The sequence below is a fragment of the Mesoplodon bidens genome (genome assembly GCF_964165515.1).
Source record: "Mesoplodon bidens genome assembly, chromosome: 18".
Taxonomy (NCBI): Eukaryota; Metazoa; Chordata; class Mammalia; order Artiodactyla; family Ziphiidae; genus Mesoplodon; species Mesoplodon bidens.
In genome coordinates this window covers 42,603,626-42,667,723 of record NC_138175.1, presented here as the reverse complement: position 1 = coordinate 42,667,723, position 64,098 = coordinate 42,603,626, and the positions used below count along the sequence as shown (strand labels likewise).

General features: G+C 39.7%; 1 protein-coding gene across 5 annotated transcripts; it reads right to left on the bottom strand.

The window, feature by feature from the left end:
- Positions 1–6,712: 6,712 nt before the first annotated feature.
- Positions 6,713–53,905, bottom strand: ZNF507 (zinc finger protein 507). Of its 5 annotated transcripts, XM_081215259.1 has the most exons (8): positions 53,776–53,905; positions 52,007–52,100; positions 44,277–46,411; positions 42,730–42,847; positions 39,002–39,116; positions 37,238–37,339; positions 10,706–10,840; positions 6,713–10,568 (listed from the first exon to the last, which is right to left on the bottom strand). In XM_081215259.1, the coding sequence occupies exons 3-8, from the start codon at positions 46,407–46,409 to the stop codon at positions 10,202–10,204; spliced, it is 2,970 nt and encodes a 989-aa protein (XP_081071385.1). In that variant the 5' UTR covers positions 46,410–46,411; positions 52,007–52,100; positions 53,776–53,905; the 3' UTR covers positions 6,713–10,201. The 5 variants fall into 5 exon arrangements, with proteins under 5 accessions (XP_081071385.1, XP_081071388.1, XP_081071386.1 ...); XM_081215262.1 differs by lacking the exon at positions 52,007–52,100; XM_081215260.1 differs by lacking the exons at positions 52,007–52,100; positions 53,776–53,905 and adding an exon at positions 48,392–48,518.
- Positions 53,906–64,098: the final 10,193 nt, after the last annotated feature.

Here is a 64,098-nt window from a genome sequence, read left to right as displayed (position 1 = left end):
AAGACAGTTTGGCCCACTTACACATATTTTTGCAACAGTAGTTTCATGCAATTCTTATTTTGCCACCTCGTCCACAGGGTTGGTTTTTCAAGTGTCTTAATAAAAGTCAGAGCAGTGGTCTCCAAACTTTTTGATCTCACAACTTCATCAATGAAAAATTTTTGTCCTCTCCGTGTGCACGTATATGTGTGTGTATACATACATATATATACACATTATGTATTCCAATATGTGGAAATCCTAATATGTTCTTCCTACATCCCATGGGTTGTTTTATACACTCCTTGTGTATGACCCATGTCAGAGACCTCAGAGATGAGCTGTGTCTACGGCATTCTTTCGAGCCTAGTTTGGCACTCTTGGTCTTAGGCAACCCATGCTGAGTCCTGGAGATCAGCTTTCTCAGCGCTCACAGATCATTCCAGAGTTGCACAGGAATCAACATTACACCTGAGTCCTTCCCCGTATTCCCCACCCCGGACCCCGCCTTTAAAATACTTGCCTCCTTCCCTGGGAGATTCTTAAGAAAAGGTATTATGTAATATTGTTAATTACTTTTTCTCTCTTCCTTTGATCAACTTTGTATTAACTAGGTTTGTAATGGTTTAGAAGAATGGAATTTATAGGCAGATTAGCATAGGTGCATAATTATCCAAGGACTCTCTTAAATAAAGTTAACAAACTGTGTAAACATTGTCAGTGTTGGTTCATTTTCTTCAACACCTGCTACTCTTCTTCCCTCTACTTGTCTGCTGTTTCCACCTATGCCTTTTTCCCCCATTTCCATGGTTAGAACAACTATTGTACTTGTGTGTTTTTGAATAGGACACGAATAGGTTATCCAATTAAAGCAGATGATGGTGCTTTATCACATAATAAGCTTTTGGCGAAGTGTGATTCCTAGATGTTGGCTCTTCTAGTCCACAAACCAGCCTTGGCTGGTCTTTCCAGTTTGTTTCCTTGGACTGCTCTAATGTCATTCCCTGCAAAACAGGTATATACAGCAGGTGTCTAAAAACCCTAGAAATAGACATTTCCTACTAACAGATGCCAAGGTGTACTGTCTGGCTTGGGATTTTTTTTTTTGTAGGACGAAGTAGGACTTTCAGCCAGAAATGTATGTGTTTCTAATACCCTCAAATTCAGATATTTTATCATGCCTTAAATTATGGCTAATCTAGCACTGGGTTGGATTTTCACTAACACTTAACCACGTGCTGTCCCCAAATCTTCCTGAGTCCACCCATGGATGCTGATAAACTAGCCTGAAGGACTTATGCTTAGGAATTCACAGGCTTGATTGCATCTCACCAGGCCTGAAAGCTGCTAGGACTCAAACGACCCCAATAGTTGTGTGGAGATTAAAGTAGGTAGACTCTGTCCTTTTGTGCTCCCCACATGATGGAGGAACGAATACAGCTACCTCTGAGAGGTTTTTAATCACAGTCTCTTGATGGCTTTAAGTTTTTTTCAGTCAAGATACCAGGAAACAAGGTTTGTTTCCTCTCACAACTGTCACCAACCAGTTCATTTATATGAGCATACATTCTCCGTGGTGATATTACCCCCTCCGCCCCCAACGGGGAGAAAATTGGCTCTTGGGGGTTGAAAAAAACCTTATTCTTTTAATGTATAAAGTGCAGATACACAGTATATCTAAGGTATTCAAATTTCATGGAGGGGGGTGATCAGGAAAAGTCTAAAAAAAAGTTCCTTAGGGATGTGATAATGAAAAAAAGGTTGAAACGCTGATACAGATAAAGTTTTGGTGGTTGGAACACCGGACAAATTCTAGAGGTTAACTTTTCTCTTGTATTTTTACTATGCATAAGTGTATGTGTGTGTGTGTTGGGGCCGTGGGGGAAGACTGGAAATAAGTTACATCAGTGGATAGTGGTTAAACGCAAATGCTGGTTTGGATTTTATCTTTGCCCCTTCTGCCGTTTTCCTACCTGGTCATAAGTCTCTTCGGTGAAACGAGGAGAGCTACATCCCAGGCCCACAGGACAGCACCCCATATGAAGAGGTTGGCTTTAGGGCTGGACTGCAGGGATGCTTCAGAATTAGAACTGCTCTGCACCCGAGTCCTGCAGGTGAAACAGTCCTTGTGCGATGGTTAGAAGACTGAGTTCCGTGTGAGAGCTTTGCATGGTCTGAGCCAGGCCATGTCTCACCGTTTCCAAGAACGGTTACCTTTCCCTAATGGTCCAGGGCATGGCACTCAGTCCTGTGTAGTTAGCGGCTGATTATACTGAGCATATACAATTTGAAATACCATTCTCTCTCCTTGGGCCTAAGTTTTGCCAATGCTGCCTGCTCATCAGCTGATTTAGGGAAAGGGCCATTTTCACATAGTCCTTAATGGCGGTTTATAGGTGTGAGAGAATGATTATATGAACTTAATGTGATGGTAACAGGGTAATGTTCTGACACTTTCTCCCAGGCTGTTGTCTTTTTAGATGTGACATGAATTGTATACAATATTCTAGGTACCAGGTTTGTCTTGTTTGGGTATATTTTAAGAGATACGATATTTTGTTGTGAGTATCCTTCCTCAAAACACAAAGCAGTATGGCTCTTAGAGTCCTTTCCAAGGCTGTAACAGGTAGCTTTGATACCATGATTTATAAGGGCGTTTAATGCGTCCCTGCCCCCAGCACACACAGTGAGTGCTCAAACCATGATAGGAACCACTGTTTGAGCTCACAGATGGCCAGGCCCTTTATACACATGGTTTCTGATCTTCACAACAACCCTACAAGGTTTAAGTATTACCATCTGTTTTACTGATGAAGAAACTGAGGCTCAAAAAAAGGTTGAATGCCTTACTCAAGGTCACATGGCTTTGAACCAACACCATCCAGAACTGTCAGAACTCAACTAGGTATCTTATAGACGATCTTCTCATGTAGTCCATATAACTCTCTGAGGTTGGTATTATAAAATCAATTTCACATTTCAGAAAATAGAAGACATAACTGAACTTACAAGAGGTTCAAAAAGGTAAAGCTACACTATATTTCAAACCAGCTGAGGTAGCAAAATACCCACTCAGTGTGCAGCTTGGCAGGCCGTCCACCACCCATGTCTTCCCCTTGCTTCAGATGGGACACAGTGACTGCTCTCCCATTAGGAAGATCCACACTTACTTTTTCTTGTGATTACAAAGTGAGTTTTAAAAAGTGTCACATAGTACACTGGAGCCTCTTTATCAGCGTTTGCACACGGAGCACAGGGGTGCTCCAGCTGGGCACAGATTCTGAAGAGCCTCATTTTAGAGTTTTTTAACCTACAGGGTGATACCCTGCATGGATTCCAATCTTAGCATTATGGAAAGGCATGACCTCACCAATTGTATTCTCATGCTTCATATGGAGAAGGGCTTGGAAAATGAAGATAACTTGGAAACCGCTCGTTTCCTACGATTATTTAATTATTTCAGCATAACTATTTTTTTGTAGAATGTGAGCTGTAGAGGATCAGAAATAAATACAGCTTATGATCTGAACCGTATCCTGCTGTACTTTTTCTCATTAGCCTGAAATAGAATTTTCTAACACCTTTTGTGGTTGGAAATACTAAATTTAAATGGGATTGCAGATATAAACAAAAAAGAGCAAGATGTAGATTGATGTGTCTATTTCAGTAAAATGCAGCCACATTATTGCTGAAGTATGGATACTAAAATTAATAAAATGACAAGTAGAAAAAACCCAGAAATCTGGAGATGTGCACTAAGCCTTTAAATAACATTAGATTATTAGGTTAAATAACATTAGGTTATTTAAAAATGAATAACTTGTTTTATTTTGTTGAGGGTCTCTTCAGGTCATAATTTTCTATTGTGTACATATTTAAGATGACATACTTTATTAATAACTCAAAAATTTTACAATTACTGATACCAGTGGCAATGACATGGGTAATTATTCTTAATTTTTCCTTTTAACAGAGGATAAAGCTGAGAAATCAGAAAGATAAAATAGTTGGGTCTATTTTATCAGCTCATGGTCAAGGATTTATTATTTTCTGATTTGTGTAAATAAAACTCCATCCACCTAACACATCATGTCCTTTTCAAACAAAGGCCGCATCTACCTCAGCATTATCATGGAAGTATCTACCTGTCTTACATTCAGTTTTGCAAACTGTCCCGAATGGTGCCTTTACTCTCTGGATTAAGTGACACAACTAGTGTAAACGTGGTTGAGTTAGGAAACGAAACACCACCAACATCTTATGATTTTGTTCTATAATGGTAAGAATTTATATTAGATGCCTAAAATTAAACTTTTAATTCAAAGGAAGATCTACTAGAATCAACTTTCGTAAGGCAAACAATTTAAACAGGAATTACTCATACTGGGAAAAAGAAAAAAAATCAATAGATAAAAACCAAGTATGTCATAATCTTCAAACACTTTATGGTCTAAATGAGAAAACTGGATGCAGTATATTAATGTATCACCAGAAAAATGAGGTCTACAGTCCCCCAACACAAGACACAAACCAGATTTTGCTGCACATCTAGGACTCTGGAAATGGTTTAAGCATCTTACAGTCATTTGGATTCTAAGATATAAACCAAAACATACTGTCTATTGTATGGCACCAATTAAAAACAGAAACTCCTCTGAGAATTTATAGGGCCAAAAATGTTCATTTTACATCTTTGCTGCTTGCTTCGGAAGAATCTATGTAGGCGAATACTGTGACTTTTTCTTAATCTGCCAATTTAGGCAACAGTTCTACATCAAAGCCAACTACAACTGCCACCCAACCCCAGAATCTGATTTTAGACTCAGACAAGTTATTCATTATAAAGAGGTGTGTCTAAGACTTTTCTTTATATCCTGGATTATGCAAGTCAATGGTCACCGCAGTTGAGTGGATTAGCTGCCACGGTTACCTCCCACCGCAGTTAGATATGCCGGTGGCATGACCACATCACAGAAAGGGTGAAGCAGAGGGTACCATCAGCACCATAAGGTTGTCAGGAGGAAAACCAATACTTTTAAAAAGCGGCATTATTTATTAATTCATTATGTTGTTATTTTAAACAAATTGTGTTTGGCGTAAGTAGTGGAGATGATGAAATAGTGAGTTAGGTTAAGTCATAAATTATGAGTAGGGCTGTAGAAGAACAGGAGACGAAATAATATATTTATAAAATAATGCGATATAAAGCTTTCTAAGAAGCTTTTTTTCCTGGGAGCTTTAAAGCACAGATCATACCATTGTTCTAGGTCACAGGTCAACAAGCTCTATCAAACGACTTACTATTAAGCAGATAGTAAATAATTTGGGCTTTGTGGTGCATACGGTCTTTGTAACAACTACTCAGTGCTGCTGTTGTACCTCAAAAATAGCCATATACAGTATGTAAATGACTGGGTGTGGCTGTGTTCCAATAAAACTATTTACAAAAATGGATGGCATGCCAGATTTGAAACAAGGGCTGTCAGTATACTAATCCTTCTTCTATACCACCACTGTCCAACAGAAATGATGTGAGCCACATATGCAATTTAAAATTTTATAGTAGCTACATAGAAAAACAGGTGAAATTAATTTTATTTAAACCAAAATATCCCAAATATCATTTCAACAAGTAATCAATATAAAAAAATTACTGCGATACTTTTTAAAAAAACGATGTCTTCAGAACGGTTGTATATTATACACTTAGCATCCTAGTCATATTACAAGTACTCAATAGCCACATGTGGCTGGTGGCTACCAAACTGCACATGTTCTGGATCTTTCATGCTGAGATTTCTACAACTATCCAGAGGTTAGTGACAGTGTTGGGATTTGGCTCTTAAAAGATAGGACATAATTATGTTGCCCCTGGGGAGATAGGACAAGGGATTAAAGCTTTTGGGGAGAAATATTTGGCCTCAGACACTTGCAGCCAAGGTATCCCAGGATTCTAGGGCACAAATGTGTAACTAGACCAATGATACAGTCAGATGATGTTAGCTTCACTTGCCAATGCAACGGATCAATGCAAGTGCAAAATGCTAACTGCTGTTAAGAGAGCTACTTTAGCACTCTGACTACATCAGAATTTAAAGCATATAAGGATGTGATTTGGAAGATAAAGTGAAGAACTGTGTAGCAGGAGAAAAACTACAAAATAAAATTGAATTTTTTAAAAAATTTTAATTTATTTATTTTTGACTGCGTTGGGTCTTCATTGCTGTGCGTGGGCTTTCTCCAGTTGAAGGAGCGGGAGCTACTCTTCGTTGTGGTTTGTGGGCTTCTCATTGCAGTGGCTTCTCTTGCTGTGGAGCACGGGCTCTAGGCGCGGGCTCAGTAGTTGTGGCTCATTGGCTCTAGAGTGCAGGTTCAGTAGTTGTGGCACGTGGGCTTAGTTGCTCTGAGGTATGTGGGATCTTCCCGGACCAGGGGTTGAACCCACGTCCCCTGCATTGGCAGGTGGATTCGTAACCACTGCGCCACCAGGAGAGTTCCTAGATTGAATTTTTAAAAAGATTAAAACAATCTAAATGCTTTTTCAATTACCTTTGTGTAACACAGTTTAATGCTAGTCATCAATAGTTTAACATGTTACCAAAGGGTAATCATAAGCCTTAGTTTAAGCCTGGGGAAGTTCTTCATTATTTAAATCCAAATTTCTAAGTGATTAAATCAACATTTCCAAAATAAGAATGGATATAACTTTTTGTTAATAAAACTTAGAGGCAAGTGTTTTTAACAAAAAATTTATTACCAAAATACAATATTAAAGTCAATACATGACAAACTTCTGTAAAGCAAAATAAATTATTCTAACATTGTACAGTATTTCCAAAGGTAGTTAAAGTAGCGCTAAGACCTTGCTTCACTGTTTGTTGAACAGATAAACTGTTCTACCATGAAAACAATCCTAGAGTTTTAGGCGTTAAGGCATGCAGCTTGATGTGCAGGATAATTTTACAAAATGCAAATCATCCTATTTTAATAAGATACAGTGTCAGAATTAACTGTAGTCTTTACATGTCAGTGTTCCAGAAGTTTTTAGACTTTGGCTATAGAAGCAATGCCATAGTGTTACACAATACTTATTTCTTAAAAAAATACATGTATTCATGTCCATGAATATCAAACTCAAATCTCTATTAAATATATTTTATAGAATATTACTTAGAGCACCTTGCTGTACAATAAAAAAAGATTAAATAAGTGTCTATGAAAACTAAAAATATAATAAGTCTCAAAAGAGAAGCCTGCTTGTCTTCGTCAAGCCAAGTACACTGCAGGAAGATACAATGTAAACATAGGTGCCCACCATTTGCTTTGTGAGAAAAGACAAAGAAAATAATAACAAAGCCACTGATAGCTACCTCAAATAGATGAAAGATCTAGAATAAAGGCTTCAGTCAGTGTCACTACACTGCACTGGCTGGACACAGAACTTGAAGTCTACAGGTCAACTGGAATATAGGCATGGTACTGTTAGAACACTGGGGATACCAACCATATTCTGGATTATTAGAGAAAGAGAGAAAATGATAGAGCCCTGAAAAAGTATTATTTATAATGATCAGAATGCATCATCTTCCCCCTCCCCACCTTTGCCTTATCCAGTAAGTGTTTTAAAAACTATTTTCACTGTCAAATCTTAGAATTGTAAGTGTTCAGAGGGGAAAACAAATACTGAGCTTTACATGGCAAAAGATCTAGTGCCAGTAAATGTTATTCCTATAAAGGGAATTCCTGCTGATTATTTTAATATCTGTTCTATAATTAAAATTGCATATATAGTCTTCATCATATTCAGTTGTTCTTAGTGGGGAGGGTTAACTTAAGGCTTGCCTCAAAATCATAATGGGAAGGTACACACATCCTTGGTATATGGTTCCTCCTATAGGCCAAGAGAAAGCTTTTGAAGGTACTTTAGGCTGGAAGCAGATGAATATTTAAAGACTTCTGAACTTCTGGGTTAATTTTTTCCCATGAGCTAGGGAAATTTTAAATTCATGATTCCAAATGGCAAATTTAAGTAACAATCAATGGAAGTAGTTTAAGGAAATGAAGAAAGTTCATTTAAAAATACACTGTTGAAATTTTGGGAATGTTTTTTGGTTATTAGTATGTTCCAAATGATTATATAAAATTAAAGCCAAGGAAAATTTATAAAACAAAAACTCTTCTAAGGTTGTTAATTTTCAGAATAATAGATTTTTATAAAGAAACATTGAGTCAGAGCTACCAGTAATGAAAAAACTAAGTGGGAACAATAAAGTAATAATGGAACCATTTAAAATATTTTAGTTTATTTTTGAATTTGAAATGAAATATAACTGTGCTTTAATTCTGAAAACAGGAGAAAATGAGAAAACCCACTGCACGTGGATTTGGGGAATATAGTTTAGTATATATGAATCCATTTTCTCTTTTAAAAACCAGCTATCAGAAATGGATTAACTTTCACAAATAAACTAAAGCTACGTAAATTAAAGAGTTGCAAAGTTACAATCAACTCTGTTTGTTCAAATATCATCATCAAATTAGACTTTAAAAAGCAAATAAAAAACAAACAAAACAAAAACACGCAAATCAGACAGTATTTCAGGTTACCTGGCCCCAATTAAATAGTTCCTAATGCTATCTTAAAAATGTTAATTCATTCAATTCATACCTGGACTTTGGGAAGAGAATTCTTTCCTAAAATGTGTCTACAGAGTATCCTATTCAAGAAATTCTGTTTTCGATGTTTTCTAAGCTTTATGAGAGTCACAGCCTCAGCTCTAGGAGATGTTAGAGTCAAGTTCAGAAAGAGCACCATGAAGACGGTGCACCGCATGGTGCACCGGCCGCCTTTTGACTTGTAGGCAGAACTGACATTAACAGAACAATGCATACGTAAATGATCAGAACGACAAAAGCAAAACCAAAAAATCCTGTTCTTTTCACTCTTTGAAATACACTGTAATACAAATGTGTAATTAATGAGATTACATCTATCTGATGGCGAGTTTTAGTTGGCTTCCCACGTGTCCTATTGCACACCAACAAAATACAATTTCCTGGATAGGAAATACCCAAATAGTTTTTGTTTGTTATTAAACGCTTTATAAACCACCTGAATTTTTACTACATTTTAGCCACATTTGGTTGTGTCTCTTATGCTAAGTATAACTAAATAAAAAGTTCCAGGAAGTAAAATCTCAATAGTAGTACTCATTTTAAGGGGCTTTTGAATTTCATACCTCTTCCCACAAATGATTTTTATTTAACAGTTCAAACTACTTCCAAGGTCTGATGAGCAAATGCAATTTTTCCTACTTTGTTGTTTTTAGACAACAAGCTTGGTCTAGTTTAGAAGAGTGGATTAGAAGGCCCATGTAACTATTGAGAAGCTGGGGTGTTCCATCAACACTCTGAAAAGAACCTCTGAGAAGTGCACCGTGCTCAACCAGTCACCATTTTTATGAACCTTGAGATTTGGTTTGAGGCTGGTGGGAATTCACCTCTTTTCTCCTTTGCCCACAAGACATTCACTGTAAATTTAAGACAATAATTTACTTTGTAAACGCCTATTTACAATCTAGATTTGGATTTAGAGGTCTCTTTTCTTTCTTTTTTCTTTCTAAAGAGTAAAGTAATATATCTCAGATTGAGTATATGATTTGTTCCTATCAATCTGGCTGAAGATTTAGGTTGATCATCTCAAAGCCCTGTAATGATCTCTTCTTTCCTTTGTTGATACCAAAAATCCCTCAGACATGTGCCTCCCATTTCTCACAAGAGGGTTGTCATTCATGTCAAAATTGAGAATGAAGAAAATTAAGCTCCGCTTAAGATTGTGACACTTTCGTAACAGTAAGTTTTAGAATAGTTCCTGAAAAGCCCTTTCTTAACTCTTTTGCTTGCATTTCTACACTATAACAAGCTTTTAATAATAAATACACTTAAACTAAGAGGTAACAGAGGGTTATGATAAGAGTACATCTTTGCTGCCTCCTCAACCCACTTCTCCTCACTCAAAATGCTTAAATATTATTACCCCTTATCCATTTGGAATTCCTTTTACTACATTACAAATTTCGTTCCAAAGTCACATCTGTGATTTCTTCAAAAATCACACCAACTATTTCTTCTGTGCCTAGTAAGTTATTGGACAGCACAAAGGGCAAACTGTGGTTTAAAGGATTCCTCTTCTGCTGTTTTCCTCTTCAGATAACTACTCCACCTAATTTGTGTTTAGACTTGTGTTGTGGTCCTTATTTAGGATGATGTTTACAATTTCACCCTCATGCTCCTTCATATGATCCAAAAGATTTTCTTTGCTGGTAGACTCGAAACCACAAATACAACAACAGAAGAGTAAAACGCAATACTCCACGCCAGGAGGGGCCAGACTGGAGTTTTTTTCTAAACTATGTGAGGTATTACTTGTAGGGTTTAGTTTCTCATTCTCGCTGGTACCTACGACTTCACTGGGAGCCTGGGAAATAAGCTCTGAGGATGACACCAAATTTTCTGAACTTCCAGTGAGAGAATCGGCTCTTTCTTCACTGCTGTTTAATACAGTCTTTCCGGAGGATTTCCCCTGAACTCTTAAAAAACAAAAGAAAACACATCAAACCTTGAGTTGGTTATAATGCAGACTAGTAGATATAATCCTAACTTTATATATAATGCGTATATAATTATAAACAATAACCTATTTATATATAACAGTAAGATCAAATACCTGCCACTTTGTGAAATTGCATCATTAATAGCCTTGTTTACTTGTTCATAGTTATAATTTTGGTCACTGGCATGCTTCCACATATGAGACTTCAAAGAAGGAGGATGGCTGCACACATACCCACACAAAGAGCATCTGAAAGATAAATATGAAGTAAATCAGATGATCCCATATCATTTTTAGTAATTACAATGATTCTGTAACAATTATTAAATTTATTCTCCTGAAGACTTATTAGACATCACATTTCATTGAATCTAAGATGCCACTGATTTTAAGAGACATATGGATTTCAGAGGCTAAAATGTCCTAGGGTGGATATCTCAGAATCAATGAAATAGAGTATTTTACATTATAAAGAATTTATAAGAATCACGACAAACATCCCAAATTACTTTAGCTATTACAGTATTTGGAAAGATTTCTAATATAGTAATATGAAAAATCCTTGCTCTATATTATTTAACAACACCCACATACACAAATACACAAAATCAATACTCTATACCACTCTATTTCTTAAGAAAGCAGAAAAGAATTAAATACTTTTCAACATGAACTCTGTGCTTACAGATTCATAGAAAATGTAAGTAGTCCTGAAATGCTTCAACAATTTAGATTTCATAAGTAAAACAGATAATTAGTAATCTTAAAGTTTCTATTCAAAATAATAATTGTTTCACATAATTGGGTACACTTTGTAAAATCTGAACTGAATGAAGTAGTTAAAAAAAATTAACGGACTATTTTTTTAGAGCATGTTTAAGGTTTACCCACTCTCTCCCCTGCATACAGTTCCTCCTGTTACTAACATCTTGCATCAGTGTGGAATATTTGTTACATTTAATGAAATATTGATACATTATTATTAACTAGAGTCTACAGTTTACATTAGGGCTCACTGTGTTGTACAGTTCTATGTATTTTAATAAATGCATTATGCCATGAATCTATCATTATAATATCGTGCTGAATAATTTCCCAACCCTAAATATCCTCTGTGCTCCACCGATTCATCCCTCCCTTCCCCCAATCCCTGGGAACCACCGATTCTTTTACTGTCTCCATAGTTTTGCCTTTTCTAGAATGTCACATAATAGTTGGAATCATACAGTATATAGCCTTTTCAGACTGGTTTCTTTCCCCTTTCCATTTGCATTTAAAGTTCTTCCATGTCTTTTCATGGCTTGAGAGCTCTTTTCCCCCCTCCTATCGCTAAATATTCCATTGTATGAATGTACCAGTTTGTTTATCCATTTCTCTACTGAAGGACATCTAGTTGCTTCTAAGTTTTGGCAATTATGAATAAAGCTTTTATTAAACATTTATGTGTGGTTTTCGTGTGAATATAAGTTGTCGTCATTTGGGTAAATACCTAAGAGCAGAATTATGTTTATCTTTTTAGGAAACTGAAAACATACTTTTAAAAAGACATTTTTATTAAATAATTACAAACTTAACAAAAATCAGGTAACTTACCTGAACTCTTCCTCACAACAAGACAATCAGCAGAGGACTAAAAGAACCACTTTGGAATATGCCAGAGCATTCTGTTCTTTTGTTTGTTTTGGTGGGGGTGGGGGGCACACCACGCAGCATGTGGGATCTTAGTTCCCCCACCAGGGATTGAACCTGTGCCCCCTGCAGTGGAAGCATGGAGTCTTAACTGCTGGACATCACAAAAGTCCCAGAACATTCTGTTCTTAGCAAGGTCTATTCTCAGGAGAAATTATTTAACCAGAGCCTAACCTACTGGAGTTTTATCAGAGCATATCTGACCGGAGGGAAGGAAATACCCAACTCCAGCCCACTCCAGCTATCTTGTCCACCAAGGATTGGGGAGGGAGGGGATTGCAAAGTACAGTTCACAGCCCAGAGACACAGGCTTACTAAAAAACTGAGATCTAGTTATGGACTACAGAACATTTCCTCTCCCCCTACTTTTAACAACCATATTTCTAAAGGCCTATCTACAGCAGTGCCTTTTACCCAGTACATCATACCTGACTATCAAGAAAAAATTACAAGACATACTAAAAGGCAAACACCAAAGCTGAAGAGACAGAGCAAGCAAAGAAACAAGAGTCAGATATAGCAGGATGATGGAATTATCAGACTGGTGGTTTAAAACAATTATGATTAATATCCTAAGAGCTCCAATGAATAAAACATACAGCCTGGGAAAACAGATGAGCAATGAAAGCAGAGAGATGGAAATTCTAAGAAAGAACCAAAAAGAAATCAAAGAGATCAGAACCAAAAAGAGATAAAAAATACATAACAGAAATGAAGAGTGCCTATGATGGGGCCTATTAGTGGACTGGATACATCTGAGGAAAGAATCTCTAAGCTTGAGGATATCTCAATAGATAGAAACCTCCAAAACTAGAAAGCAAACAAAAAAAAGGACTGGAAAAAACAAAACAGAATATACAATCACAAAAGGGAAAATTACAAAAGGTATAATCTATGTGTAATGGGAATACAAGAAGAAGAGAGAAAGGAACAGAAGAAATACTTTAAACAATAATGACTAGATTCCACATGCAGGACACAATTAAGAGTCCGCATGCTGCAACAAGGAGCCCACGTGCTGCAACTAACACCCGGCACAACCAAATAAATAAATACATAAATAAGTAAAAATTTTTTAAAAAGTGAGAATAAAGACCTTCTCAGACAAACAAAAATTGAAGAAATTTGTTGCTAGTAGACCTGTCTTGTAAGAAATGTTAAAGAAGTTCTTTAGAGAGAAGGCAAGTGATATAGATCAAGAAACTTGGGGATTTCCTTGGTGGTGCAGTGGTTAAGAATCCGCCTGCCAATGCAGGGTACATGGGTTTGATCTCTGGTCCAGGAAGATCCCACATGCCACAGAGCAGCTAAGCCTGTAAGCCACAACTACTGAAGCCCGAATACCTCCAGCCCATGCTCGGCAACAGAGAAGCCACTGCAATGAGAAGCCCACATACTGCAACGAAGAGCGGCCCCTGCTTGCACAACTAGAGAAGGTCCGCACGCAGCAATGAAGACCCAACGCAGCCAAAAATAAATAAATAAACTAATTTAAAAAAGGAAACTTGGATCCACACAAAGAAAGGAAAAACATCAGCTAAGGTATAAGAAAGATAAAATAAAGGCTTTTATTTATATTTATTTATAAAGTTTTTTATACATCTTTATTGGAGTATAATTGCTTTACAATGGTGTGTTAGTTTCTGCTTTATAACAAAATGAATCAGTTATACATATACATATATCCCTGTATCTCTTCCCTCTTCCATCTCCCTCCCTCCCACCCTCCCGATTCCACCCCTCTAGGTGGTCACAAAGCACCGAGCTGATCTCCCTGTGCCATGTGGCTGCTTCCAACTAGCTATCTATTTTACATTTGGTAGTGTATGTATGTCCATGCCACTCTCACTTTGTCCCAGCTTACTCTTCCCCCTCCCCGTGTCCTCAAGTCCATTCTCTAGTAGGTCTGCATCTTTACTGCCATCCTGCCCCTAGGTTCTTCATGACCATTACTTATTTATTTTTTTAAGATTCCATATGTATGTGTTAGCATACGGTATTTGTTTTTCTCTTTCTGACTTACTTCACTTTGTATGACGGACTCTAGGTCCATCCACCTCACTACAAATAACGCAATTTCGTTTCTTTTTCTGGCTGAGTAATATTCCATTGTATATGCGTGCCACATCTTCTTTATCCATTCATCTGTTGATGGACACTTAGGTTGCTTCCATGTCCTGGCTATTGTAAATAGAGCTGCAATGAACATTGTGGTACACGACTCCTGTTGAATTATGGTTTTCTCAGGGTATATGTCCAGTAATGGGATTGCTGGGTTGTATGGTTGTTCTATTTTTAGTTTTCTAAGGAACGTCCATACTGTTCTCCATAGTGGGTGTATCAACTTACATTCCCACCAACAGTGCAAGAGGGTTCCTTTTTCTCTACACTCTCTCCAGCATTTACTATTTGTAGATTTTTTCATGATGGCCATTCTGACTGGTGTGAGGTGATATCTCACTGTAGTTTTGATTTGCATTTCTCTGATGATTAGTGATGTTGAGCATTCTTTCATGTGTTTGTTGGCAATCTGTATATCTTCTTTGGAGAAATGTCTATTTTGGTCTTCTGCCCATTTTTGGATTGGGTTGTTTTTGTCATGTTGAGCTGCATGAGCTGCTTGTAAATTTTGGAGATTAATCCCTTGTTAGTTGCTTCATTTGCAAATATTTTCTCCCATTCTGAGGGTTGTCTTTTCGTCTTGTTTATGGTTTCCTTTGCCGTGCAAAAGCTTTGAAGTTTCATTAGGCCCCATTTGTTTATTTTTGCTTTTACTTCCATTTCTCTAGGAGGGGGGTCAAAAATGATCTTGCTGTGATTTATGTCATAGAGTGTTTTGCCTATGTTTTCCTCTAAGAGTTTGATAGTGTCTGGCCTTACATTTAGGTCTTTAGTCCATTTTGAGTTTATTTTTGTGTTTGGTGTTCGGGAGTGTTCTAATTTTATTCTTTTACATGTAGCTGTCCAGTTTTCCCAGCACCACTTATTAAAGAGGCTGTCTTTTCTCCATTGTATATTCTTGCCTCCTTTATCAAAGATAAGATGACCATATGTGCATGGGTTTATCTCTGGGCTTTCTATCCTCTTCCGTTGATCTATTTCTGTTTTGGTGCCAGTACCATACTGTCTTGATTCCTGCACCTTTGTAACATAGTCTGAAGTCAGGGAGCCTGATTCCTCCAGCTCCGTATTTCTTTCTCAAGATTGCTTTGGCTATTCAGGGTCTTTTGTGTTTCCATACAAATTGTGAATTTTTTTGTTCTAGTTCTGGGAATAATGCCAGTGCTAGTTTGATAGGGACTGCATTGAATCTGTAGATTAATTTGGCTAGTCTAGTCATTTTCACAATGTTGATTCTTCCTATCCAAGATCAGGGTATACGTCTCCACCTATTTGTATCATCTTTAATTTCTTTCATCAGTGTCTTATAGTTTTCTGCATACAGGTCTTTTGTCTCCTTAGGTAGGTTTATTCCTAGGTATTTCATTATTTTTGTTGCAATGGTAAATAGCAGTGTTACCTTAATTTCACTTTCAGATTTTTCATCATTAGTGTATAGGAATGCAAGAGATTTCTGTGAATCTTGTATCCTGCTACTTTACCAAATTCACTGATTTGCTCTAGTAGTTTTCTGGTAGCATCTTTAGGATTGCCTATGTATAGTATCATGTCATCTGCAAACAGTGACTGCTTTACTTCTTTTCCGATTTATATTTTTTCCTTTTCTTCTCTGATTGCTGTGGCTAAAACTTCCAAAATAACGTTGAATAACAGTGGTGAGAGTGGGCAACCTTGTCTTGTTTCTTATCTTAGTGGAAATGGTTTTAGTTTTTCACCATTGAGGACCATGTTGGCTATGGGTTTGTTATATATGGCATTTGTTATGCTGAGGTAAGTTCCCTCTATGCCTACTTTCTGGAGGGTTTTTATCATAAATGGGTGTTGAATTTTGTCGAAAGCTTTTTCTGCATCTATTGAGATGATCATATGGTTTTTATTATTCAATTTAATATGGTGTATCACATTGATTGATTTGCATATATTGAAGAATTCTTGCATTCCTGGGATAAACCCCACTTGATCATGGTGTATGATCCTTTTAATGTGCTGTTGGATTCTCTTTGCTAGTATTTTGTTGAAGATTTTTGCATCTATGTTCATCAGTGATATTGGCCTGTAGTTTTCTTTGTGACATCTTTGTCTGGTTTGGTATCAGGGTGATGGTGGCCTCGTAGAATGAGTTTGGAAGTGTTCCTCCCCCTGCTATATTCTGGAAGAGTTTGAGAAGGATAGGTGTCAACTCTTCTCTAAATGTTTGATAGAATTCGCCTGTGAAGCCATCTGGTCCCGGGCTTTGGTTTGTTGGAAGATTTTTAATCACAGTTTCAGTGCTTGTGATTGGTCTGTTTATATGTTCTATTTCTTCCCGGTCCAGTCTTGGAAGGTTGTGCTTTTCTAAGAATTTGTCCATTTCTTCTAGGTTGTCCACTTTATTGGCGTATAGTTGCTTGTAATAATCTCTCATGATCCTTTGTATTTCTGCAGTGTCAGTTTTTACTTCTCCTTTTTCATTACTAATTCTATTGAGTCTTCTCCCTTTTTTTCTTGCTGAGTCTGGCTAATGGTTTATCAATTTTGGTTATCTTCTCAAAGAACCAGCTTTTAGTTTTATTGATCTCTGCTATTGTTTCCTTCATTTCTTTTTCATTTCTGATCTGATCTTTATGATTCCCTTCCTTCTGCTAACTTTGGGTTTTTTTTCTTCTTTCTCTAATTGCTTTAGGTGTAAGGTTAGGTTGTTCATTTGAGATGTTTCTTGTTTCTTAAGGTAGGATTGTATTGCTATAAACTTCCCTCTTAGGACTGCTTTTGCTGCATCACATAGGTTTTGTGTCGTGTTTTCATTGTCATTTGTTTCTAGGTATTTTTTGATTTCCTCTTTGATCTCTTCAGTGATCTCTTGGCTATTACATATTGCTTAGCCTCCATGTATTTGTATTGTTTGTATTGTATACAGATTTTTTTCCTGTAATTGATATCTAGTCTCATAGCATTGTGGCCGGAAAAGATACTTGATAGGATTTCAATTTTCTTAAATTTACCAAGGCTTGATTTGTGACCCAAGATATGATCTATCTTGGAGAATGTTCCATGAGCACTTGAGAAGAAAGTGTATTCTGTTGTTTTTGGATGGAATGTTCTATAAATATCAGTTAAGTTCATCTTGCTTAATGTATCATTTAAAGCTTGTGTTTCCTTATTAATTTTCATTTTGGATGATCTGTCCATTGGTGAAAATGGGCTGTTAAAGTCCCCTACTATGATTGTTTTACTGTCGATTTCCCCTTTTATGGCTGTTAGCATTTGCCTTATGTATTGCGGTGCTCCTATGTTGGGTGCATAAATGTTTACAATTGTTGTATCTTCTTCTTGGATTGATCCCTTGATCATTATGTAGTGTACTTGTCTCTTGTAGTAGTCTTTGTTTTAAAGTCTATTTTACCTGATATGAGAAGTGGTCCTCCAGCTTTTTTTTTTTTTTTTTTTTTTTTTTTGCGGTATGTGGGCCTCTCACTGTTGTGGCCTCTCCCGTTGCGGAGCACAGGCTCGGTACGTTCAGGCTCAGCGGCCATGGCTCACGGGCCTAGCCGATCTGTGGCATGTAGGATCTTCCCGGGGCGAGGCACGAACCTGTGTCACCTGCATCGGCAGGCGGACTCACAACCACTGCGCCACCACGGAAGCCCCTCTAGCTTTGTTTTGATTTCCATTTGCATGGAATATCTTTTTCCATCCCCTCACTTTCAGTCTGCATGTGTCCCTAGGTCTGAAGTGGGTCTCTTGTAGACAGCATATATACGGGTCTTGTTTCTGTATTCTTTCAGCCAGTCTATGTCTTTTGGTTGGAGCATTTAATCCATTTACATTTAAGGTAATTATCAATATGTATGTTCCTATTACCATTTTCTTAATTGTTTTGGGTTTGTTATTGTAGGTCTTTTCCTTCTCTTGCGTTTCCTGCCTAGAGAAGTTACTTTAGTATTTGCTGTAAAGCTGGTTTGGTGGTGCTGAATTCTCTTAGCTTTGGTTGTCTGTAAAGGTTTTCATTTCTCCGTCAAATCTGAATGAGATCCTTGCTGGGTAATCTTGGTTGTAGGATTTTTTCCCTTTCATCACTTTAAATATGTCCTGCCACTCCCTTCTGGCTTGCAGAGTTTCTGCTGAAAGATCCACTGTTAACCTTATGGGGATTCTCTTGTATGTTATTTGTTGTCTTTCCCTTGCTGCTTTTAATATTTTTTTTGTGTTTAATTTTTGATAGTTTGACTAATATGTGTCTTGGCATGTTTCTCCTTGGATATATCCTGTATGGGACTCTGTGCTTCCTGGACTTGATTAACTATTTCCTTTCCCATATTAGGTAAGTTTTCAACTATAATCTCTTCAAATATTTTCTCAGTCCCTTTCTTTTTCTCTTCTTCTTCTGGGACCCCTATAATTCGAATGTTGGTGCATTTAATGTTGTCCCAGAGGTCTCTGAGACTGTCCTCAATTCTTTTCATTCTTTTTTCTTTATTCTGCTCTGCAGTAGTTATATCCACTATTTTATCTTCCAGGTCACTTATCTGTTCTTCTGCCTCAGTTATTCTGCTACTGATGCCTTCTAGGGAATTAATTTATTGTGCTGTTCATCATTGTTTGTTTGCTCTTTAGTTCTTCTAGGTTCTTGTTAAACGTTTATTGTATTTTCTCCATTCTAATTGCAAGATTTTGGATCATCTTTACTATCATTCTGAACTCTTTTTCAGGTAGACTATTTCCTCTTCATTTCTTAGGTCTGGTGGGTTTTTACCTTGCTCCTTCATCTGCTGTTTCTGTCTTCTCATTTTGCTTAACTTACTGTGTTTGGGGTCTCCTTTTCTGAGGCTGCAGGTTCATAGTTCCCGTTGTTTTTGGAGTCTGCCCCCAGTGGCTAAGGTTGGTTCAGTGGGTTGTGTAGGATTCCTGGTGGAAGAGACTAGTGCCTGTGTTCTGGTGGATGAGGCTGGAACTTGTCCTTCTGGTGGGCAGGTCTGCGTCTGGTGGTGTGTTTTGGGGTGTCTGTAACCTTATTATGATTTTAGGCAGCCTCTCTGCTAATGGGTGGGGTTGTGTTCCTGTCTTGCTAGTTGTTTGGCACAGGGTGTCCAGCACTGTAGCTTGCTGGTTGCTGAGTGGAGCTGGGTCTTGGCGTTGAGATGGAGATCTCTGGGAGATTTTCTTCGGTTGATATCATGTGGAGCTGGGAGGTCTCTGGTGGACTAGTGTCCTGAACTTGGCTCTCCTGCCTCAGAGGCACAGCCCTGACACCTGGCCGGAGCACCAAGACCCTGTCATCCACATGGCTCAGAATAAAAGGGAGGAAAAAAAAGAAAGAAAGAAAAAAATAAAATTATTAAAATAAAAAATAAAATTATTAAAAATTAAAAAAAAGTGAAAGAAAGAGGAGAGCAACCAAACCAAAAAACAAATTCACCAATGATAACAAGCACTAAAAACTATAAAACAAAAAAAACTGGACAGACAGAACCCTAGGACAAATGGTAAAAGCAAAGCTATATAGACAAAATCACACACAGAAGCACACACATACACACTGACAAAAAGAGAAAAAGGGAAAAAATATATATAATTGCGCCCAAAGTCCACTGCCTCAATTTGGGATGATTCGTTGTCTATTCAGGTATTCCACAGATGCCGGGTATATCAAGTTGATTGTGGAGATTTAATCCACTGCTCCTGAGGCTGCTGGGAGAGATTTCCCTTTCTCTTCTTTGTTCGCACAGCTCCTGGGGTTCAGCTTTGGATTTGGCCCCGTCTCTGTGTGTAGGTTGCCTGAGGGCATCTGTTCCCGCTCAGAGAGGATGGGGTTAAAGGAGCAGCTGATTTGGGGGCTCTGGCTCACTCAGGCCGGGGGGAGGGAGGGGTATGGAATATGGGGCGAGCCTGTGGTGGCAGAGGCCAGCCTGATGTTGCAACAGCCTGAGGCACCATGTGTTCTCCTGGGGAAGTTGTCCCTGGATCATGGGACCCTGGCAGCGGCAGGCTGCACAGGCTCCCGGGAGGGGAAGTATGGATAGTGACCTGTGCTTGCACACAGGCTTCTTGGTGGCTGCAGCGGCAGCTTTATTGTCTCATGCCTGTCTCTGGGGTGCACGCTGATAGCCACGGCTCGCGCCTGTCTCTGGAGCTCGTTTAAGCGGCGCTCTTAATCCCCTCTCCTCACGCACCAGGAAACAAAGAGGCAAGAAAAAGTCTCTTGCCTCTTCGGCAGCTGCAGACCTTTTCCCGGACTCCCTCCTGGCTAGCTGTGGCGCAGCAGCCCCCTTCAGGCTGTGTTCACGCAGCCAACCCCAGTCCTCTCCCTGGTATCCGAAGGAAGCCTGAGCCTCAGCTCCCAGCCCCCACCCTTCCCAGCGGGTGAGCAGACAAGCCTCTCAGGCTGGTGAGAGCTAGCCGGCACCGATCCTCTGTGCCGCAATCTTTCCGCTTTGCCCTCCACACCTGTTGCTGTGCTCTCCTCCATGGCTCTGAAGCTTCCCCTGTCCTCCACCCGCAGTCTCTGCCTGCGAAGGGGATTCCTAGTGTGTGGAAACCTTTCCTCCTTCACAGCTCCCTCCCACTGGTGCAGGTCCCATCCCTATTCTTTTGTCTCTGTTTTTTCCTTTTTCTTTTACCCCACCCAGGTATGTGGGGAGTTTCTTACCTTTTGGGAGGTCTGAGGTCTTCTGCCAGTGTTCAGTAGGTGTTCTGTAGGGGTTGTTCCACATGTAGATATACTTCTGATGTATTTGTGGGGAGGAAGGTGATCTCCCATCTTACTCTTGCATCATCTTGAAGATCCTCTCTCCCATTTCTTTCAGACTTTTTTTTTTAATGTGGACCATTTTTAAAGTCTTTATTGAACTTGTTACAATATTGCTTCTGTTTTATGTTTTGGTTTGTTGGCCAGGAGGCCTGTGGGATCTTAGCTCCCCGACCAGGGATTGAACCCGCACCCCCTGCACTGGAAGGTGAAGTCTTAACCACCGGACCACCAGGGAAGTCCCTATTTTTAATTGATCTGAGAGATAACAGTTTGTTCAAAATAATAATGGCAACAATGTATCCGATTTTGTATGCTTATGTATGATTATGTATGTGCGTACGCACACACACACGCTTATGTATAAGTGAAATGAATGAAAGAAGTGATGCAAGGGATGGAAGAGAAGAATTAGGTTATTTTATTATAATGTACCTGGACTACCCATGAAGCCAGTATATTGTTACTTGAAGGTGGATTTTGATTAGCTTTAAATGTATATGCCAAATGCTAGGGAAACCATTAATAAAAAGTAAAAAATGAAGTATACCTGATATGCTAAGAAAGGAGAGAAAATGGAATCATATAACATGCTCAGTGAAAACCACAAAAGGCAGAAGAGTAAAAAAAAAAAAAAAAAAGAACAATAGAAAACAAATAGAAAACAGTAATAAATACGGTAGCTATAAATTCAACTATATCAATCATCATTTTAAACGTCAATGGTCTAAATACACCAATTAAAAGATGGAGAATGGCAGAGTGAATAAAGAACAAGACCCAACTATATGTTGTCTATAAGAAACCCACTTTATAAAGACACATATCAATGAAAAGTAAATGGATTGACATAGATATACCACATTAACACTCTTCAAAAGAAAGCAGGAATAGCTATATTCATTTCAGACAGAGCAGACTTGAGAGTAAGGGAAGTTATTAGGGGTAAAAAGGTGCATTACATAATGACAAAGGGGTCATTTCTCCAAGAAGGCATAATGATCCTTAGCATGAATGTGTCTAACAACCGAGTGTAAAAATATGTAAGGCAAAAAACTGACAAAACTGCAAGGAGAAATAAATGAACTACTATTGTATTTGGAGTATTAAACACCCCTCTATCAGGAATGGACACATCCAGCAGGCAGAAAAATCAGTAAGGACATAGCTGAACTCACCCCCATCAATCAACTGGATATAACAGACATCTACAGACTACTTCATTCAACAACAGCAGAATACACATTCTTCTCAAACACACATGAAATATTCACCAAGATAGACAACATTCTGGGCCAAAAAACACACCTTAACAGATTTAAAAGAATAGAAATCATGCAGTGTCTGCTCTCAGACCAAAATGAAACTAGAAATCCGTCACAGAAGGATAATTGGAAAATCTCAAAATACTTGGAGATTAAACAACACACTTATACATAACACATGGGTCAAGGAAGAAATCACACAAAAAAATTTACAATTTTTTTTTTTTTTTTTTTTTTTGTGGTACATGGGCCTCTCACTGTTGCGGCCTCTCCCACTGTGGAGCTCCGGAGAGGCTCCGGACGTGCAGGCTCAGCAGCCATGGCTCATGGGCCCAGCCACTCCATGGCATGTGGGATCCTCCCGGACCGGGGCACAAACCCATGTCCACTGCATCGGCAGGCGGACTCCCAACCACTGTGCCACCAGGGAAGCCCTACAATATTTTAAACGAATGAAAATACAACTTATCAAAATGTGTGGTATGTAGCAAAAGCAGTGCTTGGAGAGAAATTTATAGCATTAAATGCATGTATTAGAAAAGAAGGAAGATCTAAAATCAATCATCTAAGTCTCCACCTTAGTAAACTAGAAAAAAAGAGCAAATTAAATCCAAAGTCAGTAGAAGAAAAGAAATAATAAAAATTAGAGCAGAAATCAATGAAATTGAAATCAGGAAATCAATAGAGAATATCAACAAAATCAAAATCTGGTTCTTTGAAAAGAACAATAAAATCAATAAGCCAGAAAGTAAACAGGATACTTAAGAAAAAAGAGGGACAGGGCTTCCCTGGTTGCGCAGTGGTTGAGAGTCCTCCTGCCGATGCAGGAGACTCGGGTTCATGCCCCAGTCCGGGAAGATCTCACATGCAACGGAGGGGCTGGGCCCGTGAGCCATGGCTGCTGAGCCTGTGCATCCGGAGCCTGTGCTCCGCAACAGGAGAGGCCACAACAGTGAGGGGCCCATGTACCGCAGAAAAAAAAGAGGGACAAAAATTACTAGTACCAGAAATGAAAGTGGGGACATCACTATAAACCCAATAGACACTAAAAGGATAATCAAGGAATAATATGAACAAGTCTGCGCCCACAAATTTGATAACCTACACGAAATGGACCAATTCCTTGAAAGACACAATCTGCCAAAACCCACACAAGAAAAAACAATCTGAAGAGGGCTGTATCTATTAAAGAAATTGAATCAGGTCCAAAACAGGAAGTTCCAGGTCCAGATGGGTTCACTGGTGAATTCTACCAGACATTTAGGAAGAAATTATACCAATTCTCTACAATTTCTTTCAGAATATAGGAGCAGAGGGAATACTTCCTAACTCATTCTATGAGGCCAGCATTACTCTAATACCAAAACCACACAAAGACATTACAAGAAAAAAAAGAAAAACCTATAGCCCAATAGCTTTCATGAGCATAGATGCAAAATCCTTAACGAAATATCAGTAAATTGAATCCAACAATTCATAAAAAGAATTATATACCATAACCAAGTGTAATTTATCCCAGGTATGCTGGTTCAACATTTGAAAATCTATCAACATAATCATCACATTAACAAGTAAAGAAAAAACATACTAAACACATCAACAGAAGCAGAAAAAGCATTTGAGAAAATCCAACACTCGTTCATGACAGAAACTCTCAGCAAACTAGGAACAGAAGGGAATTTCCTCAAATGGACAAAGAATATCTACAGTAAATCTATAGGTAACATCATACTTGATAAGAAACCAGAAGCTTTCCTGGTAAGTTTAGGAACGAAGCACAGATGTCCTCCCACACCATTCCTTTTCAACATCATAACTGAAGTCTCAGCTGAACATATATATATACTTTTTTTTGTTCACAGATGATATGATTGTCTATGCAGAAAATCTGAAAGAATACACCAAAACACTCCTGGAACTAATAAGCGATTATAGCAAGGCTGCAGGACACAAGGTTAATATACAGAAGTCAACTGCTTTCCTATATTCCAGCCGTGAACAAGTGGTATTTGAAATTAAAACATAATACCATTTACATTAGCAGTCCTGAAAACGAAGTACTTGGGTATAAAACTAATAAAATATGTACAACGTCTATATGAGGAAAACTACAAAACCCTGATAAATCAAAGAACTATAAATGTGGAGAGATTCTATATTCATGGATAGGAAGACTTAATATTGTCAAGATGTCAGTTCTTCCCAACTTGATCTATAGATTCAATATGATTCCAATAAAAATCCCAGCAAGTTATTTTGTGAATACTGACAAACTGATTCTAAAGTTTATACGGATAGGCAAAAGATTCAGAATAGCCAACACAATATTGAAGGAGAAGGACAAAGTTGAAGGTGTGACTCTACACATCCATGGAATCAGTAAAAGATCAGTGGTCACCAGGGTTTGGGCCACTGAGGGGGAATGAATAGGTGGGATTCAGGGGATTTTTAGGGCAGTGAAACTACTCTGCATGATACTATAGTACTGTAATGGTGGATGCATGTCATTATAAATTTGTTCAAATGCATATAGTGTACAGCACCAAGAGTGAACCCTAATATAAACTACAGACTTAGGATGATAATGATGTGTCAATATTGGCTCATCAATTCTAATAAATGGCCTACTCTAGTGGGGAATGTTGATAATGGGGGAGGCTATGGATGTGTGGGGCAGAGAGTATGTAGGAAATCTTTGTACTTCTGCTCAATACTGCAATGAACCTAAATTGCCTCTAAAAAATAGCCTATTAAAAAGAACTGACAGCTGGGACTTCCCTGGCAGTCCAGTGGTTAAGACTCCGCACTTCCACTGCAGGGTTTGATCCCTGGTCAGGGAACTAAGATCCTGCATGCTGCGTGGTGTGGCCAAAAAAAAAAAAAAAAGTAATTGAGAACACAGCCCATAAGCTGTGATGTTTGCACCAGTATATGTTCATTCTTTTAGGAAACAGAGAAGAAGAAGAAATGAGATAACCAATTGTTTTTCTGAAGGCCTACCATTCCAGTGGCTGAAGTCAATAGAGTAGCCAGCTTCTTTGTATTTAAATTAGCTTGAACCTTTAAAAGTTCCAGAGAGTTAAAAGAGGCTTTCAAAGTCTTTTTATGAAGTGAGAATAACACTGATACTAAAATTTGGCAAGGGCAACAGAAAAAAGAAAACTACACACCAATCTCACTATGACTATCAATGCAGATATAAAATGCTGGCAAACAGAATCTTCCAGTACATTAAAACAATAATAATACCATGAAGAAGGGACAGTTATTTTAGGAATACAGAGAATTTAATATTAGGAAAAGTATTATTATAATTCACTATTTGAAAGGATCAGAAGAGAAAAGTCATATTTTCACTGTTGTCACTGAAAGTTAATCTAAAGAAATTCAGTATCCATCTTAACAAAACGTTTTATTATGGAAATCTTTAAACAAAAAACTAAAGTAGGAAAGAATAATGAATCTCCACCACCCTGCTCCAATAATTATCGACATTCTGCCAGTCTTGTTTCATGTATTCCCCCAACTTAAATTTCCCTGATTTTTGCAGAAATGTGTTATTTGAATGAGGATCCAAACAAGATCTATACAGCTGTCCCTGGGTATCTGCAGGTAACTGGTTCCAAGACCTCCCACAGATACCAAAATCTGAGATGCTCAAGTCCCTCATATAAAATGGTGTAGTACTATATTGCATTTGGTTGGCATATATCTTAAGTCTCTTTTAATCTGTAATAATTCTTCTTCCTTTCCCCCATCCCCCTCATGCCATTCATATGTTGAAGAAACCAGATCATCTGCCTTCTAGAATTTCTCATATTATGAACTGCACTGATTATTTTCCGTTAGTGTTATGTTCCTGTATTCCCCCCATTTTTCTGTAAACTGGTAGTGAGATCTAGAAAAGGGTTCTAAACGTTAGCACTTGACATTGGGCTAGATAATTCTTTATTGTGGGGGCTGCTCTGGGCATTGTAGGATGTTTTTAGCAGCATCACTGGCTACTAGCACCTTCTCTCCCTGTTGTGACAACCAATATGTCTCCAGACACTGCCAAATGTCTCACCTGGTGAGAACTACTGATGTAGAGGTTTCATTAGATTCAGGGTTAGTTTTTTTCACTTCTATTTTTTTTTGCAAATATACTTCCTGGGTACAGCTGTGTTTCCTGCCACATTTTAGGAGGCACTTGGATCAGGCTGACAATACTTAAACCCAGTTAACACTCAATAAAATTTCTCACCAAAATACAGTAGGTGAATAATTCTACAAATATCTATCTATCTATCTATCTTCAAAAATATCTCTCTTTCAACCCCAAAACTAGTATAAAGTTTACTGAGGAAACACCAGAATCATTCCCATTGAGCCCAAGAATAAGGATGGTCACTATCCCCACTATTACTTAGTGTTGTGGAGCTACTAGTCAGTACAATTAGGTAATAAAAGAAGAGGTACAAATATCATAAAGGAAAGGTTGAGAAAATTATTTGCAGATAATACAATTATATACCTGGCAATCCAACAGGAATTAAAAACTTTTACAAGTAATAAGATAATTCAATAAGCGTGGAAAGCGAACATCCTATATAGATCAACAGCTTTCCCACATAACAATACTGAAAGCTAGGAAAGGAAGAAAAAGATCCAAGTTATAAGAGCAATGGAAAAAAATATACATAGGAATAAGCCTAGCAATAAGTATGTGTGTATGTGTGTGCTTGTGTGTATGTGGGCAGTCCTTGCTGTGTATGGTTCTGATATGCATGGATTTTGGTTACTATGGCTTAGTTAAATGAGTCTCCTAACAACACTGTTCAAATTTCATAGTACAATAACTGTGAGTAACTGTAGAGTACAAAGTTCACCGGGAACTCTTTGGTCCACTATGAAAACAAAGGTGCTTTATGATCAGTGACTAATTATGTCGTTTCTTTCAAAGTCTGTCAGTGATTAGTCACTCACTTCTATTAATTCACTCACAGACAGCAAAGTATGTAGTTACGTTGCCTCCTTGTATCCCAGTGATAAACCCATGTAACATTTTACAAAAATGGATAATCCAAAAGAGAGAACTGGCCAACAAAATGGAAGTACATAGAGCAAGAAACAGAAAAGTGGTAACACTGGAAGTAAAATTAGACTCAAATGTAAATGGAGTTAGAGAACAAATAGCTGAGCACAGGAATGCTGACACTGCCACCACTGAAGAAACTCGGGATATGCAGCCAGAGGATCTCCATGAAGATGTAATGACATAAATAAGTTAAGTTGTTCCCCAGGGAGGTTATGCCAGTGAAAAATTTCATATTACAGAAACTCTCGGAGATGTTTCATGATATTTCAAGAGCAAAGGATAAAATGTCTTTGAAAGTTGATCCATACTTAGAAAGGAGTACGACAACTGGCCAACGCACAGAAAGGCTGCTCACCCCGTGCTGTAAGGCCTACGATGAGAAGGCAAGCACCGCGCAAACTACTCTTGAGAAGTTTCTTACAAGAAATAAAACACTTTAATTCTTAATATTTCTAAGTTTTAAGTTACAGTGTACTAGGTTAATATTACTTTTAGTATTTTTCATTTCCCTATATAACTGACAGAAAAGAGTTTTTAATGTTTTAAGAAACATGTTTAAAGGTAATCGAACAATTGTATTTTTCACCATAAATTAAGATGGCTTTGCATGGTTCTAGCTTGCACGGTCATTTTTAAAGTCCCATGCTATTGCACAAACCGAGGACTATCTGTGTACTTAATACATACATATATGTGTGTATGGATATACACACAGGTAAAACAAGAAATGTACACAATAATATAAATGAAAAAAACTTTAAAGGGACAGAATAGATGACCTGAAAAAATGGAAAGGCCCATACCTTGTTTGTATAAAGTTGTTAATTCTTTCTAAATTAATCTAGAAGCTTAACATGATCCCAATACAAACAGCAACAGAATTATTTTAAGAGGAAACTATGACAAGCTGATTCTAGAGTTCATCTGTGCACATATGTATTACCCAATCAAAACCTCAAACAAGAAACTGAACTACCCACAAAATCCACATACTTAACTTCATTTCCTTATCAGCATTTCTCCCACAGAATTTGTAATACTTTACATATATGATTGAAAAAATGATTTTTGGTGAAACATGTAGAAGAGTGGTATAAGGTGTATATGCAATTTAAAAAAATGATAAACACTGGGTTCATAATACTTGCTTAAGGGAGAACATTACCTCTATCTTAAGAGCTCTTTGTGGGTTCCTCCAAGATCTCATACCTGTTCCTCCTCAAAAGAGGCATCACTTCTCTGAATTTTGTATTATATGATTTGTTTACTTTTTCTTAGTTTTACCTATATGTATCCCTAACATAGTTTATTCACATATTTTTGAGCATATAAATAGAATCACACTTTATGTATTCTTGTGTGACTTGTTTCTTTGTCTTAGCTCAATGTTTCTGAGATTCATTCATGTTAATAGGTATAGCTCATTTACCTCATAGGCCACCTGCTTTACTTTGATTTTTACCTCTGTAGTTTCTCAGTTTTCCCTGATAGATGAACTATATATATAAACGTTGTTTTAAATATTTACCTAGCATTTTAGTTATTGTCATTGGGAGAGTTGTTCACTTTATCTAGTTTGGTATATTGTCTAAAATGGGAGCCCCTGCTTTTGGATGTTTAGTTAAAATTGCTAAGCCAATTTCTGTCCTAACTCAACTGGTCAGCAAATGGGGTCTTTATTTAAACATTTCCCTGACTATATAATCTATATCCCTTATACAAAAATGCAATATACAGGCAAGTTAAGTACAGATTCTGAAGAATCACTTGCATAATTTCCCAGTCTTTTTAAGGTACATACACAGATCTGAAGCAAAAGTGGAAGCATACTACAGATTTTTAATCCTATTTTTGACAATGTTCCATAGTACTTTCTCAAGTTAAAAGTTATACATTTTCAATGGGGTTTAATGTTCCACCCTATAAAAGTGTCATCACTTAATCATTCTACTATTAGTACAGAGAAGGTTTTTGATCTTTTAAATATTATAAACAATCCTGTAACAAATATTTCTATATTTATATGGATTGCTGATTATTCTGTAGGATAAAGTCCATCCCCCCCACCCCCATAATCTTTAAGAATAATAAAGAAAAAAATGAACATTCATAGTTAAGATATAGAGTATTACCAGTATACCTTTGAAACTCCCTGTGTGCCCCATATTGATTGCCCCTCTTACTTTCCGAGAGGTAAGAATGTTCCTGAACTGTGGGTCATTGCCATTTTTAAGGCTTTTGACCTGTCAGCGTTTACTACATTAGGGAGACACCAGGTATGATGAAATAAGCACATTTAAATTAATAATGGAGGGAATTCCCTGGTGGTCTAGTGGTTAGGACTCCGCACTTTCCACTGCAGGGGGCACGGGTTCAATCCTGGTTGGGGAACTAAGATCCCGCAAGCTGTGTGGCATGTCCAAAAATAAAAATAAATAAATAAATAATGGATATTTATAGAAGTAGTGAATCACATATTCCAGAAGTAAACACTCAAATTATTTTCAGAATAGTGTGTGGAGGACAAGTACACCTTAGAGTTTGAGAAAAGCTAAAATTTACAGTGAAATATTATGCATGGTCAGAAATGCTCTAACAATTCAATGTAATCTATGAGCTAACCTAGAATCTACCACTTTCATTAGCTTTCCTAAGTAAACAATGCATATAGATGAAGCTTTTTACTTTCCAAGTTTCTCTCTCTCATTCTACTGGACAAAGACTTATTTCTGTAAAATTTGCTGTTAATCAATATCCCTTAATATGAAGTCCTTAAAAATTTTTTTTAAGGAGAGTAAAGGAGAGATAAAGCAAGAGCAGTGTGCTGAACAACCAAGTCCTAATTCTATGAGTACCTACCTTAGCCTGGTACAGAGGTTATTCTGAAGGGACACTTATAATGGTGAATATTCATTAAAAGATCTAAGTATGAAAGAAAAAGTAGGAACAATCTGATAAGAATAAGCATTTACTAAAGTGATTTTTAACTGATTAGAGAAGGGATACTATAAGAGAACCTCAACTTCGAAGTTATGTAAAGGTGGCTTAAAATATATTTTTACTCCCTTTTTAAGAATATATTTCCGTTAGCTAAAATATTATTTTCTCATTTTCATTCCTTCTCCACTTTTCCTATACAATTCCATGGAGCAAACCAAATACTCTTAGTTAAAAAAAATTAGAACAAACCACTATTATACTACTATCTTGTTTTATTCACTTTGCTGCACTTATTTTCTGAAATTATAGTTTACTTTTTTATTATCTATATTCGTTCATGAAGGTGTAAATTCCATGATCACATGTTTTGTTGAGTCAGAAAAAGAACAGAAAGTCAATGCAGACACCTGTGATATTGTGATTTATAATAATATGTATTTGGTCTTAGTCCCAGTGCTTGGCACAGGGCTCCTATAACCCATGGAATGGCCTAAGTGATGAGAGCAGTAAAGTCTTTTGTTATGTTAATGAGGTGACTTTTGGAAAGCTCCTAGGTAAACTAAGGACTGGGGCTGACTGCCAGAGGAACCAACCATGTGATTAGAGGGTAGGAACTTTCAGTCCAGAGGACAGACTGGAGATTGAGTTCAACCATCAAGGCCAATGATTTAATCAATGGTGCTTATGTAATGAACTCTCCATAAAAACCTAAAGGATGGTTCAGAGAGCTTCCGGGTTGGTGAACACATGGAAGGGCTGGCAGAGTGGCATGTCCAGAGAGGGCATGGAAGTTCCACCTCTCCAGAGTTTGCCCTCTGTACGTCTTCATCCAGCTGTACACCTGTATCCTTTATAATATCCTCTCTAGCAAATTAGTCACACCTGAGGAGGGAGTCACGAGAACCTCACTTACAGTGGATTTAAAACCTGATTGATAGTCAGTCAGTCAGAAGCACAGGTAACAACCTAGACTTGTGATTGGCATCTGAAGTAACGGCAGTCTTGTGGGACTGAGCCCTTCACTGGTGGGATCTGATACTATCTCCAGGTAGAAAAGTGTCAGCATTGAATTAAATTTGCAGAACACTCAGCTAATATCTGCTGAGAATTGAGTTGCTTGGTGGTGTGGAAAACATCTGACATCGGAAAACCCAAGGTTTCTCAATCTGGCTAAAAAACGGACTGAATTTTTCTACAGGCTTTCTCCCATCGACAAAGGGTCAGTTACTTTAGTCCCAGAACCCCACAGAGATAAGGATGTGGTTAAACTACCCAATTTCCTTGGCCTGGGGCCTTACTTGGACATTACTCCAGGTCTGATTCAATTAGGAACAACTGTCTTGAGAGGTTAGGCAGAGGAAAGCAGAACGTGGATGTCCTGCAATATTCGAGGTGTGACTTGAACATACGTGAAAAGACTGCAGTAGAAATTTTGCAGTAGGGTTTGTCTTACCACATTCAATTAGTTTTCTATGGCTTTAAAGGAATAAATAACTAAGGCCCAGAGAAGTAGCCACTTCAAATTTTGTGATGAACCCAAGAACTCTTTATGCCACTGAGAAAAACAAACTCCTTTAGTTCATTCCTTCCAAACAAAACATATATTTTCCCTCCAAATTAAACTATGAGCTAAACTGTTTTCCTTAAAACAAACTGAAGTTTTTCAAAGACTTGAGATTTTCCCCAAGCCAACACAATTGACTAACGATTCAACATGCCTTCAGATGAAAAGAGATTTAAGAAGTCTGCAAGTATGGTGGAAGTGATGGTATGTGACTTCCAAGGGTAGGTCATAAAAGGTAATACAGCTTTTGCCTACTTCTTACCTAAGCATTCACTTTTGGAACTAGCACACCTGGAAAGTCCACGTGGAGAAATCATGTACGTGTTCCAGCTGAGGCCCCAGCCGCCAGCCAGCATCAACCCCCAGACTGGTGAGGGAGCCTTCAGATGCCTGCAACCCCAGCCGTCTCAGCTCCAGCCTTCAAGCCTTCCCTCCCGAGCCCCAGACCTCACAGAGCAGACACAAGCCACCCCTATAGTGCCCTTTCTGAATTCCTGACCCACAGAATCCCTGAGCAAAATAAAAGAGTTTCACACCACTAAGTTGGAGGTGGTTTGGCATGCAGCAGCAGTACGGCTCACGAAGAGTTTTCTCTGGCCAAGCAGATACAGGCAGAACGGCATAGCTGACAGGAGCAAGGGTTCAAGCCCTGGCTCTGCCACTTCTGAGACCATGGAAAATTGTTCAGTCCTTCCAGCCTCTGTTTCCATATCTACAACACTGGGGTAGTAATATTCCTAAGTACTGGGCTATCATGAGGATTAGGTGAGCTGACATATTGAGTACTTAGCACATTGCCTGGTCCATGAAAAATGTTCTAAAAAAATGTTAGCTATTATTATTACTGTTTGTAATATATTTGTATTTATATAAACACCAGACTTTTTACAATGACTGACCACACACAGGAGGCAACACTGTCATTCCAAATGTCATTTCCATTGCTTAAAACCTTTCTGGATTTTTTTTTCTTTTGATGTGGACCATTTTTCAAAGTCTTTATTGAATCTGTTACAATATTGCTTCTGTTTTATGTTTTGGTTTTTTTGGCTGCGAGGCATGTGGGATCTTAGTTCCCCGACCAGGGTTCGAACCCGCAGCCCCTGCACTGGAAGGCAAAGTCTTAACCACTGGGCCACCAGGGAAGTCCCTGGATTTTTTTTTTTTTTAAGATTTTTCTTTTACTTTTTGTGTCATATTAGAAAATCAGGATCATTTATTAACACATAAGCACTCAGGTTTTTTGACCCAGTTGATGTGAATCCCTGAAAATCAGGGTCATTATTTTATAAGCACACATTTTTACCCCTCCCTTCATCATCTACCTTACTCACAAGGCTATTTAGAAAAATCAGCATCAACTTCAGAGTATAAAGACATAGAAGCCCTAACTACAAAGAAAAAGATTAATAAATTTGATTACATTAAAACTAGAAATCTCTGTTCTTCAAAAGACACCACTGAGAATAGAAAGGCAAGCCACAGTTTAGAAGATATGTGCAATATACATAATAGACAAAAAAACTTGTATTCAGAACACATCAAGAACTGCTGCAAATCAGTCAGTAAAAGGCAGACCACCCAATAAAGAAATGTGCAGTTAACAAATGAAAAGATGCTCAACCTCTTAAATCATCAGGAAATGCAAATGAGAACCACAACAACATACACACCTACCAGAATGATCAAAATTCAAGACTGATAATACAAAGTGTTGATGAGGGTATGAACTGGTACAACCACTGTAAACTGGTATAACCATTTTGGATAACTGTTGACAATATCCACCAAACCTGAACATAGCACACCCTATTACCCACATATTACACTCCTAGGTATAAACCAATGGAAAAGGAACCATTTCATATATGCACCAAAACATATGTAAAAGAATATTCCAAATGGTGTTATTCACAATGGGGGAACATCTGGCAATAATCCAAATATCCATCAGTAGTACAATAAAAAAATAAATTGTGGTACAAGCTCACAATGGAATACTATACAGTAATAAAAAGGAATGCATTAGTTCTACACTGAATTACACACGATGATGTTGAGTGAAAGAAGCTAGAAATAGGGACTTGCCTGGTAGAGCAGTGGTTAAGAATCCACCTGCCAATGCAGGGGACACGGGTTCAATCCCTGGTCTGGGAAGATCCCACATGTCACGGAGCAACTAAGCCCATGCGCTACAACTACTGAGCCCACATGCCGCAACTACTGAAGCCCATGAGCTGCAACTACTGAAGCCCACTTGCCTAGAGCCCATGCTCTGCCACGAGAGAAGCCACCGCAATGAGTAGCCCCTGCTCATCACAACTAGAGAGAGCCTGCACGCATCAATGAAGACCCAATGTAGCCAAAAATAAAATAAATTCATAAAATAAAGAAGGTAGACATAAAAGAACATGTACTGTATGGTTTCATTTATATTAAGTTCACAAACAGGCAAAACTAATTTATGATGTTAGAAGTCAAGATGGTGATTATTACCTGGTGGGGAATAGGGGGAAGTTAGTGAGTGGAAGGGCCAAGAAGAGGGTGCTGCTGAGGAACTGGCAATGGTTTATTTCTTGGTCTGAGGAGTTACAAGGATGGGTTTAGTTTGTGACCATTCATCAAGCTGTATGCCTTTAACTTACGCAATTTTCATGACATATACTGCCGTAAGTTATAAAGTCTATTTCAAAATTTTAAAGAGAGACAGAGACTTATCAATCAAATGCAATGTTTAGACCTCCTAATATAAACAAAATAACTCTAAAAGGATACTTTTGAAACATTTAAGGAAATATTGGGTATTTCTGGACTGGGTATTAAAATAGGATTTGTATTAAAAAATCAACATACATATCTGGGTAGTTCTTCTACTTAAGGAAGAATATTACTACATATTTATTTTCAAAATATAATAAACTTATAGAACCAGAGCCATTTTATAGATTAAAAAAACTGAGGTATACAGATAATTACCAGTCATTTACTGAGTACCTACTATGTGCCAGGTAGTGTGCTGAGTACTTCAGTCCAAAGACCATGTACTTCCCTCTGTCATGTTGTCCCTCCTACCCTCCGCTTTGCCATGTAGTTTTGGTACCTAAGTACCAATACAATTATGTTTCTAAGGGAAAATGGGTTCAATGCCACATAGTCAGGAGGAAACTTGGGAACCTGAGGAAAACGTTTTGTTGTCCCATCTTCCGTCTCTAGCCAGTCATTCACAAAGGTGGTATTGGGGGAAGGAAAGCCGGGGGAACTCTGGTACTGCAATATTAAACTAAACCGAAGACAATCCAATACTTGAACATTCTGAATGGACCCTTTAGTAACTTTTGGGGTCAGTGTTATAAATATCAAGTATAACAATAACTGGTATGTGGTTTACTCAGAATGTTTCTTAATAAAGCACTGAAAAACAAAGTCTGCTGCATTTGGTAGGACTGGGATGGGATGATGCTTTTTTCATCTTTCCCTGTCCTAACATGGGAACGAAAAACAGTTCTCTTCCTTCTGCAATGAGGACAGGGTTTCTGAGATGACCTCATGACTTCATGAGCAGAAGAAAGGAACCAGGCCCTTCAATGCTCCAAGTAACATGCTCGGTGCTTAATACATATAATCTCATTCAATCCTCCCCAAAATCTATGAGCTGGGCAGTAATCTCACCAGGTTCATATGGGAAAGGAGGGTTAGCTTAGGATAACATCCCCAGGGTCACCCGGTCGGGCAGAGGTGGTGTGTGGTCCAGGCCTGAGACTAGAGCACGAGTGCTCCCCAAGACGCTGAGTCGCCTCCAAGGCAGTCAACACAGAATGGGGACCTCAGCTGTGACAGTATTTCTGCCTGGGTACAGCATCTCTCTTGTTAAAAAAAAAAACAAAAAAAACTAATAAGCTTCCTGTCCACGAACAGAATTACTCTGTTTCCCAAATGATGAGAGGTCAACGTTTTTTTGTGTGTATGGTTAGACAATGAATCAGTGAGAAGGGGTAAGGATAAAAACTGGGCCCAATAACTATTAGACAGCTATCATTTATGGGGTGCTTATTATGTGCCAGGATCTTACATATGGTGTTTAATTTAGTCCTTACAACAGTCCTGTAAAGCAGGTGTCCTAATTATCCTCATTTTAGAAATGACAAGGCCAAGCATAGAGAAGTGAGACAGTTTGCCCAAGGGCACAAATGCCATAAGTCAGAGAGCTCAGATTCAGTCCCAGGACTATGTGCTCCCAGAGCCAGGGCTCTGATACATGAAGCTATACTGCCCAGATCACACGAATGGTCTCAGGGAAGGACCAGTATGGCAACATAAAAGCAAAGGCAAGAGAAAAGAATAGTTATCAATACTGCAGAAACAGGCACATAACAGGCACATTAAACACACACAATCAACCTGTTCTGCCCTCATGCAAAGACTACATGTGGTGTAGCGAAGCACTCTCACTCTATAAGAAATTTATCACTGCTACTTGTGAGCATGTTTCTTTATAAAAAGTAGGGAATCAGAAATGCAGGGTAGGCACCCTGAGAAAACAAGTCTCAACTCTGACCATAAGTGTACTAAGCAGCAGAACTGAGTGAAGCACAAATGAAATAAGCCAGAAAAATGACTGTGATTAAATTAGATATCAAGAAGGCTGTGCTTCCTAGCTAACTAAGCTTAAGGCAAACAGTATGTGACAATGAAGAGAAAGTCCCAGAAACATACTGGAATAGAACATGTTAATCCATAATGCTCTGTAGACGGCAAATCCCACGAAGACAAAGAAGGATAAGTACTTAAGGTACTTAAAGAAGGTTAAAAGAAGAGTCACAAGATTCGAAAGTTGGAAAATAAGTCTTACGTGAAAGGTAATAATTACATGGAGGGGTTGGTATGACAACATTTTTTCTAAGGCACTCAGGCCAAACCCAGTGAGACAGTGTGAATAAATTTGGAAAATAACATACTGAGACTTCTCTGATGTAACAGGAAGAAGATTCTCACAGGATGTTGCCCACTGGAAGGAAGTCCCTAGGACAACTTGCAACCAATCCTATGAGTGTGAATATTTTAAGGACATGAGAAAACATAATCCCTAAAATAGCAAAAGCTATCGAAATGAGTCTTTTAGCTTAAGACTAATCTATTCAGGTGGATGTGAAACCCTCTTCTACAGAACCAGAATCAATCATTAACCTCTTTCATAAATCTATCATAATTGTATATTTGAGAGTTTACTTGTTCATTGTCTAAAGCTTCAAGATGGCAGGGATGATACCTTTTTTCTTTTTTCTTTTTGTCCTCTGTGAAATCTGGGCCACCATCAGGATGGGATGATACCTTTTTATTGTGACCACAGTCTAAGAGTCTAACACAGCCCCTGGAACATAATATTTGCTCAATAAATATTTCTCAGTGAATTTCAACGAACAGTCTAGTTCTAGACCCAGAGAATGTTATCATATTCTTGCCTGGATTACATGGTATGTCATTAAATTTAAGAACAGACACCTGAAATATAAAGATAAGGCTTTCTCCTCATATCAGATGAACTAGTGTCCTCCATTTCCATCACGCTCTCCTAAATATTTCCTAGTGTAAATGATAAATGATACATGTTAAATACTACCTAGCACGCTTCATCTACAATGTATGGCATTGAGCTATTGTTAATAATGGTTAATGGCCTTAATTATACTCAGGGGAAAAAATCTTTCTTAGCAATCCCAGTTTTAAAAATATTTGAAATAAAAATAGAGACAATGACACAACATCAAACAGCTTCCATGGAGCTATAAAACTTTTTGCAAAGAGATACACTGCCTGCAAAGTGATTATATATAAGTTTGCTGGTTAGCGAATTAAGTGTGTATTAAATATTTAAAACCATATACATATATATATAGAGAGAGAGAGAGAGCCACACTATGGGATCAAACAATGGCATTTTAAGGCATAGTCTGTCAGGTTTTCATTTGGATATTAATACAGTAACTTTCCCACAGGGACCTGTGTCATACCTGTAAAACCTGGGGAGAGTGTTAAAACACGAATCAAGTTTTGTTAAGGGGTTAAAGGAGCTTATGCCACTGCCTAGCACTCACTATTGGTTATGGTGACTGGTTTAACTCTGAGTGGAAGCTTGATGTTCCCTCACAGCTGCAAGTAGAACAAATTGCTCTGTGACAGCTGGACAAACTATGCAAAAATATCTGCATCTTTACTATACTTAAACAACAAGCAGTTTATTCGCAAGGGGCAACGTTTATTTAAGAAGTCATTGTTTCTATTTATCAGCCTATCTTGATCAACTGAGAATGCATATATTTTCTGAATACATATTAGAATTGGCTTTTGTAAAAAAATCAAGTGACAAAATTAAATTAAATCACCTTACTCTACACATGATAGATTTATTTTCAAAAACAGAATCTTTCATAGGGAATTCTGTTGCTTTTAAGTTTTAAGAATCTTTTGCTGGAATACTGAGTACTTAACTGCCAAATTATTGAAATGTGCTCTAAGCACTGAAAACTGCTATGATAGCTTATACCCACATGAAACTGACGGATATAGACAGCTTCTTATATTGCAACTAGACAAAATCTAGTCAAAAATAAGCCTAGGGGGCCTCCCTGGTGCCGCAGGGGTTGAGAGTCCGCCTGCCGATGCAGGGAATACGGGTTCGTGCCCCGGTCCGGGAAGATCCCACATGCCGCGGAGCAACTGGGCCCGTGAGCCATGGCCGCTGAGCCTGCGCGTCCGGAGCCTGCGCTCCGCAACGGGAGAGGCCACAACAGTGAGAGGCCCGTGTACCGCAAAAAAAAAAAAAAAAAAAAAAAAGCCTATCATTCTAAGACTCAAGCTTAAAATTCACATTCTTTAACAAAGTAAGCAATACTCATGAAACCAGGAAGTGAAGGTTTCTTTGTGCTTAACCGATGTTTAAACAACTGCTATGAATTTTTAAGTACTTCTACTTTTTTCTTTACTATAGAGGATTGTAACTTAAGTATTAAAACTCTAGGATCATCACACTTACCTATAAGGCTTATCAGAGTTATGGATTCGTCTGTGGTTTCTGACACCAACGTACGTTGTACTTGTATAATCACATACATCACATCTATACTGTTTCTGGACCGAAGACTTATTCCCTGGACAAAGTATTTCATAGTTTTAGTGATGTGCTTTGATTAGATTAAAATGACAGCATTTACATTCCACTGTAAACGAGTATTTATACCACACAGTACTAACATTTCAATGAAGGCTTTCTCACTGTTTAATAAAGTTAACAAGTTTGAATGTAGCTTTACAGGTTCTCCTACATCTGCACTATCAGTGGATATAAAGTGAATATCATCTGATCTGTAAACATAGATACATTGGGTTAGCTTCTACATAACCTTGTAAAAAATTCTAAAATATAATGAACCTGATGCCAGCTGCCCTGCTGATTGTGTAGCAGGTGAATTAACCAGAGATACACTGTTAATTTGAAAGGTGTTAGTCTAATCAATATTGGATATATTGTCTTAAGGAAACATTGATTTGCCAACAAGCTGTAATTTAATACTACAACACAACATTATAAGGTATGGCTACAAAGCATATCTAACAAACTCAATATAAAAAGCCCAAAGCTTTTTCACTCTGTAGGTTTCCTTTGTTTATAACTGTCAGCTATCAAAGCAACAACAGAAGGGAAAGCAATGGCAAAGTATTAAGTGCTATTTAATGTAGTATAATTATACCTAGTAAACTGACAGCTTACAAGGACTAACATGAATATGCAGCTCTCCGAAATCCAGGAAACACGGATCCATGGGAACAGGCCTTGTCACTAAACTCACTCTGCAACAACAGGGCTGGGGAATTCAAATCAGGGTAAGCTTGAGGCAGTACAAGCAGAATGAGTTGATCATAGGAAACTGTTCCTGAAGATATTCAGTGATTTATTTACGCTTCTGTCAGCACAAAGTCCACAGCCTATTCATAGCCTGACTGCTTTATATTCAGAAACAAAGCAAGCATAGAAGCTGAAGAACAAGGCACGACAGGAAGAAAGCTTAGGTAGAACACTAGCATACACTGCATAAAAGTAAAATCGGTGATACAAAAGAAAACCCACATGGAAATTTTAACAAAGAAAATCCTTAGGTTAAATTTAAGCTTTCTAAAATTGAAAATTTCTTTTGCTAATAACTACTTTTGCCAGGCAGAACAAAATGTCCTGATTTCCTGGTATAAATCTGTAACATTAATACACACACTAATCATAATTATAATCTAAGTATTGCTCTTAATTGGTAGGTTAAAAACCTGGACTTGATAAGTGGCACTGCTCTAGATACAGTTAAAAAAAAAAAAACTCTGAAAAAATGAAGTGTGAAATATTGGATAATGGTTTTGTGTGAGAAATATTACAGATCAATGACAACTAATAAAAATGACAGATGGAAAAACTTAATATAGCTCAGAATGAGAGCCTGTGCTACTTCAAGCAACTGTTTCCAATAGAAAGAATATTGGATTTAAAGTTCAAAAACTTGGGTTTAGTTTCTGCTCTGCCACTTAGTACCAATGTGATCATGGGCAAATTATTTCACCTCTTGAGGACTCAGTTTATTCATCTACAAAATGGAAATACTGGAACCTCCCAGCATGGTGTGGTAAGCCCAGGAGCATGCTGTACTCCTCCTTCACCTCAGTCTGTATGTTACCTGCATGTCTGTGTCAAGTCTGACCCATCACTAGCTGGAGACCCCCTGAGGGTAGGGATCTGCCTGTTTTGCTTACACAGAATCCCCAGGACTTGGCAAATCATAGATTTACAATAAAGAACAATTTAATTAAATTTCATGAAGAAACATCATATGAAAGTGCTTTGCCCAGAGCTCTCAGAGCACCTGTGGTGTTTGCTGACATACCTGTCAGTACAGTTTTGTGTTCCTCACTGGGCTGGGTACCTCGAAGGCAGTGACACCTCCACCGCACTCCAAGCACCTAGCACAGTATCCAGCTCAAGATGGGCACTCCACGCCTTCTGGCAGAACAAATGCCTGAGGTACATTGGATCTCTGAGTCAAAAACATGCCACAAGTTATCTGTGCTATTGTGATGGATGAAGACTGGGAGCCACAGAAGCATGCATCTCCCCTCTTGCTTAATTAGTCTATTAAAGGGTTAAAAAAGTTTTGATAAACATGAATTATTTTTTTCTTCTTTGTGAGCTAAAAACTTGTTCTTTGGCCTGAAAACTAGATTTTGAGAGATCTAATACCGAATCAATAAAGTATCAGTATAGATGTAAGTACGCAGGAGGTTATCAGCCGTCTGAATTGTTACACTACCACGACAGAGAACAGCAAATAGAGCCAAGTGGGGATGTGGGGGTGGGGAGGAGAGGCATGGCAAGCAATTTAAAATCCATACGTGTAGCCTTAAGAAACAGAGCATGCGCCACAAAGAGAGGCTGCAAAATGGAATGTGGTGGATAGATGCTAATGCCATGAAGCTCAAATTGGTTATTTTAATTTTGAGCTGACATTTCAATATTTTTAATTCAAATTGTGCGTTTTAATTTGTTAACCCATTTGGCCAGTTTTAAATTATTGTTTTTAGAGATGGTGCTAGAAAAGACATATTCTACCGCTGGTAGTAACCACAGGTGGTGCCACTGAGTGAGTAGTACTTACTTTATTCCTTCATTAGGGATTTATGGGCCAAAGATATCAAATGTTTTAATGTCTCCTTTAAAGGGGATATGGAAACATAATGAATTAAAATAAAAGGAGGCATTTAGGGCTGTTTTGTAAAAGGGAAACAAAACAGTTTAACTCAGCCATCTATGGCAGGAACAGATGCTATGTCATAAACTCCTTTTGTTTTGGATAGTTCTACAGGGATGACATCTGTTTGACAAGGGAACTTTGGTGCTGCAGTGCCATCAAAATCAGTTCTTTCAGAAACTTTCTAGAATCAGTTTTGCTTTCTGGGGTATAATTTATTGAAACATTATGGTAAAACACTTTACTCTGCAGTTGTTCCTAACTTTAATTCTTAGGAAATCTAAAAAGGAAAGTCACTCCAGTATATTTTACTTCTCATAAACACTATGTACTACACTTGAGACATTTAAAGTATATCAATTTAAGTGAGCTGATGCAAGGAAGCACAGCTTATTACACTTTAATTCTCTGGATGTGGCATCCGCCTTTTCATGGAACTCTAATTAAATCTTTTGATTCTAATATTCCTATTAGCAGAAACTCGGCCGACTGGTACCTAACCAGTATAATAAAAACAGCCTGTGTTGTTTTTTTAAAGAATGAAGATGAAATCTGGCAGTTGCACTTGGATAAGAATAAGATCACAGCAGGAAGCCTCAGTTAAAGATTGAGGTGGGGGCCTACCATCTGCAAAAGCTACGTTCTCAGTGGGTCAACTGGTATTGAGAGAGGAAAGGAGGCTTTCTTTCCATGCTGCAGCTTCCCTGGCTTGCTGGCATGTCATCTCAGCGTTTCTGCTGTACTTGGCTCTTATAGGACAGCATACATTGCAGAGTGTATCTACCTATACAGCTGAGGCTGAGTACTTACTAATATAGTACTTCATTTAGTACTCAGAGATAAGATTCACTCACACAGTTTAAAAACAGAGGCGAATAGATGGAGCTTTAGTCCTGAAAATAGCCCACATGACAACGAAGGGCATTTTTTACTTCATATGATAATCAATATCGTCTATACAAAAAAATGCAGATACCTTCCTGAACACATTTTCCATCAGTTTTATCACTGGGAATTCTTGACTCATTAGAAGTTGCTATTGACAAGGTATCTGGAAGACTGTGTTGCTCTCTCTCATGGTTCCTTAGTTGACTCTAAAAAATTGAGAGAAATTAATATGTAATTTTCAATAAACATACTTACACAGTTACTAGGAGGCTGTAGAAGGAGTTAAACTGCTTTCGTGGCCTAGTACCTAGAACACACTACCAATATTTAAAAATCAAACATGTTAAGATTACTTGAAACATTTGACAGCTTATGGAAAGAAATACACTGAGGAAAACACAATCTTATCAAAAAGGCAGTTCCTCTTTTCACATTCTCTGAAAGGAAGCCACCACTGTCTTAGGCAGTGCTTATGCACGGCATGTGTATGCCTCCTGAAACACTGGTGAGCCCAGGGGAAAGAGCAGAGTGTTTAGAATAACTCAGTACTTTCACAAAAATAAATCCATTCAGTTAACTTCTGCACTTCAGCTGATTTCTGCCTTTAAATATCAACTAAATTTGTAAAAGAGACTTAGTTGGAACTGCGACTCCAAGGACACCTCCCTCCTTACACCCACCCCCATGAGTCAAGAGTGCAGCAGCAAAAGCAGCTCCTGGAACTTGCCTTTGCAGCCCATCTGAACGGCTACTTGTCCAGTGGCCAGAGGCCATTTCAGAATTGCATGAGAGCAATCCAAGAGGTGGTGAATCTCAGACTCAAAGGCTTTTTAATTCCTGCTTAACTGTTTACTACCAGCTGGACCCCAACTCTGGCTAATCTGAGAAAAAAGTCGACATCCCATTTAGCCCTTTACAATACACTTCCCCCCCACCAAACAGTCAACTGGCATATTGAAGAAAAGTTCTAAACCAATGATTCAATGAACACAAGTTGCCTTTACAAAACAGTATTTTCATACTGGTCATTGGTTTTAGGTAGCACTTAAAATAAAAATCACGGTCAAAGTAATCCTTGAAAGTACTGTAAACTTCCCATAAAATATAACATACATGGCTCTATTTCCACTGTGCTGTCTTTCATTAAGTCCCATACAGTCCATTTTTGCTTGTGGTAGGATATAAATCACTGTCGGTTGGTTGTGTAGCAGATGAAGTGAATGACTTGCATTTTGGGGCCACATAAGATGAAAAATAGGTATTTTTTTTGCATCAATCACATAGGGTTAAACCTGTGTTAAGTCAAATGTGTGTACAATGTTCCTCCACTGTAATTCCCTTGCACTTTAAAATCAACACACTTTAAAAAAGATATACACATGGAAACATTAAACCAATAAACACAGGGCCTGTTAAGGAGGTGGCAGGCAGGGGGAAAAACTCCTACACCAGACGACCCAGACTTCAGTCCCAACTTTAATACTAATTAGTTGGGATCCCATGGGCAGATTACCAAATTTTCTGGGGCTCAGTTTCCTTACCTATAAAATGAGGTGGGTGGACTGTATCTACAAAGCTCCCTCCATGCTCTAAAATTCTAAGGTTCTCCGAATGATTTCATGAACCAATGCTTACCTTATAATGGAAGGATTCTTCACACTGCTTGCACTGGTATATCCTTGTTTTACAGTGGTTGATCATGTGGCTCTCCAGGTCTTTGCTGTTGTCAGCTATGTGCTCACAGATAGGACACTGATAGGGCTGTCTCTGTCGATGGACTCGCAAGTGCTGCTTGATGTAGCCCTTGTTACCGCTGGTGTAGTGACACAGGCGGCAGCGGTAGGGCCGGTCAGCATTTGGGATGTACTCCACGACGTTGCTTCCTGACAAACTTGTATCACTGCTGGGTTGGCACTGGGCATTATCCTGCAATTCTTTCAAAATGTCATCATCGGAAGCATTTTGGTCTGTCCTTTCCCTTAATTTTTCAATCACGGTGAGTAAGGACATGCTGATGCCTGTCTTAACTTGCCCATCTGACAATTCCTGCCCACCCTCTGGGAGTGCTACTAAGGTAGAGCTGCTTTGGTTGAAACCGGTCAATCCCTCTGAGGAGTTTTTAAGTGGTGACATCATTTTAGAATATGCTGCCAACGTACCATCTACTTGCCTTTGTCCAGTGTCTGGATCTAAAAGCTTTATATTCCCGTAGTGCCCAAGGTTGGCTCGTGTTAGCTCTGCAGCTCTTATAGGCATGGTGACCAGGGCTTCTGCAGCTAATGAGTGTAGTCTGAGAGACTCAGAATTTGTCCTTCTTCGGCCTGGTGGGGCATTCTCATCAGTAGCCAGTCCTTTACTTATTAACTCACTGTCTTTCTTCTCTGCGTTGCTCCAGCCTATGATCAGCCCCCCAATATCGACAGTGCATTTATCAGCATGATAGACTTCATCCCTTCCTTCACATCCAATCTCGGCTTCTGTCTGGCTCAGGTTTTTCCCCTCTTCAATTTCAGCATTCATGAGGAAATGTTTCTGCGAAAGAGTCTCTTCAGCACTTGGAAGACGCTCCACTATCACATTAACATGACCTTTTTTATTTGGGCTACTGCTAATGATTTTCTGTGCCGATGAAAGTAGGCTATCAGCAACCAGGTTCTCCTCTGCATCCGAAATCACCTCCAGCATTTCTTCCTCATTAGGGTCAAGGGTAACTGACTGACTTAGATGAACAGTCCCTTCCACACTCTGTTCTAAAGGAGACGAAGATGATAATGGTTCTGAGCTGCAAATCTGCACTTGTACTGATGGCCCGTTGTGGATACTCAGTTCATTGTCTCCAATTGCAATGACTACTGCGTGGACCCCACCAGGTGCAGCGGCCACTGAAGAATCCAGCAAACCCAGGGGCTCATTTTCATTTTCAAAGATTGGATAGGAGCAATCAACCTCCCCAGCATGTTTCCAAGCATGTGTTTTCAACATTCTCTGCTGGCCACAAGTGTAACTACAAAACAAGCATCGATACATGCCATACTGTTCATAGGCATACCACTTCCTCCTACCCATTTCTGTCACAGATGCCGTTTGGCTGGTATGAGTCTGTGGGCCATCCACACTTACTGGGATGTCAGGAATGGTTTCATTAATTCTTCCAGAGGTCCTCTGACACAAAGAGCTGGTGGGGCTTACGCATTGCTGGGCTTTGGATTGAGTGTGACTGTTGGCATCGTTTTCGTGGTCATTCACCACGTGAGCTTCAAGCTCCTCTTGGCTTTTAGATGTAATATGGCACTCTGCGCACATTAGTATCACTTCATTCTGCTGACCGTGCTGCTTGATATGATCTTTTAACACAGAAAAAGATGATGACAGAAACTTACAAAGGCTACACTGGTAAGACATAGCCTTCCCATCGTTCTGGGCAAGAGAGTCAGGGGTAAAATGTATTTGTGACATCTCAGCCCTTCTATTATCAGCAGCAGGTGACTGGGTTACTTTAGCTGGTATCTCACAAGATTCTTGACTTTCAAGAGAGTGTGTTGCAGCACTTGAACGTGACCGTTTTTTGCCAATTAAAAGACACTTTTGTGACTTTTCATGTTCCACTATCTTGCTTAACTTCTGAATAACATGGATTAATGGATCTGTTTTAGCTTTTCTTTTTTCATCAACTTCCAGTGATGAACTGATGACAGTTTTGGCAGTCAACATAGCTTCCTGTTTCCCGATACCTGGCACCAACATGGCGACACTGCTGCTTTCTTCCATATCTAAAAAGGAGAATATATGACAGAAAGAATCACCAGGTTACAGGATCATTACAGGCATATAATTCAGGAAATCTAAACTACTCTTTGATTTAAGCTAATCTAAGTATTTTCTAACCTGGGAGTTCCATATCAATATACCTGGCTATCCTCAACAGAGACTTAAATTGCTTACAAGTTTTCTTTGGAATGCTGTCCCCTATCAAGACTGATGATTGAGATGTTTCCATCCTTCATTTCTTTCTTTGGAAATGCCTTTAACAATCTACATCTCCTTTTTTCTTCACTTTCTTTCCCCTAGACATCTAGCTGGACCTAATCAGTACTCCTTTTCTTTTGCACAATGCCAGAAGAAAAAAAAAAGACTGCTATTCCATTATCAAAGGAATACAGCCATTCCCAGGGCATGTGGAACCACCTCAAGTTATTATGAAATACTATTCTGTAAAGCCAACACATGATTGATACAATTCTTGGGAGACAACTTCTGACACCAAATATAATTGTGGTTTTATTACTAAAAGCATGTTTTTGTTTTCGTTTTTTCTCCCTAGATCTTTGGAATTGTGAAAATATGGGCATGTAACCTATTGTAAAGGGCACAGTGTATTTTGAGAAGTATTATGCAAATGAAACTAAATAAAAGCAATGATCCAGTTCCTTTTTTTTTTTACTTCCTTTGATTTATTTTCCTGAAGATAAACCACAAACTATGCTGTGGTTTTTTCTGGAGGTCATATTAGTGGTCAACTATTACTCATACACATACATTTTTTTTTCTGAAAGGGAAAGGGGCATTGGAGAAGGAAAATATTGATATCCTAGTCGTGTTTACATATAAAAAAGCACAGAGGCCTTAAAAAAGTCATTTCCTACAGGTTATCTGTAGGTTCTAGTAATGTGCTATGGCCGAGGAAGTCATTAACATAACAGGCTTATCTTTCAGCCTAAATCTTGAATACTCTACTTCCTGGCAGTACTTTCATTTCAAACATTTCCTTTGGCTTAAAGTGAGATTAATTTGTTGACTTGGATCACGTTTTTAAGTTTAGGCTTTTTTCCAGCAACAAGTTTTGTTTTTCCACATTTTAGGTGCATTCTGGAATCTTACTCACAACATTCAATAAATGCCAGCAAAATTTCTAGTGGCACTAGCTATAGACCAAAGATCATACTATTCTTAAACCTCAGTCACAGGCTCTGAATTCTCTTCAGGAGGCGAATCATGGCTCCTCTTCCCTCAAATGGCTGAATCAACATACAGGGGCCCTTTAGCCACTGCCAAGATCATATCTAAACTCCTGCAAGACCTCACCAGTGCTCTGACCAGCTGCAGGCCCAGTTCTCCCACATCAACTGACAGCAGTTAAGGTTCTTCCTCTCTTATTTTCTACTCTTTGTGGCACATTAACTTTTCTATACTCAGATCCATGTCATGCAAAAAGGTAAACATATTACTCACAGCTTCTTTAGTACTACTTCTTCCCTCTGTCCTGATACTCTGCTCTGTGCGATCAGCTTTTTTCTCTTCCACTTGTAGCTGCACTCCCAGCAGGGAATGCATTCCACAGCCATTACAACAATGACAGCTATGCCAGCTCCCCAAGGCCAGTGGCCCTTTAGCCACTGTCTCCCCTAAACAACCTGAGGACATTACCTCTCAAAAGACTAGCTCCTTTACATCTTTCTCAAATAGGAAGAACAGAAATGTTTTTAAATCTCTACACTCAACCTTAAGTCACTAAAGAAGGGACCAGTGGGGGAAACAATTTGTTTCTTTAGAAAAACCCTTTGTGACTTCATAAGTCACCTTATTGCCCGAGAATTCCACATTTTTAGGCCAAGGGAAGCTTTGGCTCTTCTTGTGATTACTGACTTCCCTCTAGGGTCATTCACTTAAGGCTTTATTTCTTTCAATTCAATTGTTAAATGCAAATTTCTTAAATAATAGGAATAGGAATCCTTGAACATTTAATTTCTTACATAAGATTTGGTGCACTACTATAGATGGAAGGTCTCCTTCCCATGAAATGTGACATCATCCACGTAGGCTGACTGATAACCTGGAGGTTAACCAGTGAATATTTGCTCAACAGACTTTGCACACCCACAGGGTTACAAAGGTGGCTCATTATCCTTCTTCTATTTAATGACATAATAGGAGGGAGACGGAGCAGTGCCAACTTCCTCCCTGTGGATATTTCAGTGTGTACCTTAAAAAGAAAGCAAAATGAAGAAGAGGAGTTGTTCATCTTATCTCAAGAAAAAAGACTAATACAAAAGAATCTGACAAAACATTCAGATTTTAAAGCTGTGTCTGCTCAGGCATTAAGAGCTAATGGAAATTTGCAGATGCTCCAATTTTCCCTGAACATTTATGTAAGTATCTCATTTTAGAGGCTGCATACATTTGGGAATAAGTACAGAAATGGCACATATAAAACAGATATGACAACATAAAATACATCAAGAAACACCTGAAAAACCATTTTGGGTCCACACGGCCAAGTCGATGCACAAGTCTCATTAAAACAAAAGGCTTTGTTAAAAAAAGGTTAAACAGCTCATAATAAAGTATACACAGAGAGGAAGTTAAGTTAAATATTGGCCAACTCAAAATTTTCACCAAAATTTCACTTAGGCCACCAATGTGCATGTGCGTATGTGTGTGTGTGTTGAATACATATGGGATTACATGTTGTGAAGTAAAATTTGAATAATAAAAGAGATAAAAATAAGGAGTACAGATTCAATCCTAGTGGCTCAAGATTGCCGACAACCTGGATTATGATAATCCGCATACTATCCATGACCTCCAAGAAGAAATTAAGGTGAATGAAACTTAAAAAAAAAAAATTACCAAGGGGGAGTGGGGGCGAGTGGAGAGGTTGAGGATATAAAGTAAGAATGGCAAATTTTCTAGCTGGAATCATTGAGTATCTAGGAGTTCATTATATTATTCTTTCTACTTGTGTAAATGTTTAAAATTTTTAAAAATAAAAAGTTAAAGGACTTCCTTTGTGGCAGAGTGGTTAAGAATCTGCCTGCCAATGCAGGGGACATGGGTTTGAACCCTGGTCTGGGAAGATCCCACATGCTGCTCAGCAACTAAGCCCGTGCACCACAGCTACTGAGCCCGTGCTCTAGAGCCCGCGAGCCACAACTGCTGAGTCTGCATGCCACAACTACTGAAGCCCGCGCGCCTAGAGCCCACGCTCCACAACAAGAGAAGCCACCACAATGAGAAGTCTGTGCACCGCAATGAAGAGTGGCCCCCGCTCACTGCAACTAGAGAATGCCCCCGTGCATCAATGAAGAACCAACGCAGCCAAAAATAAACAGACAAATAAATTTATTTTAAAAAACAACATTATGTACAAGGCACCAAGCCAAGTACCAAGAAGAATGGAAAAAATTTAAAATTTATAGTACTCACAGAGTTTAAAACTGAGTGAAGTGGATAAGACTAATATATTTAGAAGTTAAAAAGAATTAACAGCTTTAAAATAACCCAGCAGTACACAAGGTGAAATAATCAGAAGGCAACATCCAATGACCAAATCCTAACAGAGACTGAAGAGCTCATTTTGGTCTAGGGAGGGAAGAAAAGGCTTCTTGAAGAGGTAAGATGCACACCGTATTCCAAAAGAAGAGCATGCTGGACGTCACCCATTTGCCCCTCTGGGCTGTCTCCTCTTTTCCACTCTGCTCTCTGTCCCAGGAGGGATTACATCATTAGGCTCCCATGCCCTCTGGCTGAGTTATGCCAATGGGGAGCCATGACAGGAGATAAGAAGGCAACAAAGAGAGATCAAGACATTCATTTCCCTGGTTTCCTCCCTCTAGGTCACCTTGAAGTGGCCGTGTTCCTCAACAAAAGGCCATTCTCTCCAGGCAGGCTATTCTACAGGACTCTCCCTTCTCCTCATGCTGCCAGCTCCAGATGACAGAATTATTCCTGTGGTTTGCCTACACAAATCCTACACCTTTATAAGTATCTTTGTAAATACATCCTCCCTGAATTATCCTAATCTGAGTGTGCCATTTTGCTTTCTTGGAATTTGCTGACAAGAAAGCAGCCGTAACATTAGATTTTCAGAAGCGAGAGTAAGCACGCTATCTAGGGAATAGTGAAAAGATCAGTATCGCTGAACAATAAGGTTTACTAGGATGAGGAAAGACTATAGGCATTAGCAAAACACGGGTTTTCTCGTTTGGAATCTTTAGATATAACATTCGACCAAATAGATCAAATTGTTATAAATAAATAAATAAATAAATAAATAAATAAATAAAAGTTGTATCCCAAGCCAGAAAAGTTTTACAGCCTTCTCCACTGAGTCTCAAGTCTTCCCTAAACAACGGAATCCCATAGGCAAAAGCTTATAATTAATGTCTTTCCCAAAAATAGAGCCAAATTATTTCAGTTGTCTTTACTTCCTTACAGTTTGCTATTTGGTTTATTTGTACATCTAATCAGTTCCTTTCAGTTATAGCAGTATGGTTATCATACGTAAAATCAAGCTGAACAATTCATGGGGGCTTGGGTAGAACTAGAGAAAGGCCGTAATTTTCTGTGAACGTACAAAGACAGTTCAGTATGTGATACAAAGAACCTTTTCTTCCAGACGAAGAATTTGTTCTTTCCGATTAGAAAAACATTGTGTTATAGAAGTAATGGCCAATTCCTCGTTCTTCCATATTATCGTAATTGTAAAATATAAAATATTCATTTTGTTCCAGCCAAAAGAAGGCAGGGGACATAGCTCATGGGTCCCTCTCCTAGAGGAACCTCAGCTGTGTGACCTTAGGCAAGTCACTGTTTCTGAGCGTTTTACATTCTACAGATGTAAAACAAGAGTTGTGCTGGATGAACTTTCATGTTCCTGTCCTATAAGCTGTCTATAAAAAGTTACCTTGAAACTGCTTACACGTTATAGATTTACCTTACTAACGTTAGCTATAATTTACTTACCTTAATTATTAATTGCCCACCAAGAAAAAACCAAGTGCAAATATCAAAGTATATGAATTTCATAGTATAAAATTTCTTAGCTGGCATCTAGCCTGAGAGAATATTTGAATTTCGCAGCTGCAATTAAGACATAAGGTCTAACTAATGTTAACCAATATTCAGATTTAACATTTGCTGAGCACCTATAATGTGCCAAGCAACGTGCGGGAGACTACCAAAATAAGTAAGAGGGAACCCTTGCCCTTGAGGTGCTCAAAGACCAGAGAGTAGTGCCAGTGTAGATTCTGTGTATTACTCATGAAATTCCTGGTAATACTGGCCTCTTTATTTGCAGATAAGGAATCTGAGGTTCACAGATGCAAAGTAACAGCTAGTTTAAGAACTGGAATCCAGGCCTATCTGATTCTAAATCCATCCTTTCTCAATACACCAATTTTCCGCTTAATTCTCAGTGTGAACAAAAAAATGTATAAAGTATAAATAATGAAAAGAGCAACAGCCCCTTACAGCTAGGCAGTATCAAACATGTATGTTTGAGCTTCATTAAGTCTTTGCGACAGGCTAGGTGGGTGTTACACAATTCTACAAATAAGGAAACACTCAGTGCAGTTTAAGTGACTTACCCAAGGTTACATGGCTGTTAAGTGGCAGAGCCTGTGTCTTTCAAATCAATTCCTGAAATTAATACAGTCCCCTGGATCGATCTTCAAAATCCAGCTGTGGCCAAGAACGACAAAGTATATAGTATCAAACATTTCTCTTTCTTGGTGAAACAAAGTAATGATTTTTTTTTTTTTTTTTTTTTTTTTTAAATTTGCGGGCCTCTCACTGTTGTGGCCTCTCCCGTTGCGGAGCACAGGCTCCGGATGCGCAGGCTCAGCGGCCATGGCTCACGGGCCCAGCCGCTCCGCGGCATGTGGGATCTTCCCGGACCGGGGCACGAACCCATGTCCCCTGCATCGGCAGGCGGACTCCCAACCACCGCGCCACCAGGGAAGCCCGATTTTTTTTTTTTGGGCAGTGAAAAATTGCCCAATATTGCATGTCAAAAAGAAATTCAGAGGAACGTCCACGCAACCCATTACGTGACGCAAATTTACATCATTTACCTAACAAGCAGATTTCAGGATTTTGCACCAGTTAGAAAAAACAGCTCTGGAAACTTCTCCAATAATTGTGTATTTTATGTTTTAGCTCAGAATTTATCTAATTAACTCAAAATACTATTGGTTTTACTGATAACACTTTCTAATAAATAAGAAACAATAAATTGTATATTGCCATTTTAATCTTAACCAAAACTACAATCTAAAGGGTGACTGCAAACTTCCAGCAGTTCTACAACTGAACGGCATCATGAAAGATAAAACACAGTGGACTGACCTATGTATCTTCTAAGGCACTTTCCTGCCCTGGTCCTGCATTTCTTTGCTGTTTCTTATACTACCTAGAATGAATCTAAAATATCAAAGAATGGTATTCATTTCACCTAGAATGCAACTTTATCGATTATGGTTAAGTAAACAGTTTACTGCCAGGGCAGAAAGCACGTATTTGGCTTTCCCCTGAAATTAATTTTAAACGAGTTAGTGAAGTAAAGAAATGAAGGGCCAGGCTTTCTCTTTTAATCAGTAATGCAACCCATACACTGAATCAGAGCAGAGTACTGCAGAAAGTACAAACTCAAAGAACAAATTCAATTACTGATAAATCCAGTAATTGCCGGACAGGAGAGATGCAGACTGACAGCAAATTACAGCCCACTGCAGTACTAAAAAGAGCGCCTACGGGGTGGGATGGTGGCCTCTGCCTAATTAATCATCCAGGCCTTCCACACACAAGCCATTCACTACGGATGCCCCCAGGTCTTACACGGTGGGAGCTTTCCCCATGATCTCAGTGATCTCTGGGGAGACCACTTCATGGAGAAGGTTCGAAATACGTGCAGAACACCAGAACGGCGTCTATGTACTAGCTTTTCCTACACCAAGCAGTGGCTTGGGAGATGCGGGTTGAGAAAAATAATCAACAGACGCGGTGAGGACACCGTTGTTCGCTCCATCCCAACAGGCCTAAGCGGTTTCACACGTGCAAAGGGGAGGGAAGCGATACCCGGCGGGTCTGCCTGCGGGCCAGGCTGGTGAGAGTACGCGGGCAGCGGCAGGTTCCCCCCCACCCCCAGGTGCAGGGCAAGCCCGGAGTCTCCACAGGCCTTGCTGTGGGCGGCACAGAGGACTGAAAAGGGACACGGAACTTGGGGCATGTGGCCAGCATCGGGCGGGTGTCTGCCGGCTGAGGAGGAAGCCGGCGCCGGTAGAGGCCTGAGGGGAGGACGCACATGGCCGGCGGCGGCGCTAACAGCGGGCGGAGGGGCGGCCCCGGGGCGCGGTACCTGCGGTCGGGCGGCGGCTGCTGCTTCCGCGAGCCTCCTTTGGCCGGCCAGGAGCCCGGCCGTGCCCTCGCCCTCGTCCTCGCCCACCTCCCTCCCTGCTCTTTTCCCTCTTTCCCCCTCGCTTTTCCCCTCCTCATCCGGAGCTCCAAAATGGCGGCGTTGGGGACGGATCACGTGAGCCGCGGGTAGGTCAGGTGACCCGAGTGGCGGGCGGAGGGGGCGGGGGCGATGCTCAGGCCCCGCCCATGGGCATCCTGGGGCGCCGGGCTGGGCGGGCGCAAAGAGGATACCCTGTCCTCTCACTGCAATCCCCGGCTCCTGGGTGGGGTTACGGCGCGGGCTGTCGGGCTCCCACGGCCCAAGCGTGGCCTTCTGAGTGGTCGTTGGGTCTAGAAGTCAGTGAGTGCTCACTTTGGAGTCTCCCCACGTCGCCCAAACCTGCTGTGGGCTAGGTTTCCTTTCCCTCATTGGCTCTCAGCAGTGGGCGTTGACATTCTTTACAGCCCTATGCTTCTGAATTTGTTACAGCTTTTGGTTGGGCTATACTTTTTTGTGGTATTCTTGGCTAAAATGTAGAGGTGCTACCTAGGTTCATGGCTGGACTTCAAGTGTGCCTGGTGAGGGGCAGAGCTGGCCCTGGGAAATCTATTTGCTGGAGAGATTGAGGATTTTGAGGGCAAGAACTCATCCTGAGAGTTGGAGGACCGGACTTGGTAGCTTGCTTCACCTGGTAGCACAACCTCAGTCCTCTGAGGGCACCATGGTGTTGGTCATTTGGATCTGTTTTATGACATACATGCCAGCTTTATAAGCAGTCCTGTTTCCATTCCTCTGCTGACAGAGTAAAATGCAATGTTAGTTAAACGTTCCACCCAACTTCAGGAATGCTGGACAGGTTTGTTGTATTGGGAACTACTCAGCAGGGTGCTTGGATCCAGACTGAGCAGGTGGGCCGTGAACAGTAGGAAGGGAGTAAAACTGAAGATTCCAGTCATAGTAATGGGCTTGTTCACTGAGATACAGGCATACCTGGGAGAGATTGTGGATTTGGTTCTCGACCACGACCTCTGCCATAAAGCGAGTCGCATGAATTTGACATCAATTGGTTGCCCAGTGCATATAAAAGTTTTGTTTACACCCTACTGTAATCTCTTAAGTGTGTAATAGCATTATGTCCAAAAAACAGCATACATGCCTTAATTAAAAAATACTTCATTGCTAAAACATGCTAACCATCATCTGAGCCTTACATTCATAATCTTTTTGCAATAATAACATCAAAGGTCATAGGTCACTATAACAAACATAATAATAATGAAAAGGGTTGAAATATTTTGAGAACTACCAAAATGGGATGCAGAGACATGAAATGAGCAAATGCTGTTGAAAAAAAATGGCACTGATAGACTGGCTTGATGCAGGGTTGTCACAAACCTTCAATTTGCAGAAATTGCAATATCTGCAAAGCTCATTAAAGAGAAAAAAATGAAGCACAATAAAATGAGTTATGCCTGTATCTCTTGGGGACTTCCAGATGTACTTAGAGACATTTGCAGCAGGCTGGACTCTCAATTATCAAGTGGGAGAAAGATCCAACAAAACCTTGTCATTGTTCAGAGAGGTCAGTAATTCCTGAGATACAGTAAATATCTCAGGATACAAATTCACCTGAATTTGGGGGGTTGGGAAACCAGCAAATTTAGAATTCTGCTATTCCACAGAATTCTTTGTCATTTGGCCCAAATAGCTAAGAAGAAGGAAAAATAAAGGGTTGAGTAATTTTTTTTCAATAAAAGAGACTGAGCAGGAGACTAGCATGGAAGGGTGGAAGGAAAAAAAACTGAGGAAAACCAGAAATACATAAAAGGAAGAATGTGAGAACAAACCATTAATGTGCAAATTTCTTTTTGCTTCTTGAGCTACTGACACAAACAATCCTTGTTTATAACTGTCTGAAGAGAGGCTTTTCTTTAGTACTGTCTTAACTGTAATGTCCATGAATATGGAAGTTGACAGAACAGGAATCAGAGAATTATTTTACCAGAGCAGAGTGCAAAAACAAAGTGGAGAAACTATAATCTAGGGAAAATAAGGGAATTCCAAAACAAGTGAGAGGTTAAGTATCTCTCTTTCTGAACTTCCTGTGGTTGTCTTTTCTAATATTCACCAGCTATTTTGCAATGTACCTCTTCCAGCACAAGGTTAGACAAAACTTCCTGGCCCTCTTCCTGGCCTAGAGGTGTGGCCTCTGACTGGTGTTGGCTAATGAATTGTGTGCAGAAGTGAGGGGTGCCGCTTCCATCCTGGAACGGTTATTTGCCAGGGCAGCTCCCTCCAGAGTGCCCTTTCCCTGCTGGCTTGATAACCAGCGATGTTTGAAATGGTGGCCACCCTGTCAGCCCACATTTTAGAGTAGTGGTGATGAGCTGAGCCCCTAGCTGACCCACAATGAATATATATAAACCTCACTGAGGTTTTGGAGCTGTTTGTTACCGCACCACGACATAACCACTGCTGACTGACACTCCTCTTCCCTACACTGAAGTAACTGGAAGAGACAGAATCAATAAGAAGAAACCATTACAGGCAGATAGGAATGTTAATAAAAGAATTAAGACCTTCATTCCTGAAGACAGAGAAGGTATAAGACACAGAATCCAATACAAAAACCTGAAGACAGAGAAGATATAAGACCCAGAATCCAATAGAAAAACCTAGGCAACTTCAAAAAGCCAGTGGAGCAAAGCTTCAGTATTTCTCTTTCCTACACAGAACGTCTCCAGAAAATTGCGGTAAACGTTTTTAGGTCAGGGGAATACAAAGACATTCAGGTGTAGTTCCACTGAACTTGTGGATATCTCACTGAATCTCTTTTAAGCACCTTCCACTTGCCACAGAATATCATTTGTCATGATTTAATTAACCAATCATATTAAGATTTAGTGTTATAGATAGGAAACTTGCTTACTCAGTTATCTAGTACCTACTCATCGGAATCAGATTTTGTCTCCAGATGAGAGGTGACCCAGATAACTGAATCCTTATCTCCACACATCTCATTATTCTACTTTGGGATCACTAATTAGCTGATGAGCTTAAAGGTTTCACTTCTACAAGTGTCGCGGGTCTGTATCTTCTAAAGTGACCAGGTTGCCTGATAATACATGGTGTGCGCTTGACAACTTAAACCAGAGCACTGTTTAAATTTGGGGAACATTCAGTACAGTGCAGTGAATAAGTTGCCAAGGCAGTGACTGGTTATAAACTGAATGAGACATTAACCAGTTGAAACTTGTGGAGAAGACCAACTTGTTCCCGGACATGATACTCATGAAGGACACCTCGTCTTTGGTGTAATAGGATTAAGTTAGATTTCTTTTGAAGGGATTAATCATGTACGTTTTTGGCACAGCACAGAGAATTGGAGGAGACATGTTAGCCTGCATTTCTTTTAGTTGTAATTTTTATCGTGACCTTTAAAAAATATTCTTTGGATATACTGCCTCAAAGAAGGAAAGATTAATACACCCACAGACATAGAAAACAAACATAATTCCCAAAGAAGAAGGTGGGGGAGGGGAGAGATAAATCAGGAGGATGGGATTAACATATACTTACTAATATATATAAAGTAGATAACCATCAAGGACCTACTGTATACACAGCAAACTATACTCAATATTTTGTAATAACTTATAAGGGAAAAAAATCTGAAAAAGAATATATGTATGTATATATGTATAACTGAATCACTCTGCTGTACAGCTGAGACTAACATGACGTTGTAAATCAACTATACTTCAATTAAAAAAAAAACACAAGAAAGGAAAGATTGTGGAAGGGTCAGAGAAGGCAGGGGACTAAAAGGGGAAAAGAAAGGGATGTGGTGGTGTGAGTGGAGAAGATAAACACAAAAATTTTTCCTGACTTTCTATTTAGCTCCTGTGGGACTGTGGGCAGGTAGGCTGCATCTTTCTGATGTTTTCATCCTGCCTGTAAGACAAGAAGTTCAATTTTTCCTCTTTTTTTAGCTTCAAATGTCTGGTACATGGAAGTACAGAGTTTAATTATAGGAGTCCTCTGGGTTCAAAATGGGACTTCATCATTAAGAATAATGGAAAGGTTTGATTTTATTAATGAATGAAAAGATTGCTTGATGTAAGTTAGAAGGAATGTAAGATTAAAAGACATGATATATTATTATATATACTGCTGTCAGTAATAAATTAATATTAGTGCTAGGTTCCTTACACTTTGCATCTGAATGTACACCTAGAAATACTTCATAATTATAGTTCAGGTCTCAAGAATCATCATAAATTATCCATCTGCCATTCATTCTCTGCTAAAAGCCAGAGACCTACATCATTTCAGCAGCACACTGACATCTAACATCTCTGATACTACGAGGCACACATATTAATTTGTTTCTTATTGAGGCCAGAATAAACTAGAAGGATACACAACTGATAGTGACCAGGAAGAATTGGAGAAAGAGCAGGGGGGGGGTCTATTCTCAGAGTTGCGGTTCGCTTAACTTTCAGCTCAGCTGTTTTGGGTCTGAGCCACTAGCTGGTTTAGGAGAGGCCCACGAGGAGCTCAGACTGTCAGAGGACCTAAAGCAGCCCTGCAGTCCTGGCGGTGATGGAATTCTGTAGAGTTCCCTTGGTCCCTGGACTCTGTCTTAAACCAGCACCTGGGAGTAAGGACAAGAATCAATGGTGGTGACATCTAGTGGCCTACCTGGGATGTGCAGTCGAGCCACAGAACACTCCAGTGGGAAGCAGGACATTTGCCTTCTCCAGTTAACCCAGGCCTGACCCCGGGGTCCCTGAATCAGTCTAAGAGTTTGCTTTCTGGCAGAGCTGTCCTGAATTCATGTTGATTTATGGTTGGGGTCCAGGAAAGGCACCAGAAGGCTGGGTGTGGAGGTGGAGTGGGGCTGCTCGTGAGGGTGTCAGCAGGCTCCCTTCAGTCTGGTCTGCGTGTGCCACAGACTCAGGGCTGGGCAGAGCTGCATGGGGGAGCAGGGAGCTGGTCTCCGCCAGACTGTCTCTCTGCTTCAACGCAGACTGGTTATTGGAGCGCTCAAGCAATTTTCAGTCGTCTTTGTCAATAAAGTCAGTCTCTTTTCTACCAGGGGAATGAAAATGAGATTTTGAGGCCGCCAGAGGGCTGTCTCCTTGGGCCACTTTATCTGCCCAGGAGCCTCAACTGAGTTGGGTGGCAGCTATCTGCTATGTCCAAAATCCTGTTGACAGGTAATACCACCTGCTTCTGAACAAGACAGTGTGATTCTAATAGGGTGCCGTTAAATTCTTCTCACAGAAACGGTTTCCTTAACGCAGTGACCTTTATTGATGAGAGGGGCAGAGGAAGAAAATGAAAAGAAGAAGGAGAAGATGAAGAAAAACACTAAGAGGAAAAGTAACTGCTAATCAAACCAAGAGGGCCTGGCTAAAGGGTAATCCTGTGACCTCCAAATGTGTCGTTTGTTATTTTGACAGCTCCTCTTGAGGTGATAGACTAGGAGAAGCTGCTAACGTCATCATCAGCCGGCTGGGAGTTCCACCTCTCTCTTCCTTAAGACATCAGTAAATGGATAACCACAGACAGTAAGTAGACTACCTTCTAAGGTCCTCCAGTCTGAGCTCTTCATATGCTATGGAAGACCAGGCATGAGGAACATTGTTTGATCTTCTGGGGGTGTTTCTTTCATTGAGAAAGAGACATGAGTGAGAAAGGGAAGGGGAAATGCATATGGCATCCAGAGTTTGTCCGTACTGTAATTGTCATGCCTTTTCTGGCCATGAGGCCAAAACGAGTCTTCACTGGCTCCAGCAAGACATAAGATGGGGAGGATCCAGCTGAGGTCTATTGTGAGATGGAAGTGGTATATCCGGAATCAGGCATGTGTGGGGCTGCTACAGGGCACATGTGAGCTTCATGAGCAGGTGGCCAGGCTCCCATGTCATCTACCCCTCTTGCAGTAGCACCTCTCCCTCAGCTCACACCTCTGGGCCCCATGGAGGGAGAACCCTGTGCCCAGCTGATGGGAGGGGAGAAGCCTGAGCTAAGGTCTTGAATAAATCAGCTTGGTATGTGGAAGAATATGGACCAACATGAATGGAAGTGTGCGGTAAGAGTGGACACAAGGCATTTGTCTGGATTGTGAAGATGCTTCTGCCTGGCATGGAGGGCTTGGACTGGGGAGTAGGGAGAGCTTTGCCCTGAAAGGCACACTGAGGCTGAGGCTGGCCGAGCAGAGACAGGCAGCAAGCATCGACTGGGGGCCCTCGTGGTGTAGGGCTCTGTGTTAGGGGCTCTGCTTATCTTGTTTCACACATCTTCGTGGACATGGCTCTGCAGTCATTACTTATGTGTGTAATCCCTGCCTCAGCAACTGTCTACCCTGGCAGAGAATGAGCTCCAAGAGTCCAGGGAGCTTGGCAGTTTTGTGCATCAATATTCCCCCTGGCCTAGAATAGGACCCCGAATGCAGTTACACTCAGTAAACACTCGTTGATCGAATGAAGAAGTGATTTCATTCAGCAGACGTGCTCTCAGATCTGGGCTTTATTTGAGGAGCTACTTGAAAGCCATTTTGGGGAATCGCAGCAATTTGATTGAGAGCTGGGGGCTTGGGAGAGAGAATAAACACGGTGTCCGGTTAGGGACCTGGGAGTTGACTCCAGAGAGGCTCTAAGAATCCAGGCTGTGGACTGGGTCTCACCCTTAGCTTCAAAACCTATTAGCACTCGCTGGCTATGTGATCTGGGGCAAGGTACTTAACCTCTCTGTGCCTCTGCTACTTCATCTGTAAAATGGGGATAGTGATACCTATCTTGCAGGGCTACTGAAAAATGTAAAGGACGTAATGTATAGGAAACAATGATATGCCCGATCGATAAACAACAAGTATTATTATTGCAAAGGTTCAGACTGGAATGATATGAAATGGAAGGAAGAGATGGAGGTGAGACTGTGATCAGAGAACAAGTAGCATTTGAGACTAACTGGAGCCAGGGTGTGCAGTGGAGGGCCAATGAGCACCTGTGCTCTTTCAGTGCGTCCTGGGTGGGAAGGACAGACAGCTCTGGGCTCCAACACCAATGGCAGATGCAGGCACAGAAGTCAGAGGACACACGGAAAAGAAGAGGCCAGGATCACCCAGCTACGGCACCATCGGCTCATCAGTCGTGGAATTTGATGTGAGCCCAGTTAGTCACGTTACATACGACTATGTGCGTTTCCAGCCTGGTTTTCCTAAACGTGGATTTTTTGGGGCATCAGAATGCGTGCTAACACCCTAAGATTTAGTTACATTTTGGTTAAGAAGTCCAGAAGACTTTGGACTTGGCTTTGAAAAATTGAAAGTGAATTGAATTTGCATTATGTAAGTGGCTTGTTCAGATGAACAGTGCTATCTCTTCAGATTTAGAATTTCAAAGACTCAAGATTTGATATTTGAGCAGCAACAATGACATCTAGGGGTTGGTTTGTACAGGTTTCATCTTAGATACGTGTCCTCTACATTTTGAAAAATAGGGGTGCTAACACATTGATTCCACTTAAAATGTCTGGACCATGTGAACTTGGTTGGTGGCCAAGGCAGCACTGATGGATCAAAGTAAGGAAAAAGCTGGAAGTAACTTCTGCTGTCATCTAAGAAAGCGACTTTCCTTCTAAAATTGCAGCACTTCTCAGTTTTCTGAATATACTCGTTTCCCCCCTGACTTTTTAACCAGCGATATGGCATCCTTCTCAGCTCTCCTGTTTGAGCCTCGACCACTCTTCCTATGGGTGACAGAACTGTCTTCCCTGCCTGCAGAAGGGCTGGGACCACAGGTTCTAGCTCCTTCCAGGTTTTTCCATTCTTTGATGAGCCAGTGGAGGGAGTCTGACTGTTCACCTCTTCTCTACCCTATGATTTTACCAGATTCTTTTAAATGGACCATTCTCTTGACTTTGCGGCTTTGACTGTCAGACTCAGAGGGAGATTTTGGTCTGTTGTCAGATAGTCAACTAACAGTGGTGACTGAGCATCTTCTGGGTACAGTCTTATCCATGTGCATGTGCGCATTTGTGTGTGTGTGTGTGTGTGTGTACGTGAGTGTGTGTGTCCCATGGGGTTCAGGTGGGATTGATATGGGCCCCAAAAGCAACACACCTGGGTTAAGTCCATGAAAAACATAGTTTATTTAGAGGACACCAAACATACATGTTAATAGGAAATAAATTATCCATGAAAACATCTATGAACATACTGGAAAAATTCACAAATATTCAGATAATGTTTAAGATTCCTCACAGCATGAAAATTCTCTGATTTTTGTGCAGATTAAAATTAGTACTCTGCTATACTGATGCATAAAGATGTTGGTAGCAGCACAAGAATTATAGAATTTTTTTTTAATGTTCTAGTGAGAGCAATGCAAAATAGGACTCATCTCCGTTGGTGAGTATGAGTTGACCCTCAGCGTTATCAAGCTGTGAGGCTCGTTTCTGGTTTGCAGCACTGTACAGAATGAGCTGAGTGTTGGGAGACCTGGCCCAAGTGTACCACTCTGGAAATGCACACCCTGATCGTTTAACTTTTTGATTATCTTAAGATGGGCCGGGAAATCCTTTTGTTCCCATCCTTGCTGTTGACCTTTCCTTTTCTCTCTTTGTCCAGTTTTCTGCCATAGCAAGCTGAGTGTATAGAACTGATGCATCACCAGGCTGTCAGTTTCACCTTCCAAATAATCCTCAAATCTTTCCCTTTCTGGTGGTGCTTAAAAATCTCCAACGCTTCTAATAAAGATCCAGACCTTTACCCAGCCTTCGATGTCTGGCCTGACGTCCCTGGCCACTGCCCCAGCATCGGCCCCATCACAGCCGCCCATCCTCAGGTGTGGTTTTTTTGTTGCCCAGCTGCACCGAGCCTGGTGTCCTCCTACCTCCTCCCACTCCTCTTCACGTGATTATCTCTTACTCTGCCTTAGGTCTCAGCAAAGTGCTATCTTCTCAGGGAGGCCTTCCCTGACTTTCACGACCAGGTTAAATCCCTTTACCCTTTCTTAGAGCCTTGTTCCCTTTGGTCACAGCTCTTGTCATCGCTGTAGTTTATCTGTATGGTTATTGCATCCATGTCAACTGCCCTTCATAAATGGCGGATTTTGTGATGTCAACCAACATGTTGTGTTAGTCTAGTGCCTGGCACTAGTAGATGCTGATGAAGAAACCAACATTGAATTAAGGAATGAATGAATGATAGATATGGTGGAGTTTGTCTTGAGGGACTGAGATTCTTGTAGTGCTTCAGATTCATCAGTCCAATGTCAAATCTCTCTGATTTAGTCCCTCCGGGCTATTATCACAGAAAACCATAGACTGGGGACTTATAAACAATAGAAATTGATGTCTCACACTTCTAGACGCTGGGAGGTCAAAGATCAAGGTATCAGCAGATTCGGTATCTGGTGAGCACCCACTTCCTGGTTCATAGACAGCCATCTTCTTGCTGTGTCCTCACACTGCAGAAGGGTCAAGGGAGCTCTCTGGGGTCTCTTTTATAAGAGCACTAATTCCATTCACGAGGGTTCCACCCACATAATCTAAGTACCTCCTAAGGATCCCACCTCCAAATACCATCACACTGGGGATAGCTTTCAACATATGAATGTTGGGGGAACATAATATTCAGTCTATAGCACTCCATTTGGTTGTGCAAAATAGAGAACTAAATGATAGACAATATGGGTTAAATTTATGTGACTTCTAAGACCCACTGAGGAAAATTGGATTTAAATGAATACTTCACATCATGGGGTCTCAGTGTTGAGTACAGAAAATTCCAATTACTTGAGTAGCCTCACTGATCAAAGGTCCTCCTGCTTACTAACACTGAGATGCTGTAGAATAAAGAGGCACCTGGTATGGCCAGTTTTGCATTGATGAAGTTCATCTATGTTAGCTGAGAATTCTTGTGATCCAAACCCAGGCAGAGTCCAAGAATGGGAGTTGCATTCTCACAGCTCTACGGAAGAACTATAATACATTCCACTCTCTCTTGGAAAGAATTTTCTAAAAATCATTTGCCTCACTAACCTCAGGTAGATATAGTCTTGATGTTTTATTTATAAGGGAAAGATGATCAGGCTATGTCTTAATTTGGAGCAGAGATTTGTTGCTTATAATCTACTTTGAAAAAAATAGGAGTAAACTCAAGGGGACGTAGTGTTAGCACCCAAAGGCTTTTCTTGGGGGCATTTTCTAATTGTTTTTGTATTTATCCTAGATTTCTAAGTCAAGAAAAATGCCAAGCATAGAGGTTAAGGG

Excerpts from the sequence above, each read along its gene's own strand:
- ZNF507 (XM_081215259.1), bottom strand. The coding sequence starts at position 46,409 with ATGGAAGAAAGCAGCAGTGTCGCCATGTTGGTGCCAGGTATCGGGAAA. Across the intron at positions 39,117-42,729 it reads TGGAAAATGTGTTCAGGAAG|GGAATAAGTCTTCGGTCCAG; the intron begins GTATCTGCATTT and ends TACTTTGTCCAG. Across the intron at positions 10,569-10,705 it reads GCAATTTCACAAAGTGGCAG|AGTTCAGGGGAAATCCTCCG; the intron begins GTATTTGATCTT and ends TTGTTTTTTAAG.